We start from the raw sequence: 72,089 nt of genomic DNA, 5'->3' as shown, positions 1-72,089 counted from the left end.
AGTCCATCTTGGCTTTTATGGAGTGGCAAAGCTCGTAGGTTGGGGTAAAAAAAAGACCATGCAAAGGATAAAGGCGCAACGGTGCTCGAGGCCAACCTTCTATACGGAAAGCGGACCCACTGGCAATCATTTATGGGCCGCCTAGCCCAGCAATAGTAGCAACATTCAAGGTGGGGTCGTGGGGGTTGTTAGTCTACACTCTATAGAGCCAGTAAAAGTAGGGAGCACTAGAGTAGGATAGATATGCGCAGGAGGGCTTGGGTGTACTAGGTAGCAGTAGCACATGCACAATCTAAGGGAGGTAGATAGCAATGACTAGGGAGGCTAGGTGCACATTCCGTAGTTGTAGTGAGCAGAAACTAGAGAGGCGTGGTGAGACTAGGATTAGATTAGGGGAGCTTAAATAGGCTAGGAGTTTTCAATCGGGGAAGGGGGTTGGTTCAGGGAGTTGGGGAGTTAGACTATCACATAGGTTAGGGGGTCATTTAGTAGAGGGTTTTAGTTTTAAATGGGTTTACTTAGTTTAATTTAGTTTTAGAGAAATTATAAAAACACTTTTTATCTCTATAGCATAAGAGTTCAAAATAAAAAGATTAGTAACGAAAACCCAGAGCTAGGAAATTAGTAGCAAAATTTTTGGAGTAGATTTTAACTATAAAAACACAAAAGGGGAAAAAATAAAAATAAAAATATTTTTTTGGTGGAAAAACATATATATATATATATATATATATATATATATACATAATTGGGATTAAGGGAGGTAGGTGTGAAAGGGGGAAGGGGAATTTTTAGGATATTAAAAAAAAAAAACGAAGGAGACATTTGTTAAAGTAGTGAGAATACTATAAGGAAAAACAGGGGGTAAACTAGAAATTAGGATAAATCGAGGGAAGTATGTGTGGGAGGGGAGAGAAAAAAGGGAGAGGGGCAAGAAGGGGCCGGGGTTTTTTTTTAAGAACTGTGTGTGTGTGTTTTAAGACAAACATTATCCATCTTAGTCTTATCACAATCAAGACAGTATGTGACAAGACAATTTTTACATGGAGATATAAAATTTACAAAATTATAAATACCAAATGATATTGAAGGAGCTCCACTCACCTACATCCATCCACAAAAAAGACAAGTTAAAGCTAGGATCCTTACTTGTGGGACTGTAGACTTCACAACATAGCTCCACTTGTTGCAACATCATAAGCCATTTATAATGTTAAAATATATCGACCTTGGATGGTGGTGTGTCTTGTGGCATGTCAATATTTGAGTCATAGGTACCTAGATGCTCCATGTGAATGATGTATGTAATTCCTTCTTTCTGGATTGTCATATCACAAATTTTCCAAGTAGGGAGTCATAAGAGACTTCACATCATATTTTTAATCGTAACTTTTCCCAAAAAAAAAAGTCTATCTTGCTAGTATATAAAAAAAGAGAGTTATGGTCATCATAATATAGGATCATATTCCTATTTGGAAGTCAAAGTTGTTTTTCCTTGATCGCTTCTTTTTGCTAAGGTACTTGTTTTCTTAAAATCAATAAGACAAAGACTTGCCTAAGTCATTCAAATTTCATACTAACTTCCCAGAAGACAGAGAGCTAAATAAGGTGCCGAAAAGAGATACGTGCATATGGAGCTTTGATAGGGGAACCTTGGGAGTGACTAACCTCAATCAAAACATTTTGTGGGTGTTCCTGATTCACTGGCGCACTCTCCTCCACACTTTGTGTGTGTATTACCAAGCTCCCAAAGCCTTTACGTACGAAGGTACTACTCATGCTCATGATGTCTTTCGTGAAGAGTGGGCATCATTAGAATGCTCTGACTACTCTCAGTATATCCTACATAGTACTATCTAGATAGCTATTTGGAAACATGTAGATCTTATAAAGTTATTGCTTGACTACAGCCAGTCATAATCATGCAGTCATACCATGATTTATGTGCTCCAGATGTCGTTCCTGCCTTGCTAGCTATTTTAGCTTCTATGGTATCCTTCCTGCTACCACAACTTCTCGTTTTTGATCCCTTCGCGGCTTTTTTTACATGCAGAAGACCCACCATCTAGGAGGTGGCTATGGTGGTTGTGTATAAGCATAGAGAAGATTACTGACATTTAGCAGTAGTGCAAGAAGACTATAGGCTATGGCCACGGGCAGAGAGAATCGAGGTGTATACTTGGCTTGTACGTCTCAGGCTTGTGAGAAAGAGATGTAATGAGCCAAAATGGCCTATATGGTTGGCTTAAAAATCCATTTCATGTATTAAGACGACTCAATTGGTTCATTTCAGTGTGTTGATCCATTCCTACATGAGCAATTTCACGTAAAGTCTTTGATAATTTTCATGCATTTATACCTTAAAAACCATGTAAATCTCAGCACCCTTTTTTTGATATTTTTGCAATGTATTTTGGAAAAAAGAAGAAGACGAATCCCAATGACTAATCTTCTTATTTATCCTTCAAACGCTTCCATCAAAAGATTATATATCAACGTCATTGTTGATAGTGATGCTTGTCTTCCACACGGGCTGAAATACTTGTTCCAATTATTTCAAGGACCATTGGATTTCTTATTAATGAAAAGGGAGAATACCACTCTAACATTGTCAAGATCCAGTAGTGAGTGCTAGTGCAACACTATACTAAACTCTATGTTTGTGTGTGTAGATTTAATAATCCCATCAATAAAGGAACCATACAATTAATTCAATCATTTGGATAAAAGAAGAGACAGACGGGATTGTATGCAGCTATGCGACTATGTTAAAGAACAACTAGAGAAGTGGCTAGAGAACTATAGTCCCGGGATATCAACAACGTAGCCAAAAAAAAGACAACAATGACATAAGAATAAGAGAGAGTGTAAGGTGATGAATGTAACCAGGGTAAAGGAGGAAAAAAAGGTTTGAGCACCTGAGACATCACCAAGAGCCACCAACTAAGAGCGTAGATCGAGTGGGAAGGTGTGCAGCTAAGGGAGAAAGTGTGGTGGTAAAGCTAAGATGGGCATGCAGAGCTATACGAGTGTGGGGTGCATAAGGCAAGGTGCGCGGGGAGAAGTGGTGAAGAACAACAACAACTATGTGAATATAGAAGTGCAAGTTGGAGATGTAAGATACGATCAACCAAAAAAGTGAGAGAGACAATGAAGTGCAAGGGAATGAACGATTCCACGTAATGTTCGTAATGCAAAAGAAGCTAAGTGCACAGTATGGTAAGGCGATGAGAGGGAGAGGGTGGCAGTGGGATAAGAAGTGCATGTCCCTGTGCATGTGTGTGTGTGTGCACATCTGTGTATGTGTATACACATGCATTGTGGTGCATACGCGCATGCACACACATGTGTGTGTGTGTGTAAAGAGTACCGAAAGACACTATTTATACAAGCTTTCAATAAGTATAGATTACAAGGAGTACTCAAGGCACTATAAATGTGTGTGTGCGCTGTGAGTGCAAGTGTGTTGGCATGTAAGTAGTGCTTAAAGGCACTATATACATAAGTTTTCAACAAGTATAGATTACATAAATAGTGCCAAGTGTATGCATGTGCAAGCACCCTTACTCTTGCACATGTAAGGAGTACTCAAAGGAACTATTTACACAAGTTTTCAATGAGTATATATTCGAATCCGAAAAGTGGGCATACCAGATCTTGAAAACTTGACAATGACATAGCCATTCTACCACATCTAGTTTGTGTGTATGTGTGTGTCTACGTGTGCATGCTATGTTTGTCTGTATGTCTGCATGCACAAGCACATGTGCATGCACACACACGTGCATACGTGCGGGTGTGTGTGTGTGTGTGTAGAGAGAGAGAGAGAGAGAGAGAGAGAGAGAGAGAGAGAGGCATCCCTTGGGTTGGGGGGGTTTTAGTGTAAGGGTTAAGGGGAACTTAGTTAGGGTGTTAAATTAGTTAAGGCAGCTTAAGAAAAGGGGGGGGTTTGGGTTTTGGGTTAGGATGTAGTTAGGGTAAAAGGGTTAAAAAGAGAGTAGTTACAAAGACCATAATTTGGGGGTGAGAGAAAGAAATCTTAGAGGGTTATTATAATAAGAGAGTAATGTGTAGGGGATTAATATAGTAAAGACGTATATAGACCCATGAGTATTAAGTAATAATTATTTTAAGTAATTAAGAAAATGGCCATGGGAATCATTACAAGTAAATGTATGTAATTATGTAAAGGGTCTAAGCAAGCCAAATAAGAATAAAAAAGGCCTCCTTTACCAAAAAGCAAAAGTAGGTGTAGTTAAAAGGTGTAAAGGGTGTTGATGTGACTAGGCGAGGAAAATAGAGGGGTTTAAAAAGGGTATAGTAGATCTAAAAATTATAAGAGGGACAAAAATTTAAAAATGGGGGTTTTTGGGATTAGTAGAATGAAATAAGAAAAGTTAAGAGGGAACTTTATCTTTTTTTAACAAAATGAAGTAGAAAAAAAGAAAAAGGGGGGTTTATGTGCTTGAGTAAGAAGATTTTAGCGGAGAAAAATTTGTGTGTGTGTGTTTAAAAGATATTCTAAATGATTTGGGGGGTTGAAAACTAGGGCAATTTGTGTAACCACCATGAGTGTAAGAAAATAAGAGACGTGTGTGTGTGTGTGTTTAAAAAATAGAAACCAGTAAACAACACGGCCCACGATGCTCTGAAAAAGGTAGAAAAAACTTTAACAATGACATATGGATTCTCATGAGTGCAACTAGTAAAAAAGTGTCAAATCCATCCAGTAGTCTAGGCTTCGAGGTCAGGGTCCACTTACCTACCACCATCCAAGAGAAACTAGCTGTTAGAACAACATAGCTTCAAGTGGGTAGATAGGTAATGCCACACCCTTGTGGAAAAGAGAATTTTCTCTTGCTTTTATTATTATAAGCAATTCATTTAATGATGATGATGCTGATGATGATGATGATGGGGGGTAGTCCACACCCATGATTGGAAATTGATGGTGAAAACAAAGGAAAAAAAGGGAGAAATGTTATTGAACCATACAAAATAACTTGCAAGTAGGAAAATAAAAACGGAACTCCTAAGGGGACAAGACAATTAAAGCACTAATTGGTAGCAGTTTTAAGATACTTAAGCAAAATTGCATAAATTTTCATACATCGTTTGAAATAAAAAGGGCACTTAAAATTAAATTTAAATAGGTTAAAAAAGATAAAACAAATTTATTCACTAAGGATATTTAAATGAATAAAGCAATTGATATGGATAAATCCTCGAGGATAAATCATTTAATTTAATAATGGAAATCTTGGAAAGAAGAAATTAATTTATAGAAGCTACAACAAAGGAAAATTGATTATCTTACTAAAATTGAATAGAATTAACTAGAATTTCAACAAGATTAAACTAAAGAGAGCCAAACCTATATATATATTTATACATGATTAAATACAAATACATATGAATGAAACCATAAATAATGAAGCATTAGACCTTTTTGTTAGAGAAACCTATTAAAAGTCAAAGCCATCAATAACAATATCTACAAGAATACATACATATATATATATATATATATATATATATATATATTTATATATACATGTAGCATTGAGATATCATATAATCTTACATGTAATCATGTAAGATTATATATATGAATAAATGTACAATATATATATATATATATATAACTTCAATATGGATGATTACCACAAACTTATTCCCATGTAGAAAACTAGCATGCAAGGCAATCAAGAGTAGTGAGATAGAGGACACAAGCGAGTTGCGTAGCTAGTAGGCTCAACCTTCAAATCAAGAGAAGGGAGGCATAAGAAACTTTTGGAAGAGACATGTAAGGTCATCTACCAAAGCTACAAAACACAAGAAGCAGAGAAGAAAACCAAGAGCTTGAATGTTATGACCAAGATAGTGATGTGGAGTATGAAGAGCAACCGCCCATCTCGGGTGAAGCCGTGAAGGTAGATGTGTTCCACTAAGATTGAGGCACCTCCGAGCGGAATTTGTAAAGCAGACACACGGCTAAGTAGAGAGAAATAAGGCCATCAGAGGAAGTAGTAATAGTAAACGTCGAGGAAGCTTAAACAGACTATCAAAGACATTGCAAAAGAAATGCACAACCAGCACGAGAAGTAAGGGAGGAGCAGTGTGTGAGACACGAGTAGCAAGATCAAGAGAAGTAAAAATGCAGGCATGATGGAGAAGGGTGACAAAGTGCCACGCTGGTAACTCCTTTGCCTTCACCTCCTTCACCATGCAACAAAGGCAAAAGCTAACAATAAGAGTATCATCGGGAAAAGTAGAGAGGTGATCTCAGGGGAGACTTGTCAACAAGAGATAAAATGCACAGTGCATGCAACCGTAAGGGTAAGAAGGACAACCACAAAACGGGTCGATGCAAAAACAGAGAGAGCCCTCGGCTAGTGATAGAGAGAAAAAAGTAGATGAGAAAGAACGTAAGGTGGTTGTGATTGCAATCAAAGGTGCCAACCTTGGAGAGGTACGTCGAAAGGAGAAGGGGCAGAGCTTCTGGGATTGTTGTCTCTGTGCCAACATGGACTTAGGTAGAACATAATGTGTGTGTAGAGTAGTGACAAAGCTCCGCTTGTACTTGCACAAGGCTAGGAATAATCCCTCTTAGAAATCCTACTTGCATGTTCTACATGCAAGTTCTACATGCAACTCCTACATGCGAGTTCTACATGCAACTCCTACATGCAACTCCTACATGCAAGTTCTACATGCAACTCCTACATGCAACTTCTATATGCAAGTTCTACATGTAGAGAGAGAAAGTCTTACAATTCCTACATGTAGAGAGAGAAGCTCTCCAACTTGTATAAATACCCCATAATGGAATGAAGCCCAGACTCTTTGGGGCATTGTGTTAAGTTCTACTTTGGTATTCCAAGCAATTGTCTCAAGTGTCCATGCTTCCTTGCACTCCACGTCCAAAAGCATGTCCTAACCTTGCAACTCCTCCTCCCTCTCCTCCAACCTTGCAACCCATCCTCTCCCTCTCCTCCTCCCTCCTCCTCCTCCCTTCTCCTCCTCCCTCTTCCTCCTCCTCCCTCCTCCTCCTCCTCCCTTCTCCTCCCTTATCCTTCTCCTCCTCCTTCTTCCTCCTCCTCCTCCCTCCTCCTCCCTTCTCCTCCCTTCTCCTCCCTTCTCCTTCTCCTCCTCCCTCTTCCTCCTCCTCCTCCCTCCTCCTTCCTCTCTCTTCTTTCCCCCATGCTCCTACACGTTCTTCCTCTCCCACTCCTATGCTCCCCCTAAACCCTTAGTTCCCCGACCCTTGACCTCCATGATCTACAAGGGAGATGAGTTCTCCACCATGTACTCTACCCTGAACCTTGGAACCTCTTCCAAACTCTGGAACCTCCTTCTAAACTTGGGAACCTCTCTCTAAACCTTGAAACCTCCTTCTAAACGTTGGACCTCCTAACCCTAGAACCTCTTCTAAACTCAGGAACCTCTCTCTAAACCTTGGAACCTCCTTCTAACCCTTAAACTCCTCCTAAACCCTGCAACCCCTAATGAAGATGAAAGCCTTCATTACCTCAACCATGATGATACATGTTCCTTTTACACATGCATGCACTATGTTTTCTTACCACACTTAAGCCTACGTCTCTCATCGGAATACGACTCGAGGTCCTAAGCTACACGTATACTACAAATGACAACCTGATATATCTATAGGTGACAAAAAGCCTCGGAACCAGGGATGTTTTTATCAAAGCTATGCTTATATATTAATATAAAATCTTGGCAAAAGTTTTCAAACTCATTTTTAAAGTTTCACAATATTGGTAGAATGTAGTGATTTTTTCAACATTTTCTTTTGAATTTTGAAGGAAAATATGTAAATCCTAGCGAAACTTTAAATTTTTTTGCATGAAATTTTCAAATCCTGGCGAATGTTTCATTTATTTTTAATAAAGCATAACAACTTTCAATACCAATATAAAAATTTAGCTTCTTAATGAAACTAACTTGAAAAAATCATCCATGCTCGGAACCCTGCATATTGAGAATACCCAGCTCTTCCTACGGAAGCAGTGGGAAAGAGCCAACATTTGGCATCGCTGCCAGGTAGACTAGTGTCTCAAGTAAAGAGCAAACATAAAAACAAACTACTTCGAACTTTCATGAACATATCACTCAAGAGCTAGGAGAGCTAAAAATTTTCCAACTCAAGTAAAAAATAGAAAAATAATTCCTAGCTGAAACTCTTCGTTACTGGTTTAGGAAAATGCATGTTTTCTAGAAAAACAGCACCTTAAGGAATAAACCAGACCATGTGATGGTTGTCAGAGTGTAGAGCTTGAAATTTTGAACAATTCTCCTTTTTATAGAAGCACATTCTAACACAACCACCAAAAGTTATGGCCAATCGATGATTAAAGGTTCTAAATGCCATAACCCAAAAGAAAATAAAAACCACCTCCTTAGTCAAACATGGGCAAATTCAAAGGTGCACATGTGTTTGACTAAATCCACAGCCCCCCCTCCTTCCCTATAAAGAGCACCCATTCCTCTCATACTTTTTCTTTGACATCTTGCCTCCATCCTCTTCCCCATTCTGAGCCCTATGCAAGACACTTCTCCCTCTCCATCGACCACCACCCTACTCCCATCCTCACATGGTAAGTTACTTCGAGCCCATCTCATAGATAACCTAGCCATCCACCCACTATCCATTGGTCCTCAACAATCCTGTTACATCGATAAAGACTTGGAAAGCGTTCAGGTGACCATCTCTTCCTCCCTTTGGATTTTTGTCAAAGTTTTCCGTTCGTCAAGTTTTTTCCTTTTTTTTTCTTTTTTCCCCCTCCACCATTCCCCCCTCCACCACCACCCCCTGCACTTCCCCCTCCCCTTCCCCCCCCCCTCCTTCCATTCTCCTCCACCCCCCTCCATCTCCACCACCACCCCTCCTCCATCTCCCCCTCCACCACCACCCCCTCCCCCCCCCCCTTCTCCATCTCTACCTCCCCCCCTCACCACCACCCTTCCCCCCCCCCCCCCCTCCATCTCCATCTCCACCACCCCCTCCACCCTCGACCACCCCCCCCTCCCATCTCCACCCCCACCCTTCCCCCCCCCCCCTCCCTCTCCACCACCCCCTCAACCACTCCCTCACCCCCTTTACCACCCCCCATCTTCCCCCCCCACCCCTCGATTCCACAACCGCCCCCCCCTCCATTCCACACACACAACCCCCCCTCTCCACCCTTCGCTTTCCCCCCTCCTCCCCCCCCCCCCCCCCCTCTCTCTCTCTCTCTCTCTCTCTCTCTCTCTCTCTCTCTCTACTCCCCCTCACCAACCGCTCCAATTACCACATAGATAGCAAGGGCTTAAAGCCTGCTGTTGTTGCTAAGGCCTGTGGTAGCATGCCAGCGGTGCTCGCCCTACCAGCGATGGCACCCGCCCGTGCCTGGCCTTTTCCTCACACCCGCCCACCCGCCTCTACCTCACGCCCCTCCCCTCCTACCCTTGCCTATGCTAGCCTCCCCTCCACCCTCCCCCCTCGTTCACAAAAATGCCCTCCCCCCCTTATAGACTCTCGTCGATCGAAGCGCGACCCCCCCCTTCCCCCCCGAATTTTTTTTTAAGTAATTAATTATTAATTATTTTATAAAAAACCCTAACTTGACCCTAGGACTAACCCTAGCTAGGTTAGTTTTACCTAGGTCAGGTTAGCTCTAACTTAGGTCAAATTAAACCAATCTAGTTAGTTTAATTGTAGGTTAGTTATACACAATTAGGTTAGTTTAACTTCTAGTTAGTTAGCCTAATTGGATAGTTAGGCTAGATCAACTAAGTGTGGTTAGTTTATCTAACCGTCCTCAGTTTTAACCCACAGTTAGGATTATAGGCTAGTTAGACTAACTAGAATTCAATTGGTTCAAACCCTTCAGTTCGACTTAAATTCCATTCACACCAACCGTAAGACCAAGGCCCCCTCCCCAAAAAAAGGCCAATTTTACCCCTACTTCAACATTTTGTATCACGCCCGTTTGGGACCCAAACTGGACCCCGTTTGAACCAAAATTTCACACATGGAAACACCACGCTATGAGGCATTTTTTCAGCTTATTGCACATCATTTTGGCATCCCTAGCACTCGCTCATTCGTGCCCCTGTGCAAGCCTCGTTGTGCACTAATTTGCTCGTATCTTTACGCCGTGACCTCCGTTTGATGATCCGACTGCACCGGCATTTCCCTACACATGTAGGAAAATCTTAGGCACATTATTACCATGATGGTCCCCAAAACACTAACACCACTCTAACCCTCTAATCAAAACTACATCAACACCCACACTTGCGACGGTGGCAGAGACACCCATTGTAAATCTCACCCAATTTGCATGCAGCTACATTCCGGCCAATGCCTTCGACTCCAATGCTTACCAAATTTTCATACAACTCCATTGCAACCATTGCCCCCGACAATCCTCTACCCCAAATCCCCCCTTGAAATTCAATCAATCCCTTTAACTCCTCCATGCCACAACATGGCTGGACTGTCGCGAAAATGATGGGGATATCGACCTCGATGTAGAGGCTGACAAATTTTTTAATCGAAGAAATAATAACACTCAAGGTAGGTGCCCCTTGGGTAAACTGGAACTTCCCAAATATAATGGTAGGGGAGATCCAGCCCGATTCCTCTAGCATTTTGATGCCGCATGCCAAGTAGGTGGAGATCAATCCCATGAAACCAAGGTGGCTTGGTTTCCCATGGCCTTAACTGATGAAGCGTCAAAATGGTACCTAGACTTCTAGTGGAAGAGCATGCCACATGGGACCTGCTTCAAATAGAATTTGAAAGATGCTTTCAAATAGAGAGGCTCATGATCCCACTCTCCAACTAAGCAAGATCGAACAAGGCCATCGAGAAGATGTACGCATGTACCTGGGCAAGATGAAAAGATTAATCGCCAAATGTGACCCATGCCCTGATGCAAAGTACCTCATGGGTTGGTTCATTGCAAGACTAAGAAAGAAAATCCAAAAGGATATGAAAAAGATTAGCAGCTCTATGAAACATTCAATGCCGCTCATGCGGCAGCCATTGACATCGAGGATCACATGACCGACTCTGACACTAGCAGTGATGATGGCAAATCTAGTGCATGAGATAAGTTCTCAAAAAAGGACAAATCCAAGTCCACTACTGAAACATGAAATGAAGATCACTTAGAGGCCATGACCATGAAGCTGAAAGAAGACATGATGCAAGCCATGGAACAAAAACTTCACTTGTCTCATTTGCCAACTTAGACATATCCACGGTAAGAAAATGTATGGTGTCCACACTGCATGGCCAATCATACAACAAATGACTGCCTGGTCCTAAGAGCTAGGATCACTACACAAGCAAATCCACCACCAAGGTTGTGGTGCCATATTTGCATCATCGGCAGCCATGATGAATTGCATCTTCAACATGCATAACAACCTGCCTCGACCTCAACAATACCAAGTGGTACCCATGTCAGTGTATAGGCAACTGGCACTTGCACAAGTGCCCCTAGCTCCAAGGCTAAATCTTGTTCCTGTTCAGACACAAGGTTCAGACACAAGTCTCACAACTACTCAGGAATCTAAATCCACGACCATATCCAACAACACCAAATCTAGCTCCTCAGGCAGTTCCAATACATCAACTTCAAGCTGAGGAAGTAGACTCGTCATTTGAGTATGAAATAGAGTACCCAATGTACTATGTAGAAGGTGCAGAGGGTATAATACCAGTTTATGCAAATCAAGTATGTCCCAACACATATCAAGCACCAATCAAGTGCTAAAGTTGTGGAGAAAAAATCACAGGATCGCAGAGTGCCCTCATCGTGGTAGCCCCGCTACTTTCCAACCAGTCTACAGAGATTGTGGCATAGGACATGCCTGTACGGATTGTCCCATGAAAAATAAAGTCCCACAATAAACAAAGGTTAAGCCTTGATGTCCCAATCAGCATCATTGGGGTGGACCATCAAAGTCTAGGTCTGGCAAGTGTAATAACACAACCTGTAAATGTAATTACATGTCAACAGAAAGAGGCCACCAAGGACCCTAACATTCCAATCCAACCAAAGCAACTTATTAAAAAGAAAGCACAAGTGCCTCCACCTCCACCAAGCAATGAGAAGCTGAGCTCATCCACATCAACTCCTGAGCCTCAAATAAAAGAAGCTCCATACCCAAATGTAGAGGTGGAGAAGGCTCGTTTTAAGGCACTTCAAGAATGGGTACAAAAGGAACAAGCTCAATTTGAGGCTGAGAAACAAGCTCAAGACCTAATCCATAACTTGGCCCCACAAAGTATTGATACTGTACTCGAGCCTCTATTCCAACAATAGACTCCACAACATAATGTACTGCCACATCAACTTGAAGGAGCCGCACTCTCTAGCATCCTGAGTTGCCTTGTGTCAATTCCCATCGGAATCCTCCTATGGAATTGTCCCAATCTTTGGAAGAGTTTCAAAGGATGGATTGAACTCACAAATCCCCGTCTTCTCATGAATGACATCGAAGATATCCCTGTGGGATGGGTGAGAGAGATGACATATGCAACATTACTGTGCCTTTCATACACAAGGCATAATATGAAGTCCAAGCCATAGTGGATGGTGGAGAACGTGTAAATGTCCTATCAAAGGAGTTCTATGATGAATGGGGTCTCCCACCAATGCAAAACGCTTATTTCAACATATGCCTTGCTGATGATTCACGGCTAAACCCTTGGGAATAGTAAATGGAGTGTCCACAAAGGTCACAGGAGTTTACTTTTCCCTTCAATTCACAATCTTGGATCTCCCCAAAAAATTCTATCAAATCTTATTGGGATGTCCTTGGTTACGGGAAGCATCAGTCCTCCATGACTGGGGACTTGTAGACTGACAATCCAGAATCATGACACCGTAGTCAGGGTGAATGTGGGAACAGGAGCTATAAAACCAATTGTGCCTAGATCATTGGATGACACATCTTCAACGACAATCTCAAGCAAATCAACTCCCTTGCAACAGCATGCCATAGCGGGCGATTCACAAAGCAATATAAATAACTAGATACAAACATTGGCAACCATCGACAACTGCCATTCATTAGACCCCATCTTCTCACACATTGATGCTAAGGTGCTACAGCTAGATCCTCCACTCACACATGAAGAACCAATCGATCTAGAGGTGCCATTCTTTATGGCTGACCTCGAGTGGAATAATGAACCTAAAGAAGGTACCCATACCAATGATGACTCAAATTTTCCTTGGGACCTTGAAACAGAGGTTGAGAATGCTGAAATTGAAGATCAAATCTTTGATAATGACTTAGACATTCTGCATGCCCTAATGGTAGTTGAGCTCCCAAAAGTTGAACCTCCAATGTTGAATAACAGCAAAAGATCCCGTAAGAAAGCTGAAGGAGGAAATTGCAAAAAAGCCAAGGCCGAAGAACACTTCAATGAATTCCAATGAGTCCAAAGTCGAATTGGACCTTGCAAAGCCAACTCCCTCAAAATCAGAACCACCGCCTCTTGAATGGTCCACTGAGGGACTGGAAGGGGTATGCACAGTAAATGAACCCTTACTTGGAAACACCTTACCAGTGGAAAAGTTACCCCACAGTTCCCAATGTATGAAGTTTCAGAAATATAAGCCACATGTGCAGATGAAGCTTGATTAAGAAAAGAAAGTCAAGAAGAGCCTAACAAAAATTGGTAAATGCAAGTATGCCACCCAGTACACGTGGCACATGTCAGGTTAGTTCAACACCATCAGAGGCCAATCTTCGAGAAGTGCCAGAATACTTCAAGAATTACACAAGTAGCAATGTGCCAATAGCAATGCCAAGACCACTAAGAGAATCTGAAGTTCAAGAAACTGCTAGCATTGGAGAAACTCCAATCTATGAGGGATCAGCAAAAACATGCACAATAAACTCATCTTTGAAAGGGGAGAAGAAAAATTGGTTTTCATTGGGAAACAGCTTCGACAAGAAGATGAAACAAAACTCAAAGCACTCCTAATGGAATACCGTGACTGCCTAGCATGGTCATATAAAGAGATGAAAGGAATTTCACCAGAAGTGGCAGTACACACGATACCTATAAGGGAAGGCGCTCACCCTAAGGTATGTGGACCTTATCGCACAAATCCTAAGTATGGTGCCATGGTTTATGATGAGCTAGAAAAACTCCTAGATGCCGGATTCATCTACAAGATAGAGCACACTGATTGGGTTTCACCCATTGTCATTGTTCCTAAATGCAACAAGAAGCTCAGAATATGCATAAAATCAAAAAAAGTGAATGCCACCACAATTAGGGATCACTATCCCCTACCCTTTACAGAAACAGTGTTGGAAAAGGTGGCAGGCTCTGAAATATATAGCTTCTTAGATGGCTTTAGTGGCTATAACCAAGTGCAAATTGCAAATCAAAAATAACATTTGTTACAGAATGGGGTATTTTTGCATATAGAGTCATTCCATTTGGCCTTTGTAATGCCTTGGCCACATTCCAGCGAGTCATGTTCACAGCTTTCAAGTCATTTCTGAATAAGTTTTTATAGGTATTCTTGGATGATTTGTGCATCCATTCAAACAAAAAAGACCACTTCAAATGTCTTGAAGTAGTACTAATCAAATGAAGGGAGTATGGCATCTCCCTAAATCCAACAAAATGCTAGTTCATGGTCACCCACAGAGTTGTTTTGGGACACATCGTCTCTTAACATGGGATTACTAACATGGACCAAATCAAAATCATCATGGAATTGCCTCCTCCTACAAATTCCAAAGGTGTACAGGTCTTTATGGGACATGATGGCTATTATAGAAGATTTATATTGTGGTATGCCATGATAGCTAGACCACTTTACAAATTATTAGTGGAATTCTTATGGACAGAAGAGTGCAACCAAGCCTTTGAACTTTTGAAGTGGCGCCTAATCACAACACCCATCCTTATATCTCCCAATTGGGATATTGATTTTCATGTTCATACTAATGGATCCAAGTATGCAATTGGGAGTGTGCTTTGTCAACCTGGTGAACATAAGAAAGACTACCCATTCTACTTCGTCAGTCGACAACTCAATGATGCAGAGATCAATTATACCACCACAAAAAGAGAAGCCCTAGCAATGGTGTAAAGTGTAAAGAAATTTCGGCACTATCTACTGGCAAATGATTTTGTCTTCTACACTGACCATCAAGCATTTCTTTATCTTGTGAATCGTCTGTGTACAATAGGAAGAATAACCAGATGGCTCCTCTTGCTTCAAGAATTCAACTTCAAAATAGTGTCTGCAAAGGTGCCCAACACTACATTGCCAATCACATGTCTCATGTCAAGTCGGCAGAAGAAGCCACTAGAGTAGAAGATGACTTCCCAGATGCCACACTATTTCAAATAGATGCTATTCCAGAGTGGTGTGGAGATATCATTGGGTATTTAATGATAGGAAAACCACCCCTTTAAATGAAAGCAGTAGATGCTAGAAAACTAATTCTAAAGGTTGGACCCTATCAACTCATTGCAGGACAACTATACAAGATGGGCAAGGACTAGGTATTAAGAAGATGTGTAATGTCTCATGAGATCATGCCAATCCTAAGCGAAGGAGGACAATTCCAAGGGGAAGCCATAGCAAGAAAAGTTCTCCTTATAGGCTACTGGTGGCCAACACTATGGGCAGATGCCTATGAATATGTAAAAGGCTGTTATGTATGCCAACGGACTACTAAACCACAACACAAAGACTTCAATCCCCTAACAACTATTTGAAAAATGGGGGATTGACTATGTGGGTCCCATCCATCCCAACAGCAAAAGGAACACAGGCATACTACATCATTGTGGCCACTAATTACTTTACAAAATGGGCTGAATCTAAAGTAGTCAGAAAGGCAGATGCCAGAAGCACAACAAGATTCTTATATGAAAATGTGATCAACTGATTTGGATGCCCCATTGAAATTGTGTCGGATAGAGGCACACATTTTGTCAATGAGGTAATCCAAGAACTCTTGTCTGGCTTTATGATAATCCATAGAAAAAGCACACCCTACTACCCCCAAGGGAATGGACAAGCCGAATCCACCAACAAAATAATATACATTATCCTCACCAGTGTAGTAGAACCATAGTGTTCTGATTGGGTAGAGAAACTGAATGCATCCTTATGGGCATACAAAACCACACTCAAGGTCAGTACAAGGAACACACCTTTTCAATTGGTGTACGGCCTTAAAGCTATGGTCCCACTAGAATTTATTATACCGAGCCTACGTATCGCAGTATAGGAACACATGGGAGACCATGAATCCTTGAAAGAAAGGCTCTATCAGTTGGAGAAGCATAGAGAGATAGGACTAGTTGCCTACCATGCCATGACAACAAACACAAAAGAAAGGCATGCTATGTTAAAATTGAACTTGAGTTAGGAGACTACTATTATTATTATTATAGTTATTGGATGGGGGCACCATGCATGAGTTTGGGGATTATAGCTTCAGTGAGCCATTTTTTTTAAAATTAGAGGTTACCACTTGACTTTTTACTAGCTTAATAAGGCCATATTTGTATATAAGTAAGTGCTCAAAAAAACCCAATTTTTTAGCTCACTAAGTGAAGTTGAGTGGAGAGGATATGCTCCAAAAAAAAGTCCAAACCAAGAGAGAAAGTCCAAAAATTTTGAATAGTATGTTGGAAGCAACATCTTACTTAGAGCAAAGGGGTCTAGGCAGTTTGCATGAGAGCTTGAAATCCTTGGAGGATAGTCCTACAATGACCACATACATCAGGGACTTTCTCCATCTTACCACTCCAGCAATGCAAAGGATGGCAAGTACGGTACAATCACTATACATCAGAGCCCACTAAACATTATCCTCGACAGTACAATCATTCAAAGGGCTTTCTCACTACCAACACATGGTGCCAAATACCCTACATGGCCTGCCGATGCAAAGTTTCTTGAAGTACAGTCTCTTCTCACCAAGGGCACACTGTTCCATAGGGATGGCATATTGCTTCCCACAATCCTTAACCATACCTCAAGGAAGCAGCACAATTCCTATCCACAATCCTGGGGGTTAAGTGCGGCAAGAATCGATCCCTTCCACTTTGCACATTTGTTTTACTGAGTAGGAAGCTAAAACAAGACTGGGTCCAACACTTAGCCATCTTCTTTACAATGAAACTAGATGGTTCATCAAACCAAAAATGTAAAATTCTACACTTGTTGGCTATAATCATCAAAAAAGAGCTACAAGAAAGAGAAATGACTCTACCCTAGTCACCAAAACCAATTGAGGAGTTGGACATACCCTTCTCACCTAGTATGGGGGCTGTCACCAACTTCTCCTACTTTCACATGGATAAGTGCAAATGCCTTAGAAGAAATACCTATTCTGGAGGTCGAGATTGAGGAATTGCCCCATGAGATGCTACAGCTCGATGCACAACTGCAACCAATATATCTCCAACAATAGCATCAACCAGAGCCTGAGGCAAGATCAGCACCAGAACCTAAGGAAAGAATGGCACCAGAGCTTGAGACTACATCATCACTAGAACTGCCCATCGATGCCATGCCAGTTGATGAGCCACAAGGGGAGCTAGTGCCAGATCAACAGTATGACTTTTGTACACAAGGGACTAAAATACCATTGGAACAACCTCCCCCAAGTACTATAGAATCATCGAGATGGCTACATGGGCACCACTTTATCAGCAGTATCGTCAGACCTCATCACCATCTGTCATTCTCCAACATCAAGCTAGCCAAATGATCCAAATGTCAGAACTATTCACTAGCTTGGCCAAGGAAGAATATGCAAGAGAATTGGACAGACAACAGATTGTAACAGAAATCGAAGACCAATTCAAGGCAATCGCCATAGAGGTCAAGGTGCAGATAGATGAGAAGGAGGTAGAAGAAGTGTGCATGAACCAAGCTCTCCAAGCTCAAGAGAAGGCAGTGAGGGATGTGACGTACAACCTCCACCAAAGTCAAACATAGCTGATAGCAGTAGTACAAGCAACGGAAATCCTACAAACCTACTATAACTCCTTGACATTCACACATGCTCAACAAATGGAGGTAGTGGCACAAGCTATGACTCACTCTAATTCACAAAAATAAGAACTCTAGGATTGCAAAGACAAGCTTGAAGACATGAAACAATCTTTGGTAGTATGTGCCTTCAGCATTGACGAGCTTACAAGGCAATGAAAAATCTTAAAGGACCAACTTGCTACCGCTCAAGAGGCCAGCACTTCACAAGCACAAGTCTTGGACCAATGGTCCAATACCACTGAAGACATTCCTCAACAGGCAAAGGTGACCTTGCAAATGAGAAAGCTTAAGGAGGCATATACAACCATCTACCAGCAATACAAAGAAAAAATGAATGAGATGCACTCCCAAAAGATAATCATCTCCAAGCTTGAACTCCAATCGCTAGTGCACAACAATGAGGCATTGGAAGACAACACCAATGAAGCCCCACTACAATGCACAACTGTGGTGTACCAAGAGCTTGTGTGGCTGCTCTACAAGTGGAAGATCACCTCAACGCACGCGCGCTTATCCAATGGAAGCAACTCCAAATCAGGATCATATCTACTCATTTAACAATCAAATGGGAACGTTCCATAGGGACCAAAACTCTGCGTATAATTTGCCAAGACTTGTCTGAAGATGAGAAAAATATATTCTGCCTGTCTACACATGCAAGCTTTATAGCATTCAGGACGAATGCTTTCATTCCATATGTATGCCTCATGGGTAGTCCTCCCCTCAGGGTTATTATAGGTTTGTTGCCATTGCTACAAAGGCCATCACTATTATTTGCAAGTCACGACATAACTAACATCCCACCCATGCAGCTGATGATCCCATCGCACTAGCAAAAAGAAGTGTCAAAAGATGATAGGGCCTATCTCACATCCATCTCACATCCAACTTCCCATATCTAACCACTCTCTCTGCCAACCTCATAACCTCACTTACCCTTGCTGCTACAACCCTCTTAACCTCCCTCAAGCTCCATCCTAACATTGATTCCCTCCATCGTCTCTTTGCTCATGCCTCTCACCATTTTCAACTAACCCAACAGTCACAAACTTACGAGCCCCTCACACCTAGCTTCTTCCCCTCCCTTGCTAATCCTACCCTTGAGGATTACCAAGCTCCTCAAACCATTTGCCCAGTTCTTCCCCTCCTCCCCTTTGCTCCCCCTTTTGCAACTAACACTCTTCCATATTTCTTCCCAGTGTCCCCAGATTCTCTCCTTGCCCCGTCATCACCTCCAACACTACTTGTGCTTCCATCAGTAGAAAATGACATAGTATTTGATTTTGAATATCAGGATCCGAATAATCCAATTCGTACTCCCATGCCAAGTTCCAATGATGGGTATGATTTTGATGAGATACCACTTCCTAGTAACCCCATCAAGGAATTTTGGAGCAAATATCCTGATATGAAAACTCATGGTGGATGGACTCTAGACAACTTTCCTACCAACCTTCGTCAACGTCAAATTAGTGAAGGTTGGATAAGCAAGTTGGATCCACAACCTGATTGGCGCCATCCCAAGCTCTTTGATGTAATCTTCTTGAAGGAGTACCTACGTGCACCTCCATGTCTCAGAACTCATCCCAAGCTCTATGCAGTTCCACGACGTAAAAAATGGGAAGCCAACATACACACTTTGGATGAAGATCGAACCATTAATTGGCCAATGATTGAACCATACTCTGGTGTAGAATGGAATATCCAAGGCAGAATGATCCGAGCACTTCAACAGTATGAGCAAATAATGCGTGGCAACATTGATCGCTTCCTTTTCCTAAGTGCTATATTCTGTAAAACATTGGAATTCATTCTGGAGGTCCCATGTTACCTCGATACGCATTTACCTCCACTTAGTTTCAATCCCAAGGAACGGGTCGATGCTCAGATTACAAGCCACGACTCTATCAAAGAGTGATCTTGTTAGAAGCATGCCACATATCTCTGTTCGAACAAATAGTAGATACAAGCTATCTGGAAATTGAGCAAAAATTGTACGGTGCCAAGGCTTTACAGCAAGATCGACTGGCACGACACAAGTTCCACAGCCACTGGACTAAAGGCATGGCAATCCAGGTATGTGCTCACAATAAGCCATAACCCGATGACGGGTAATAAAATGGATCCAGGAGTATGTTGTCTCTGTGCCAACATGGACTTAGGTAGAACGGAATGTGTGTGTAGAGTAGTGGCAAAGCTTCGCTTGTACTTGCATAAGTCTAGGAATAATCCCTCTTAGAAATCCAACTTGCATGTTCTAGATGCAAGTTCTACATGCAACTCCTACATGCGAGTTCTACATGCAACTCCTACATGCGAGTTCTACATGCAACTCCTACATGCAACTTCTACATGCAAGTTCTACATGCTAACTCCTACATGCAACACCTACATGCGAGTTCTACATCCAAATCCTACAAGCTCTACATGTAGAGAGAGAAATTCTTACAATTCCTACATGCAGAGAGAGAAGCTCTCCAACTTGTATAAATACCCCATAATGGAATGAAGACCAGACTCTTTGGGGCATTGTGTTGAGTTCTACTTTGGTATTCCAAGCAATTTTCTCAAGTGTCCATGCTTCCTTGCACTCCACGTCCAAAAGCATGTCCTAACTTTGCAACTCCTCCTCCCCTCTCCTCCCTCTTTGCAAGTTCTAGGTGTGGGGGATGTGTTGCATCTTCCTCATTGCTCTTCATATCATTGAAAATCGACCTTAGTTCGATTCGAATAAATAAGAAAAGATTCATTCCAATAAATACAAATTGACCCTATGCTATCACTTCACAAATCGACCCAAGGTCGATTTGCAAGATGCACGGGTGTGTCTTACAATGTGTGTGTGTGTGTGAGTGAGACCATGATCAACAAATTAACCTAAGGTTGATTTAAAAGCTTATCCATTGTGTTCAACATCCTATGCTATCATTTCTCAAATCGACCCAAGGTTGATTTCCTAAGTGTGTAGGTGAGTCTTAGAATGTGTTTATGTGTGTGTGTAATGTCTTAGAGAGAGAGAGAGAGAGAGAGAGAGAGAGAGAGAGAGAGAGAGAGAGAGATATCACCATCATCCATGAAGTCTAAATCGACCTAAGGTCAATTTGAAAACTAAAACCATAATATGATTGTGTCTAAGTGTGTGAGTGATCATCAAATATAAGCATGGCCTTTGTGTTCAATAGGCAATGCTGCCACTTTGTAGATTGACCCAAGGTGGATTTGAATTGTGTGTGGGCATGTCTTATCAAATTGACCTAAGGTCAATTTAGAAGCTTGGCCATTGATAAGAATTTGGGAATGGTCAACAATTATAAGAACTTGAGAGTTACCAAGTTTTGAAATCGACCTAAGGTCAATTTGGAGTTCATCTATGTTGGTGATCACTCATGCATTAGAGGGGTTTAATTAAAAAGGGGAGAAATATGTAATCTATAAATAAAAAAAGGTTTAATTTAAAATGAGAACGACCAAAACCTATAACATAAATTAAAAGGGTTTAAATTTTAAAGGATCAGATAAACAAACTATGCAAAGACTAAAACATAAATTTGTTATATTAGAGTTCAGGGTGGGAGGAAAACAAGAGGGAGGATGGGGGCAAATATTGTTTTTTAGACGGGTCAAATTATAAATTTTAAAATAGCCAAGATTTGAGAGAGGAGGGGTGATGAAATTAGAAAGGGGTTTATATGATCAAGTTTTGAGGATAGGGGGATTTTAAAAGGTAAGGAACTTTAAAGAGCAAGAGTGGCGCGGGGGATGGGGGTTATCTACATAAATTTTCAAAGGCAAGGGGGGGGTTCACGAGGGGTAAAAAGCTAAAAAGGGAGGAGGGGCACTTTTTTTTGGGGAGTTTAACCCTTACCCTGATAGTCACGCTCTCCCTACCCTAATCGTTTCTTCTACCCTAATCATTTCTCGTTTATGACAACCTTTGCCTTGCCGCCTCTCTATCTCACCTCCTCTGGTAAACTTTTCTCCCTACCTTAATCTTCATGATAGCCTCTACCTTGCCGCCTCTCTACCTCGTTGCCTCTCTACCTCTCTTCTCTCCCTATGTGCTGCCTCACCTCCTCACCTCCTCGCCTTACTCACATCCTCACCACAATAGCTCGTAAAAGCTCTGCTCATCGTGCAACTCAGGAACGGCTCTTCTCAGCCCTCAAAACACAGCAACAAATAGGGATGACTTACTCACATCCTCACCAGCAGCTCTCGCTAAAAGCTCTGTTCATTGTGCAATATCAACTTAGGTCAATTTGGAAGCTGTAGTGAACATCAAACATAGTAGCGCCATGATGAAAGACAAATTTGAAATGTAAATTTAGAATTAAATTTAAAATTAAACTTTTAAACCTAAAATTTAATTTTGAAATCTCAAAGTTGCAAATCGACCTTAGGTTGATTTGCCAGTTGATTAAATTTGTGACTGAATTGAAATTTGGAATGTTAAATTTAGATTTATAAACATGAAATTCAACTTTAGAATCTAAAACTTGCAAATCGACCTTAGGTCGATTTCATGTGAATAGATTGAAATTGTAAACATAAAATTTAATTTTGTAATCTCAAACTTGCAAACCGACCTTAGGTCAATTGAAGGTATGAACACACACACAATATTGCAAATAGACCTTATGTCGATTTGGAAGCTATTGTTAACATCAATATAGTAGCATCATGATGTGACACAAACATACGTGCACAACACACATAGACACAAGCACGCACGCATGCACACACACATGCACACATGGAGGAAAATACAAATTCTATAGCATCAAATCGAACTTGGGTCAATTTGATATGTTTTCTAGAGATATGCACATTGAGACAAAAACAATTTCTTGGGCACATAAATACACACAGAAGAGATTGTAAATCAATTTTAAGTTGATTTGGAAGCTGTTGTGAACACCATACATTCTAATATTATGATTTGACATTCACCAATGAACACATATAGAGAGGAACATTCTATATTATCAAAATCGATTTATGATTACTAGAGATACACAGGTTCTAAGATATTGCACTTTTTATCACTCTCATCCAAGCCTAATATCCACAATGAAGTAGGTCAATTTGAAAACTAAAAATATTATTGGACACACAAACACACACATAGAAGAGTGCAAATTGTCCTAGGGTTGATTTGGAGCATCATAAATTCTAACATTATGTTGTGACACACACACAAACACACACACCCATAGAGCAAAACAAAAATTCTATAGTATCAAATCAAACTTGGGTCGATTTGATATTGTTTCTAGGATACACACATTCACATAAATACACATAGTTGGACACATAAACACACACACGCACTCAAGATTGCAAATCGACCTAGGGTCGATTTAAAAGCTTTAGTGAGCACCAGATATTCTAACATTATGATCTCTCTCTCTCTCTCTCTCTCTCTCTCACACACACACACACACACACACACACACACACACACACACACACACACACACACACACACACACACACACACACACACACACACACACACACACATACATGCCACGTGTGGGGAGAAAAACACAAATTCTACAGTATCAAAATTAAACTTGGATCGAGGACATTCTAACATTATGTTGTCACACACACACATACACACACAGACACATACATGCACACACAAAACCCACACTTATAGAGGAAAATATAAATTATATTCTATCAAATCAAACTTGGGTTGATTTTGATATGTTTTCTAGATATTCACAAATTCACAAGCAAACATAGATTCTTGGGCACATAAACAAAAACACACGCAATTTTGCAAATCAACCTTGGGTTGACTTAGAAGCTATAGTGAACATATGACATTCTTACACACATCTATCATTCATGTTAATGTGCCTGTGTGAGTAATCACCCATTATTCATGAGGTGTCCTCTACAATTATCACATTGCAAATCAAACTAAGGTCAATTTACAATGTGTGTTGGGTGCATCTCTGGATGTGTTGTGGTGTGTGTGGAGTATCTTAACATTTTTATCTATCATCTATGATGTGCAGATGGACCTAAGGTCAATTTCAAACTTAGAATTTATGAGTATGTTAGTGATCATGAAGTCATTGCAAAAATCTTGGCCATTGAATTCTATGCTTTTACTAACATCATGCTTGAAATCGACCCAAGGTCGATTTGTAGTGTTTTTATGTGTGTCTTATAATGTGTTTATGTGTGTGTAGTATCTTAAAATAAGTTGTTATGTTTTTGTCATATATGAAGTTCTAGATCTTGCAAATCGTCCTTGGGTCTATTTCAAAGCTAGAACCATAAGCATGCATAATTAAGATAGAAACTCACACATCTCTATATACCCCACATGTATTTCAAGACTAACAATGCCTAAAGACATTGCGAATCAAGTTGATTTTAGGGGTTGTGTTTGAGTTATACATACGTTGTAAAAAATTGAAATCAATTTTCTTCTTTGTTATGTTTGAGATTACTAATATGTGTGGATTGATGTATTGATAAATTCATATACATATGCTTGATAGTAATACTAACAATGTGTGCCATGTACAGGAATTCATTGGATACTGAAAACGAGATGAAAAATCGAACAAATGTGACACCAAAACAATCACACAAGAAAGATAATTTAACAAATGAGACAAAATAAACAAAATGAGAAAGCAAATCCAACCAATGAGAGCACAAACGAGATGGAAGTTTTAGATAAGAATGTTGGGACATCAAAGAAGGTAGAGGTTTTGAAAATATTTGATATAGTTGAATGGTATGTGGATACTTATGCAATGGATTATGCTAAATGTCTAGGAGAGTTTACCATGTTTATTAAAATAGTGAAAGGAAAGGTATGGCGCACTCTTGGTAAGGTACTTGATATGTACGAGGGTGTGGATAGGAAAGAAAATCCACATATTTCTGCTGAAATAAAGACAAAGAGAGGTGAAGTGGCAATGGTGAGAGAAACACTGGATAAATTTGAGGCTACAAGGATGTTGAGATATCGATCTCCACTCGCCTCCCACTCGCGATATGCCAGGGTGACCGTTGTGCATTTATGTCACCGACTTGTTAGCTACAGATGCGGTTGGTACACCGCCCATGAATAATAGCTGGATGACAGCTATCCTTCTCTACACTAGTTCGTGGCTCAGTTAGTATGCCACCTTAGTTAGTTGAGTTTGGTTTGAGACCCACATATAGGGTTCTTCTATTTCTTTGTACTAGAGTTCTTTTGGCTTTCACAACTAAGAAGAGGAAAACTGTTTTCAGCCTCCACCTTTGTGTGTATTCCCCCATTGTGTATGTGAGAAAGCTGCAAGTGAGACTCCTTCCCTCTCTCCCACTATCTTCACATGGTATTAGAGCCTTGTTCGTGGTAAGGAGCTCAAGAAAGCAAACCAAGTTCGCAGTGTCCTGGTAAGAGGACTAGTGTTGCTTTCCTTTTTCGAGTTTGGGAGCAAATCTCTGCAGGTAGCACAGCCAGAAGTGCAAGAGTGCACTGTCTCAGATTGAGACGCCCTTCGCGGTGTGGCGAGAGGGCATTATATGCTGGGGGGAAGGCAAAGCCCCTGGTGACTTTATTTTTTTGATTCGAGGTAATTTCGGGGCCCGTTTTGGAGGCGGAAGTTCTCCGCAGGCACTCAGAAAAAGGCCCTGTTTTTGCTGTGCGACCACTGTTCTGTAGGTCGGTGAAAAGTTGCCGTAGAAATTGCATCGTATGCCTGTGCGCAGAGATATTGGGATTTGCAGAATCATCCTTATTGCTTGTTGATGCAAAATCGTCACTAGGAAGTGACTGTGTGGTCAAAAACCACTTTCGTCAGGTTTGCAGATTTGCCCTTGTGAGGCAGAAGCTGTGTTTTTTGAAGTGACATAATATTTTGCAGTGTTCTGTAATGGCGTCTGATTCTCTTTCACAGATTGTCACTGAAAAGCTTGACAAGAACAACTTCCAAGCATGGAAGTTTAGAATGACGAATTTCCTTATGGGAAAAGGCTACTGGGAGTTCATTATAGGAAATGAAGAAGAACCAGTTCTTCCTAATGTTCCCAATCAACAGGAAATGCTGGCATTTAAAGGATGGCATGAGAGAGCCAGAAAAGTTATGTACTAGCTGTCTATCAGTATTTCAAATTCAATGATTGTGCATATTCAGGATGCAAGTACGCCAAAGGTGGCACGGGATACTTTGGCTAAAATGTACAGCACAAATATGCAGGCCAGGAAAATGCAGCTCAAGCAGGAGCTGCACAATGTGCAGAGAGAAAATATGAGCATCAATGACTACCACATGAAGGTGAAGAAAATTGCAGATGCACTTGCTTCCATTGGGTCGCCAGTGGATGATGACAATTTAGTTTCTGTGACCTTGAATGGTCTAGGAAAGGATTATGCACAGTTTTGGACATCCATTGCCGTCCGTGAAAAATTTCCTGATTTTGAGGAGTTGATTGCTCTTCTAATTTCTGAAGAGCAGAGAAATGGTGGTGCATCTTCTTTAGGAGGAACCTCAAAAGAAATTGTCTTCTACTCAAATGCTGGAAGGGGTAGAGGCAGAGGTAGAGGAGGCCGATCTGGAGGCCATGGTAGAAATCAGAATATGCAGCAAACTCAAGAAAATCAGTCCTATGCAGGAGGACGTGGTAACTCTAGAGGCAGGGGGAGCCAAAGAGGTCGTGGTGGATGGCAGAGAGGCCAAAATGCAAACAGCAATATTGAATGCTACTACTGTGGTAAAATGGGGCATATGGCTAAAGACTGCTACAAAAAGCAGAATGACATTATGAATGGAAAATTGCAGCAAGGCAATTATGCATCCTCTAGTAGACAGGGTGATGACAGAAATGAGCATTTGTTTATGGTACAGCATATGACAAATTCTGTGACAAGTGCAGAAGAAAGCAATGATGTGTGGTATGTTGACTCAGGTGCATCAAACCACATGACAGGTCATGCTGAATGGATGCAGGATGCAAGGAAATGGAAAAACCAGGATTTGTGGAGACTGGTGATGATACTACACATCCTATTGTGCAGATTGGCAAAATTCCTTTGTCTATGCAGGATGGGAAAAAGAAATACTTGTCTGATGTATTTCATGTCCCGAACATCACCAAGAACCTGGTTTCTATTGGTCAAATGGTTGAGCAGGGCTTGCAGGTCAGATTCAATCCTCATGGATGCTTTGTTGAGGATATGAAAAATAATGGTCGCTTGATAGCAAAAGGAAAGAAGAAAGGCAGGATGTTTACGCTGGATGCAGACATGCCTGAATTGAGTGTAGCAATGTTTGCACATGGGACCGGTGTAGTTGCAGATATTGATATCTGGCATAAACGCATTGGTCATGTTAATGTACAACGACTTAAATCAATGTAGGCCCAAAATATTGTTGCAGGATTGCCTAAATTCAAGGTTGCAGAAATGCATAAGGTGTGTGAAGCCTGTCAATTTGGAAAACAGGCAAGGAAACCATTTCCTAAGCATGTTCAAGAGAGTAAAAAGCCATTGGAATTAATCCACTCTGATGTGTGGACTACTAAAGCTGCATCTATTGGAGGCTGTCACTATTTTGTCACATTTATTGATGACTTCAGCAGAAAACTTTGGGTGTATTTTATGAAAAGTGAAGTGTTTGGGCACTTCAAAGCTTTTAAAGCTATGGTTGAAAAAGAAACAGGCCTGCAAATAAAATGCCTAACGTCAGATGGAGGGGGAGAGTACCTCTCAAATGAGTTTGCAAGGTTCCTATAGGAGCATGGCATAAAGCAGCAATATTCATGCAATCATACCCCATAGCAAAATGAAATTGCAGAAAGGAAAAACAGGCATATTGGAGAGGTATCTCGGGCCATGCTAAATGAAAAAGATCTACCAGATTATTATTGGGCTGAAGCAGTTGCTACAGCAGTCTATATAATGAACAGGACTCCCCTACAGCAATACATGGCATGACGCCAGAGGAGATGTATACTGGTAGGAAACCAGACATTTCTCATTTGAAAATTTTTGGTTGCACTGCCTATGTTCATCTGCCAGATGAGTTGAGGTCCAAGTTGGATCCAAAGGCTGAGAAGTGCATCTTTATTGGTTATTCTCTGCAGCAGAAAGGGTATAGATGCTATAACCCTTCTACACGTAAGTTCACAGTGAGCAGAGATGTTGTTTTTGATGAGATGAGCAGCTGGTATAAACTAGTAAATGTGATGATTGATGTAGATGCACAAAATGGTAATGCTGCATAAAATTCACAGTAGCAATCACAAAATATCAGTGGACCTGCAGTGTCCTCTAGCAGTGGTTCACGAAAAGGATTTAAGAGAAGGTAGATCAGCCCATGTTTGATGTGAATGCAGGTCACTCTTATGTGGATGGTGAATCCAGTGGCTCAGAGCAGAGCATTGATGATGAGTTGGGTATTCCTTCTGTTGTTACACCTGGAGTAAGGAAGACCAGGGATGTTTTGAGAGCACCTGGAAGTGAGCCTATTTTGTGCAGGCCTACCAGGGTTAGGTATCCTGTGGATAGGCTGAAATATGATGGATTTATAGCCATTCACTATGCCTATATGGTCAAAGTGATATAGGAACCAGAACCCACTTCTTTTGAGCAAGCCATGGGAAATGAAAAATGGGAGAAAGCCATGGATGAAGAAATGGATGCCTTAGATGCAAATGCTACATGGGAATTGGTGCCTTTGCCTAAAGACAAGAATGCAATTGGCTGTAAGTGGGTTTATAAGATCAAGCACAATGCAGATGGTTCTCTGAATAGATACAAGGCAAGATTAGTTGTCAAGGGGTATGCACAGACATATGGCATTGATTATGAAGAAACTTTCAGCCCGGTTGCAAGGATGGCAACTGTAAGAGCAGCCATTGCTATGGCTACATCAAAGGGATGGTCTTTACATCGTATGGATGTAAAGAATGCCTTCTTGCATGGTGATTTGCAAGAAGAGGTATTTATGGAGCAGCCAGCAGGTTATGTTCATGCTATTCATCCTGAGTTTGTTTGCAGGTTGAAGAAAGCCTTGTATGGCTTGAAGCAAGCACCTAGAGCATGGTCTAACAAGATAGGACAATATCTTGTCACTATTGGCTTTTAGATTTCCAAGGCAGATTTCTCACTCTATGTGAGAAAAACAGAGAAAGGGATTATGCTACTTGTCATTTATGTCACTGATGATTCGATCATCACAGGTGATAGTGATGAAGATATCCTTCATGTGAAAATGCTATTGAGGCAGAAGTTTGAGATGAAGGATTTGGGAGAGCTGCGTTATTTCTTGGGCATTGAGGTGATTAGATCACCAAGTGGGATACAGCTCTTGCAGAGGCAGTATGGACTGGACATGCTGTCCAAATATGGGATGACAGGCTGTAAGCCTATTTCAGTTCCTTTGGAGCAGAATGTGAAGCTGAGCGCAGATGCAGGTGAGCTTCTGGAAGACCCTACTACGTACAGACACATAGTAGGAAGTTTGATTTACATGACTATTACCAGGCCAGATTTGAGCTACGCTGTTGGGTTGGTAAGTCAGTTTATGCAGGCTCCAAGGAAACCGCATTTGGATGCGGCTAGATGCATACTCAGGTATGTGAAGTCCACATTGCAGTATGGACTATTTTATGAGGCTAAGGTTCATCAGATACAGTTGCATGGATACACTGATGCTGATTGGGCTGGTAGTATTTCTGATAGATGATCTACCAGTGGATATGTGTTCTCTTTTGGGAGTGCTGCAGTCACTTGGAGCAGCAAGAAACAGCCTACAGTTGCCTTGTCGAGCATAGAGGCTGAGTACAGGGGTGCAGCAATGGCTGCATCTGAGGTAGCTTGGTTGCATAAGCTACTCTATGATATGCATCAGTCTACAGATGGGCCAGTTGTCATTTATTGTGACAACATGAGTAGTATACACTTGGCAAATAACCCAGTCTATCATGCTAGAACAAAGCACATTGAGGTGCATTATCACTATGTGCGGGAGAAGGTTTTACTAGGTCTTATTGATCTAGTTTATGTTAGCACAAAGGATTAGGTAGCTGACATGTTCACGAAGGCATTGGGCGCAGAGAAGCTGCGCAAGTTCAGAGACCTGCTTGGTGTGCAGGAATTGGGATTGAGCTCGAGGGGGAGTGTTGAGATATCGAGCTCCACTCGCGATATGCCAAGGTGACCGTTGTGCATTTATGTCACTGACTTGTTAGCTACAGATGCGGTTGGTACACCGCCCACGAATAATAGCTGGATGATAGCTATCCTTCTCTACACTAGTTCGTGGCTCAGTTAGTATGCCACCTTAGTTAGTTGAGTTTGGTTTGAGACCCACATATAGGGCTCTTCTATTTCTTTGTACTAGAGTTCTTTTGTCTTTCACAACTAAGAAGAGGAAAACTGTTTTCAGCCTCCACCTTTGTGTGTATTCCCCCATTGTGTATGTGAGAAAGCTGCAAGTGAGACTCCTTCCCTCTCTCCCACTATCTTCATAAAGGATAGTATCTAGCTTCAGTAATTGGAATATGGTCAGAGAAGTGGGCTAAATGCATTGATCAAGATGAAGAAGCTAGTGCCATTACATGTTTTAGTTACAAATATGATAATTTCATGTTGTCTATGACACACTGGAATTGCAGGGCCAATAGATAAAAACTTTCATGACCAGTGTCTACAGTGGGGTTGCACTTTCAATGTATGGATATTGCAAATATGTTGTCTCATGATATTGTTTTGGGTCTTGTCATCGTTGGCATTGTGTGTGAAGAAAGATTGAATCAATGGAATCAAGAGGACTTTTCTCATTTAATAAGACTCTTGGATTTGATTAACAAGAATGATGAATTTGTCCTCTTTGCATTTATCAAGGAATTTAAAGAAGTTGCAATGGTGATTGGATGTGCAAAGTAGCTCAATTGGAATATTATCTTTGAATGGGGTTCATATGACAAAGATGCCAATCACGCATCTCATCAATACATGGTGCTTCGTGTCTCATTTTACGAAGGTGATTAATATAATCCTCATCAGTTCATGTCATTGAACTATGAACTCAATCTCTCTTGGGTAGAAATAGAGAATGCAAAAGAGAGATGGAATTCAAAATATGTTGGTGTTTTGATTGATTCATTCTATCATGATGGACACCATGTTGTATTTGTAGTTACAGGTGTAAAGAGAGTGGGAGAGAAGGAAGGAGTCTCACTTGGAGCTTTCTCACATACACAATGGGGGAATATACACAAAGGTGGAGGCTGAAAACAGTTTTTCTCTTCTTAGTTGTGAAAGCCACAAGAACTCTCAATACAAAGGAATAGGTGAGCCCTATATGTGGGTCTCAAACCAAACTCAGGTAACTAAGGTGGCATACTAATTGAGCCACTAACTAGAGTACATAAAGATAGCTGTCATCCAGCTATTATTCATGGGCAGTGTACCAACCGCATCTGCAGCTAACAAGTCGGTGACATAAATCCAATGCCTTAAACATGACCAATGTGTTTATGCCAGATATCAATATCTACAACTAGAACGGTCCCATGTGCAAACATTATTGCACTCAATTTAGGCATGTCTGCATCCAACGTAAAAATCATGTCCTTCTTCCTCCCTTTTGCTATCAAGCGATCTTTATTTTTCATATCCTCAACAAAGCATCCATGAGGATTAAATCTGACCTGCAAGCCCTGCTCAACCATTTGACCAACAAAAACCAGGTTTTGGGTGATATTCAAGACATGAAATACATCAGACAGGTATTTCTTTTTTCCATCCTGCATAGACAAAGGAATTTTACCAATCTGCACAATAGGATGTGCAGTATCATCATCAGTCTCCACAAATCCTGGTCTTTCCATTTTCCTTGCATCTTGCATCCATTCTGCATGACCTGTCATGTGGTTTGATGCACCTGAGTAAGCATACCACACATCATTGCTTTCTTCTGCACTTGTCACAGAATTGGTCATGTGTTGCACCATAAACAGATGCTCATTTCTGTCATCACCCTGTCTACTAGAGGATGCATAATTTCCTTGCTATAATTTTCCAATCATGATGTCATTCTACTTTTTATAGTAGTCTTTAACCATATGACCCATTTTACCACAGTAGTAGCATTCTAACATTGTTGTTTCCATTTTGGCCTCTCTGCCATCTACCACAACCTCTTTGGCTCCCCCTGCCTCTAAAGTTACCACGTCCTCCTCCATAGGACTGGTTTTCTTGAATTTGCAGCATATTTTGATTTTTGCCATGGCTTCCAAATCGGCCTGCTCTACCTCTGCCTCTACCTCTTCAAGCATTTGAGTAGAAGACAACTTCTTTTGAAGTTCCTCCTGAAGAAGATGCACCACCATTTCTTTGCTCTTCAGAAATTAGAAGAGCAATCAACTCCTCAAAATCAGGAAAATTCTCACGGACGGCAATGGATGTCCAGAATCCTTTCCTAGACCATTCAAGGTCATAGAAACTAAATCATCATCTTCTACTGGCGACCCAATAGAAGCAAGTGCATCTGTAATCTTCTTCACCTTCATGTGGTAGTCATTGATGCTCATATTTTCTCTCTCCATATTATGCAACTCCTACTTGAGCTGCATTTTCCTAGCTTGCGTATTTGTGCTATAGATTTTTGTCAAAGTATCCCATGCCTCCTTTGGCATGCTTGCATCCTGAATATGCACAATCATAGAATCTGAAATACTGATAGACAGCCAGTACATAACTTTTCTGGCTCTCTCATGCCAGCCTTTAAATTCCTGCAACTCCTGTTGATTGGGAACATTAGGAATAATTGGTTCTTGTTTAGCTCCAGTAATGAACTCCCAATAGCCTTTTCCCTTAAGGAAATTCATCATTCTAAACTTCCATGCTTGGAAGTTGTTCTTGTCAAGCTTTTCAGTGACAATCTGTGAAAGGGCATCAGATGCCATTACAGAACACTGCAAAATATTCTGTCATTGCAAAAAAACACAACTTTTACCTCACAAGGGAAAATCTGCAAAACTGACGAGAGTGGTATTTGACCACACAGTCACTTCCTAGTGACGATTATGCATCAACAGGCAATAAGAATGATTCTATCACTCCCAATATCTTTGCGCATAGGCATACGATGTAATTTCTGCAATAACTTTTCACCGACCTACAGAACAGTGGTTGCACAGCAAAAACATGGCACTTTCTTAAGTGCATGTAGAAAACTTCCGCCACCAAAACAAGCCTCGAAATGCCCCCTCACCACACTGCGAAGGGCGTCCCAATCTGAGACAGTGCACTCTTGCTCTTTCCGGCTGTGCTATTTGCAGAGATTTGCTCCCAAACTAGAAAAAAAAGGAAAGCAACACTGATCCTCTCACTAGGACACCGCGAACTTGGTTTGCTTTCTTGAGCTCCTTACCACGAACTGAGCTTTGATACCATGTAAAAAGAGTGGGAGAGAAGGAAGGAGTTTCACTTGCAGCTTTCTCACATACACAATGGGGGAATATACACAAAGGTGGAGGCTGAAAAAAATTTTCCTCTTCTTAGTTGTGACTCAATTGTGAAAGCCAAAAGAACTCTCAATACAAAGGAATAGGTGAACCCTATATGTGGGTCTCAAACCAAACTTAGCTAACTAAGGTGGCATACTAACTGAGCCACTAACTAGAATACATAAAGATAGCTATCATCTAGCTATTATTCATGGGCGGTGTACCAACCGCATCTGCAGCTAACAAGTCGATGACATAAATGCACAATGGTCATCCTGGCATATCACGAGTGGAGGTTAATATCTCAACAACAGGTGGAATCATCACTCGAGAGGCACTCTTAAAGAAAAGAAGAGTTGTAGCCCTCACAAAATTGGAAGGTGAAGTGGGAGTTTCAGAGGAAATGTGTGTACAACTAGTTGAGATGAAAGAGTCTTGGAAAGTATGGATGGGAATAGACATGCATAAAGACAAGGCATGCAACTCCAATAACAAATGAGAAAACTTTTAAAAAAGATACTCTATGGAGAAAAAAATCATCCTCCAATTAGTTCTAATGATGAAGGTAAGGATACAACTAACAAAGAAGAATCATACAATGAACATGTATAAGATATTTGGCATTACTTTTAGATACATTAGATTATTTGTGTTTTTCTATGTTAGTTTGTTGTAGTTTTTATTGTATTCTTTTGTTTTGAATTTTAGGCTTTTCTTATGTGTTCAAATACCTAAAGGAATTTCTAAATGATGCAAAGAAAACTTGCATCATAAATTTCTTTATTTTAAATGACACAACTTGTTACGTATGGTCCCACAATGATCTAACTATGAGGAGAAAAGATTGGTATCAGAAGCACTTGCTGGGCTATCTTGTACAAAGTTAGCCATGACTCCACAATCATATGTGACTCTCCTTGAATCGATGCGTTCCACACGAAAATGCCGTCCATGTGACCACAATGCACTATACTTTTTCTACTACAAAAGAACATGATTAAAACAATGAGGATGCATTTTGTAGCGATTGTGATCATAAATACCCAAATTAGGTAGAAAGGTTAAAAACTTACATGTGGCATACATCCAACTGCAAGCTCTCACTCTCGATCGGGTATGTCATCTCCATCATGTTCGGCTTCACAAAGAGCTTCTTGTACCCACTCACGGGATGTGTCCTAGGGAGAAGAGTAAGGCTGATATATGGCACCCTTTGCCTATGCATGACTCTAAATCGCGTCCTCTCATTTATTCTTTTTTCTTTGGCCTCCTCATATCTCTCCACCCATCTTTGCATCTCAGGACTATTGAGGACAAAAAAATTATTGAATTTCTCTATTTGTTCTTCGCTCATCTTTCTTTCAATCCCTTTACCTTGGGGAACCTCTGCAATGACACAATCATCATCCTTGATGTTCCAAGCATGTGGCATATCGGAATCCATGGATGCAAGAAATGTTGTGATGTATACTAATGACTCTTGCACAAGCAATCTTTGCACCATGCTTGCTTTGGGTCTACCTCTTTGCCTTACAAATCCCTTCAAGGTTTTCATAAACTGTTCAAGGAAACGACTATGAATGGTTCCTACAATGGCGACCTCATCAACTACGTGTACAAGCAAGTGCTCAACAAGTGAAGCTGAGTCGTCATAATGCTTGAGGGAAAGTGCTTCTCAAGTAGGCACATAGCTTCAATGGAGTCCACCTTATCACTCTCAATGCTTGATACAGAGATCTCTTTTTGAGAGATCCTCCTATTCCACATGCACTTGTAAGATTGAATATTTTATTCCCATCATTAAAAATTGTATGAAATATAACGAAGGTGATATGATAGTAAGCATACCTGAGAATTCCATTGATCTTGTAGATAGTGGTTCTAACATCTTCTAATAAGCATTCTCTCATGGTAATTGGGAGGATAAACTACCCAAGCAAAAAATGAGTTACAACAATGTGTCACAATCATATAAGTTAATTACACAAAAGCATCAAAATCTTAGTTCTATATACTCTTCTTTCAAGCTAACATGTAGAATACCTGTAAGACCTTGTGCAAATCATGGGACTTGAGCCCATTAAGCTTAGTTCTATATACTCTTCTTTCAAGCTAACATGTAGAATACCTGTAAGACCTTGTGCAAATCATGGGACTTGAGCCCATTAAGCTTATTATCCACGCTCCCCTCAAACAACACGTGTCCCATAGGTGTCCGAAAAGATGTAATATCTACCTTGACCCTTGCCTCCTCTACCTTGGAAAGGATCCATGGTACCTTTGGGAGAACAATTCATGGAGGATGCTCTTGGGTTCCTGAACCACCCTCTTGAGTTACAGAACCACTCTCTTAGTTGTATGAACACTCTCTTGGGGCCATAAGTGAGGCATCCTACCCATCTCGTGCAAGTCTTCTTACACTCCCCTTTTGTCTTTGTCACCAAGCAAGTGTGCCCAAATAGAAGCCCCCACATTCTTGAAGATATGCATGGGATCCAAGAGGTGATTGATTTGTAGCTGGCCCCAATATGGAAGCTCATGAAAGATACACATTCGTTCCATACTAGAACGAGGCTCCTCACTATTAGCTCTCCAATCTTGAATCCAGTCATTTGCCTTCCTATGGATCGGTGGTGGATCAAGTTGACCTTCACGTGTATCATGATCAAGCATACGATATTGAGCATATAAACCATCTTCCTTATATGTTTGGAGTGTCACACATTCAAAGTAGGGCCACAAATAGGACAAGCATGGTACCCTTGTGTTTTAAGTCCTACATATATGTATGGACACATAGGTCATTAGGCATGCATATATCACACCACAATAGAATCATAAAGGTTTCAATAGACATGCAAAAGCACGTACCTGTGCTCTCCCCAAATCTTAGATATTCATGCATGGTCCACATCAAAATTCCCCTGATGCACATGTCTATGGCTCGCCTCGAGGCTCTAGAAATATCAAAGACACGTATGCCCCTCCATAGGGTCTGCAACTCCTCGATCAAGGGTGCCATGTACACATCCATATTTTTTGCCTTGTACTTCCTTGGCACAAGTACAGCAAAGCATGAGGTGTCCCTTCTTTATTGTTAGCCATGTCTAGATATTGTAGTTCACCAAGACTATCCCATGTTGACCAAGATGTGACCAAGATGTGCAGCGTAACTTGAAAGGGTTCATGCCATCCATTGTGAGCCCGAGATGTAAATTGTGTGGCTCCCTCGCAAAGTTTGGCCACATGTTGTCTATGTTCTTTCAAGTAGCACAATCCATTGGGATCCTCAAAGTGTCATCGGTGGACTGGTGTGTAGCATGCCATGTCATCAATTGCACAATGGAGCTGCATCTGAACATGTGCTTTATTTTGGGGATGATGGGAAAATATATCAGGACCTTCACTGGGATCATCTCCCCCAGCAAGTCTTGTCTATAGCGCTATGCTCCACACTCCGGGCAATTAACCAAATCCCATACTCGTGATGAAAAAAATACAATCATTAGGCAGGTGTGGATGGTGTCATATTCCATCCCAACCATCATCAATATCTTCTTTGCTTTGTCTTTGGGATTGGGCATGGTATTTGGGACAGGCAACATCTTCTGGAGAAACCTATTACAATTTGCATACCCAAGAAACTTGTGAATGAGATACTAACTAATTAAAACAATTAGGAATGAGATACTAAGATCAAGGCTCCAAACCTCATCAAGGTTGAGACACTTGTGTCTGACCATCCATACTTTGCTTGCAAATTCAAGATCGAGAGGCAAGCTCATAGTTTTGACATCCTCGCACCATCATACAATAGTGTTGATGCCAAATCTTGCATCATGGTCTCATGATCAAACATCTCACCCCCATCTCTCATGGTGCTTCCAAAAAAAGATTCCATCATGTTCGCGATACCCTCATCCTCCTCTAGAGGATCATCCTCAAGATCATCTTGATCAAACTATGGTGATGGTGCACGTGCTCCTCCCTCACTACTCTCCCTATCTTGTATAATATAATGATGCAAGGTTAGTATGTGGTGTAACAAGGACAAGCAATATAAATATCCATGAATCATTCAAATATCATTGGTTTACTGATGATGCACTAGTATGTCAATCAATATCCTCCTCTGGTGGTGCCTCTCCATACATATGCAAGTGACACATTACGGTGCTGATGACGAACCCCTTGCCTGCAATGCATGCAAGGACAAGGCATTCTCTCATGAAGCCACTCCAAACTCCCAGGAGTTGGCTCCCTATCCGATGAGCTATCATTACTCATCCTCTCCATCTGCACACATCCACAACCATCCCCCCAAGTCAAGTCAAATACCCAAACACCCAAATCCCCCAAATTATCTCAAACGCCCTAATCCCCCTCTTTCACCAAATACACCAGGGCCTAAATCCCCCCTAAATCCCTTCAAACACCCACTCACCCCCCAAAATCTCCCAAGCCTCTCTAGAAACCCTAAACCCGTGCTATTCATCCCGTAATGCCATTCATTTTTTTGTGTGTTCTCCTCTGTTGCTTTCTCTTTCAGCTCGTGACTGCTTGCAACCCTTGCCTCCTCACTCCCCCTCCCACCTCTCCATCCTCTCCTACATTGTCCCTCTACACCTTCAAGACTTGCTGCAGCTCCCTCTCTATCTCAAGGTAAGACTTCCTCTCTTCCCCTTCTATTTCAAGCTTGTTTGGTTTCTTTGTCTTTCTTTCTACCTCTCCTCTTGTTTCCCTTCCTCTACTTTCACTTTCCCTTCCTTTCTCTAAAGTTTCTCTCATCCTTTCCTTTCCTTTTCTTTCTCTAAATAAAGAAATAATACACGAAAAACAATCATGAAAAATAGAGTATGAAAGCTCTACCTATTGTTTTTGTGCTTTCTCCTTGTTTGTAGGCTTCTCTTTGTCTCCTCAATCCATATCCTTTGGAATGTTGCTTCTCCAAACTCCTCCTTTCACTAATTAGTTTTCTTAAAATGATATCTTTTCTCTCTTTTATAGGGCCAGGACATGAAACACCTCCTCTTTCGAGCAGGATCATCCAGTGTCAAGACATGTCATTTCCAGGTAAGAACGCGCTTCCTCTCTTTTCCTATTTTTCTTTTTGTGATTGCATTGGCCTGTAGCTAGTGCCATAAGCAATAGCTACAGTGATGGGTGTACGAACTCTTCTCCTCTCTTTTCTCCTCTCCTTTCTCTCTTTTCTCCTCTCTTTTTCCCCTCTTTCCCTCTCTCTTCTTCCCCTCTCTTTTTCTCTCTTTGCGTCTCTTCCCCTCTCTTCTCTTATTTCCTCTCTTCTCTTTTCTCCTATCTTTTCTCTTATTTCCTCTCTTCCCCTCTCTTCTCTTATTTCCTCTCTTCTCTTTTCTCATGTCTTTTCTCTTATATCCTCTCTTCCCCTCTCTTCTCTTATTTCCTCTCTTCTCTTATTTCATCTCTTATTTCCTCTCTTCTCTTTCTCAACATCTCCTACAATCATTAGACTATCTCACTCTGGTTGTACTTGATGATCCTCACAAAATGAGTACTTCTTTAGCCTTGGATTGCATTGCACCAAATCCTTCCATACATAGAAGTCATATCGTGTTCCATAGGATGGAAAAAAATCCACATCATGTTGCACCTTTGAATGGATAAACAATTCTTTTCTAGCACCTGGGGTTGTGGAGTCTTGTACTGAGTATAAATGTTCATTGTATTCAAATTTCACTCTAGTAGGTATTGGAAGATTCTCTAGCCAAATTTGTGACTTTCTTGGGTCCAAATATGTTGAAGATATCCTTGGCATTAAACTAGACTCTTGTTTTGTTGACTTGCCTTGGCAATTATTTTCCTGATTTCTTTCAACATGAACTTTAAATGGCATGAAAAATATGAATGTATTAATAAACAAACAATTCAAAAAATCAAGTATGCTCATTATGATCAAGTATGAATATATTGTGTTATTTTCATTCCCACAAAAAGAAGAAGATAATAAAAACAAAAAAAATTGATGCCAATACATAGAGTATTAGGAAATTTTGTAGCACCACTGACAGAGAAACCAGATGAATTTGACAAATGGGATCATTTCTTACTTGTTTTCTTATTGCCATGTTGTCCTTGTCAATCTTCCAAAGGTCAAAGGTAAATTCTTGCATTTCTACTCGTAATATATTTACTTGAGAATCCAAGTTGTTAAGCCCTTAAAATTTCCTCCCCAAAACTCATTGAATCCACCTTGCACATTGATTATAGTATCTCTTGTTGTTTTGCAGATAATTTCCTTGGTGGTTTTGGTTTTCTCATTATCTCCATCATTTGTTTTTGTATATCATGCTTTGAAAAATTTGGTAGTTTCTTCTCCTTGTCTGAGGAAGAGTAGCTTTCTTCCCAAAATGTTTTTGGAGGAGAAACAGAGTTAAAAATGATTGATAACATTCTCAAAGTATCCATATCAGGGATGGCCTAGTGTCATTGGGAGTATCAATGACCTTCGTGCCCGTGCCTGCAAAACGTCGAAAGACAGCATCATAAAGAGGCCCGTGTCTTGTAGTGTTAGGAGATGGAGATGAGGATGAAGGGCATCATTGAGTGAAATGACCAATTTGCTTACACTTGTAGCACACGTTTGGGAAAAAAGCAAATTGTAAAACGATGCGACAAACCCTAATCAATACCTAAACATGAAGGTATGGGTTGATCCATATCCCATAGTATGTAGACTTGGATGTCTCTACTGGAAATTAAATTTTCTTGCTTGGGAAGATGTAGCACTTTCCCCAATAAAGCTGCAATAGTAGAAATATGCGAGAGGAGGGGAACTGGCAAGGACTTCACAGTGACACACACACACAAGTGTGTATGTGTAGGGTGATAACTTTTACACACATAAAAAAAGTGTGTAGGATGATAAACTTCCATAAAAGAGGTTGCAAATCTATGATAGTCTTTAGAATTAGAATCCATCGGGAATTTTAGAAGCGTATATAGCGAAGTGAAGGTAATAGACTTCCCCAAAAGGAGTATAAGAGAGATAAAAATAAGCAAGTTGGTTCATTCTTTCATGTGCATGCTCTATCATACATAGTGATGGAATTGCTTATAATAAGAAAATTGAATAGAGAGCTAATAGAAAAAAGTGAATGAAAGAAAGTGTGATGGAATGGAACAGATTCTTGATGTTGTCGGGAGGATAGTGCTTTGACAATTTATCTTTTATGTGAAAGGATAAGAATTGACCTCTACAAAGGGACCATACGTGGCTATAATTTGTTTACAGAAGAAGGGTAGATATGGAAAGTGTATGTGATAACTTTATACAAAAGATATTAATTATGAACTGTATCTGTAAATGCATATATTGTGTCACCTCTTAACATAATCAATATACGAGGAGGAGGAGTCATTTTTCATATTGTGAAAGGGTGGTGGGTGGGTGAGAATATCATAGAAAGTCACAAAAGTAGGCTTCACGGCACTGACTTTTACCACCTTAATATTCTCTGTCTCTCTTTCTATAAGGTTGGCCTGCTTTCCCTTCAGCTACATCCTTAAACTTCCCAAGAAACATAACTTAGTACCTTACCATGACTGACCAGCAGAATTATGGGTACCCTCGCCCGCAGCAATACGCTTACCCTCCTCCAGGTATGTCGCCAACTTTGCAATATTGTTACAACAGCTTTCCTCTCGCTATCTTTCTTGTAAATATCCGATTTGTGCTCCTTGCAGGCTATCCTCCGCAGCAGAGTTACTACCAGCCTCCTCTAGTGGTGCCTCCACCCCAGAAGGATCAATCGCGAACCACCAGAGACATAGGCTGCCTTGAAGCCTGGTACAGATACGAAATAGTCTAAATTGTTTACGGGTTTGCCCTGCATGTAAAACCGTGGCTGCCAGTACCATATCTCTCACGTAACTCTGCCGGCATGTGCAGTTTGGCTGCTCTTTGCTGCTGCTGCCTGTTGGAGGCGTGTTGCTGCTAGTGTCTTGCCGGAAGCAGAGAACGCGGTCGCAGCATCTATGCTTCCTTTCCGGCTTTTGCAAATAGTTTAACTGGTCTCTTAATTAGTGGTCGTTGGTATCTTGTTATGGAAACGCTTGTTTTGTGCTTTTCACTCCGTAGTCTTGACATCTCTTATGCTAAAAACTAAGCAACTACAACACCTTTTTGACAAATTATAGTGATTTTGGGGAAACTAGATTGCTTGGCCACTTGCTAAGTATATTGTAACTAGGTTGAAGTAGGCACCCTTTCCATCATGGCTCTAACTCCAAATTGGACTTGAATCCTCACTATTATCCAATTGGAGTTTCACTAGCAAGGTTGTGAACAATTACGAGATCAAGTGATGGCAAGAATGAAAATATGCAATTATCTCCCTCCTTATATAATTAATTTATGGGAAGAATGAATAAAAAAGTATGCTTTTGGGTCTAATTTGGAAGGAGTGTTTTATTTAGTCCTTTAGATCAATCTAAAATTGTACATGTGGCTTAAGGAGAGCTCACAAAAGTTTTTCTTTTCTATAAGGCACATTTCAAACCCTTGGATCTTCATAAAGATCAACGCCTATAATCACGACACATGGCTTAACGAGGGCTTAGAAAAGAAAAACTTCCTTCTAGGCTACCTATCGTAACTAGCTAATAATAGGCCAATGGATCTACCAGCTTAGAATGTGCCACCTGGTTTCATATGATTTTAGATTTCTATAAAATGCTCTAGTGCTCGCCAAGTAAAAAGTGAAATCATTGAGAAAGACGATGAAAAATCTGATCAATATATCGATGTTGTCAAAATTTTTAAAAGTTTTACACGTGCCCTAATCTAAAAGTGTGTGTTTGTTGTGTTTCTATTGTGCATGTGCGTGTGCACATATGCATGCATGTATATCTCGTGTATATGCATGTGTGCACACGTGCGTGTGCATGTGTAAGTGCATGTCCCTGTGCATGTGTATGTGTGTGCACATCTGTGTATGTGTATACACATGCATCGTGGTGCATACGCACATGCACACATGTGTGTGTGTGTGTGTAAAGAGTACCGAAAGACACTATTTATACAAGCTTTCAATAAGTATAGATTACAAGGAGTACTCAAGGCACTATAAATGTGTGTGCGCGCTGTGAGTGCAAGTGTGTTGGCATGTAAGTAGTGCTTAAAGGCACTATATACATAAGTTTTCAACAAGTATAGATTACATAAATAGTGCTAAGTGTGTGCATGTGCAAGCACCCTTACTCTTGCACATGTAAGGAGTACTCAAAGGAACTATTTACACCAGTTTTCAATGAGTATATATTCGAATCCGAAAAGTGGGCATACCAGATCTTCAAAACTTGACAATGACATAGCCATTCTACCACATCTAGTTTGTGTGTATGTGTGTGTCTATGTGTGCATGCTATGTTTGTCTGTATGTCTGCATGCATAAGCACATGTGCATGCACACACACGTGCATACGTGTGGGTGTGTGTGTGTGTGTGTGTGTAGAGAGAGAGAGAGAGAGAGAGAGAGAGAGAGAGAGAGAGAGAGAGAGAGAGGCATCCCTGCATGTTGACCAAGACAAACCCTTGCTTTATAAAAGTGGGGTACCTAATCCATTAACTCATAGCCACGTCAGCATCACACAAACGGTCAAATTATGGACAACTTATTTGCATAAAAGGCTTTCAATGACATGATGCAAGAACATAACAAAGTCCTAAATTTCGTCCCTTAGAAATAGCCTAGTTACTTCAAAAATTGCATATTCATATAAGCTAGAATAATCGTTTTTTAGGAAACAAATTGCCTCCAAGAGCTTTGAGCACTTCCTCAATCATCTTTATGCCAATTTTGATTTTAGTACCCCCAGAGATAAGGCATCCCTCCTTCATGTTCACTTCTCTTAGATTTTTTATTAAGGTATTAATGGAGGGATCAATAGTAGTGGATGCATTGGATGTGATTGCAAGAGTGGTTGGAGCAGCGAAACCACTACATGTCATAGAGGAGCTAGCTGGAGGGTATTGGACCTCAGTGTGTGCCTCTATTGAGATATGATTAATACGAGGAAGAAAAATCGTAGGGAGAACACTTGCAAGGTGATCAGTATGATCTAGATTAGAATTTGTGGGGAGAAGGCTTGCGAGGTGCAAGGATTAAGGAACAAAAGTAGAATATAGAAGTGTAAGGATTGCTAGGACTAAGTAGGAGTGTAAGGAGTAAGTGAGAGAGGATGCAAGGAGGCAAGATCGCCAGAGGGGAAGATGGTGCACCTCTAATTCTAACCACCATTTATATGGAAGCAATCAATTACATCCACCAACTTGACATGCATGCCTTGATTGGTTTAATTGGGACATGGACACTTATAGTAATAATGGTGCATCTCTAATCCAATGATTGTGCCCACTATGGTGTTTCTACCAATCATCGCGGTGGAGTCGAAACCAACCTAACTGGGATGTATGCTGGCATTCAATTACATGCATGACTTCTAACTATTCCCACTACCAGCTACTACCAATTAGTGTGCTCAAGCACTAGTCACTAACTTACTTAATAGAATTGGTTTATCTGTAACTTAATGGAATTGGTTATATAATGTAACATAATGGTAGGTGGGAAAGGGTTAGTTAATAAGCTTAAACTCTTTTCATATAGGTGAAATGATGGTGTTGAGAGGCCCTTAGAATTCAATTAGGATTAAGTGGGATGACTCAATTTTGCTGCTTTTAGCCACCACACTTGTATCCATTAATTAAATAGTGGCTAGCCACATGGTTCACATGCAATTATAACTACCTCGCTTGTATGTAATTACAACCACTTTAGTTGCATAATGGGACCTCAAATTTTCCATCATGCCCTTGATATTATTGTAACCCACCCTCCTGCTCCACCCTTGTCTCCTTATCTCCAACACCCTCCTGCTCTACCCTTGTCCAAGGAAAACATTAGGGGCGAATTTTAGCCCAAGGGCTAATTAAGAGTCTTTTTCAAGTTGGCTGGGCTAATATTTAGAGCTTTAAATTTGATAAATTAGCCTAAAATAAAGGTGGGCTAATTTTTAGAGCCTCAAATTTGATAGATTCACCCTAAAAGTGGTAGCAGGGCTAATATTTATAACTCTATATGGGGTAAGATTCGCCCATTGACCTACACTATCATAATCTTGTTCCCTCCTTTAACTAGCACAACACTATGCTTGTTCGGTTTTGTATTTTGAATCCTTTCTAAGAGGAAATTGGGTCGGTTCCAATGTGTTTAGAGCATTTGGTGGTTGTACTCTGTGGATGTTAATTGGATGTCCATCCAAGCTAGGGACTTACCATTGTAGCTAAAGGCTTTACTCTACCATAGGCTTTCAACTAGCCCAGCATCGCCTTTGAGGCTGCTGTTCGATTTCCAGGCGATTTTGGCCACTGCAACCTTCCAAGCCGTCACCATCTCTCTCTCTCTCTCTCTCTCTCTCTCTATATATATATATATACATACATACGTACGTACACACACACACACACACACACACATACACATAGTTTATTCCCTTGTCTCCTCATCTCCACCTACCCCATCTCTTGCTCCATCCTCCTACTGCACCTCCTACTCCACCCTATGTCTCACCTCCGGCTTATTTCCTTCTTGATTCTCACTGTCGCCAAAGTAGTGGCATTTCTCTCCTATGACCAAAGATTAGGCGAGCTACTGCTAGACCTTCAATGGTAGGGTAACCTACCCAATTTAGTATTGGCAAATAGTGCACATGAGTCCACCACTAAAGGATATTAGTTGTATATTCTATATGGACCATATGCTCATGTCACGAAAATATTATTGTGGGATTTTTTACAATGCTAGGCACGATCGAGCCGAGGACCGTAATTCTAATTAGGAGTAGCTCAAAAATTAGCTTCCTTGTCAAGTGAAAGAAAGCTTGAGCAACTTTCTTTCTTTTATAAAAAATAGACATTTGTACCAAGTGATTTCGTGTAACAAACACTCTCTCTTTTGTGATACTAGAGCTACACATTTGTTATGTACTTTGGCCACTAAAAATGGCCTTCAAACATGTTAAAGCATTGAGATTTTAGTGTCTTTGCTAAATTTAAGTACATATTTCATTACCAAGATTTCAATGTCATTTCACCAATATTTAAGTGTCGATTGCATTGCTTCTAATTAAAGGTCGACTAAGTCTTAACACAATGTAGAGTAGCATAGCACTTATGTGAAAATCTTGATATCTATATGATTTTTGGAAACTACTAAGATTTGTAGAATAAAAATATTTATGTTTTTACAAATTTTGATACAATCGAGATACAATCCCAGTTAAGCTTTAAGATTTTTGGAGCTGCAAAAAATTCTTTTGCATGTAGATTGACATATCTGGTTTCAGTTGGCTAGTTACAATCATCATGGCGATTGGCATGACTAGTTTTGAACAAGATTTAGAATTGCCCTTAGTTTAAAATATTTTTCATGTGGGTTGACATGTCTGGTTCTAGTTTGCTACTTACAGCTACCATCATGGGGGTTTCGACCATCACAGTGGTTAATGTGGGCCACTATGCCTACACTATTATTTCAGCCATCATGATTGTCGATGCCATGTGGTTGTAGTAGATGCATGGGTTGACATGGCCATGGTAGTGGTCTAGCAATTGCGATGGTTGGCATGGTCATATGTCCTCTTGTCACAATGGCTTAAAAGATGCAGTACCACATGCAAGCACGATATCACCTTGTGGTGCCAACTCCCTTTAGTAATGTTGAAATCTTGATAATGAGATGAATTTAACAATATGCCATGAGTAGAAATTATTCAAACTAACATGGTTGTGTTCTACACTAAAAGAGCTTCAAGCATGTCTTTACACCTTTACATTTGGGTAACATATGAAAAAGTTACATTGATTTGAAAGGATATGGGTTTTCTTATTTTAGTGTATTTTTTGTTTTACCCGCCCTCATCCAAAACAAACCCCCCTCCCCCCTTGGGCCTCACATATTATCAAAAATATGTACAAATCTTGAAATCTTGCATATTTTTCAAGGTATATACGTTATGTTTTGTGGGAGGGGGGACATGAAATTTTCATATTTTTCCCTTGCATATTTGCATTTTTAAAAGGAAATCCATGCATATTATATATGGACCTTGTCCCCCCATACTGTGAATTTTGGGCGAGGGTAGTAGTAGCATATTACATATTGATTTCATGCCCTAGGGATATTAAAAAAAGCAAGGTATACCATCGCCACACAATAGATCTTAGGACACTAGTAGCATTATTGCAATAAAGATGGCAAATGGTAAAAATTTTATTATCATGAGAATCGGGGCCCTACATTTCACATCGAGAAAAAACTTGGGCAAGCGTGTGCAATAGTCCACATGACTCTTGTCCATGGCTCTTGGCCACCACCACACAATAGATTTAATGACACAAGGAGCGTTAGTGCAATAAAGACGGTGTCTGGTAAAAAATTGGTTATCATTAGAATTGAGGCCCTTCATTTCACACTAGGAAAACTTGAGTCAGGGATGTTTTGATCAAAGCTATGCTTATAGATTAACATAAAATCTTGGCAAAAGTTTTCAAGATAATTTTTTTAGTTTTCACAATATTGGTAGAATGTAGTACTTTTTTATATTTTTTTTAATGAAGAGGAAAATGTAAATCTTAGCAAAAGTTAACTGTTTTTGCATAATAATTTCAAATCCTGGCAAATGTTTCAAACATTTATTTTTATTAGGGAATACAAACTTTCAATGACAATATAAAAGTTAGCTTCTTACCTCAAAAAATGAATTTGGACAGTGCACTAAACAAATTTGGACCCGTGACCAATCCAAAATTAATGAAACAGGTGTTCACCATCACACCATCTCATACTCCTCCTACTACAAGAGCCACTTCCATGCCATCTATCATCCCATCTGCCACCTCAGGCTCGTGCTTCACATTTGGGAGTGGTGGCAAAGTGATTACTCAGAGCATGACTGGTAATTGTGTGTGATACCTACTTTTGTAATGGTTTGAGTGTGAATTCATAATCGGATATAGCCAATCACAAAACCACTTTTGGGGCAAGCCGACATGATGTGCACGAGTAGGGGGATTAAAAAATCAGTAAGTGGATCATGGTGATTTGGACGATTGCACATGCTTGCCCGAGTTCATGGATGGTTTTTTCAAGTTAGTTTTGCTACTTTTGGATAAAAACTGAGAAAAAAAAGTGGCTCTTGAAAAAAAATATTGAAGCAAAAAGTAAGCTAAAGAAAATTCAAATTAAGAAAGTGGACGTGACATGTTATTAAAACTAGAGAACATTAAAAACAAAGTTCATCACATTTCTGAAAGTAGTTTATGATATATATGAGGTGGATCATGGTGATTTGGACTATTGCACACGCTTGCTCGAGTTCATGGATGGTTTTTTCAAGTTAGTTTTGCTACTTTTGGATAAAAACTAGGAAAAAAAAGTGGCTCTTGAAACAAAATATTGAAGCAAAAAGTAAGCTAAAGAAAATTCAAATTAAGAAAGCGGATGTGACATGTTATTAAAACTAGAGAACATTAAAAATAGAGTTCATCACATTTGTGAAAGTAGTTTATGATATATCTGAGGGATCCAAGTATAAGTAAATCCAAGTACAAGTAAGTATCAGAGCCATATGGTGTCAAAAAACACCTTTTAGTAGTAGACATAAGCTACAATCCTCCCATCACATTTTCTATCTCTATCTCATGGGTTAACAACATCCTCTGTGTTGTTTTCTTCATCTTCATCAATATAATTATAATACATAAAGATGCACAAAGAATCAAACAGTCTTTCTTTCAATGCTTCTTGTATATTCCTAATACTTTCAGCTTGGTTTGTTGAATATTGTCCAGAATGAGCGACTCTATAAGACATCTCTCCAAATAGATTTGCAAGCTCTTCTCTTGTTGAAGAGTACTTTTGTAGCTCTTCTCTGCAATGTCTTATCTTGTCATTCTCTTCTTCCTCGAGCCGCTTCTAGGCAGCAAACTCATCTTTTTCATATTGTGTTAATGATCCTTGCCTCTTCCGCTCCTCTCACTTTCTTTTGTTCTCAGCAATCCATGATAAGTTGCTGTTGATTGTGTGCTCAACAGAACCAATAATTGCAAGAACTTTTTCCATTTGCAAAGTATGCACTGAGTAGAAATAAGAGAGGAGAACTAAAGAGTGGCAATAAAAGATAGCGACGAGATAGGAGAGGTAAGTATGCGAGTAGAAATAGGAGAGATAGGTATGCGAGTAGAAATAGGAGAGGAGAAGAGAACTGAGTATGCAAGTACAAATATGAGAGAAGAACTAAAGATGAGAAAAGATAGTGAGGAGATAGGAGAGGTCTGATGAGAATTGATCTGACTATGTGAGAAGAAATACGAGAAGAGATTGGAAAGGAGATGAAGATAACACTATAGAAGCACAAACATAGATGAGAGAAATAGGAAAGGACATCTGAAAGGAGATTATGCTTCGGGATATGAGACACTTTATATATAATTATTAAAGTGAAGTGAAATATTTACTATAAAGTGTAGTATGAGGTGCGTGCAAAGTATTATGATCATCAGATATGCCTCAGTGCTTGACAGGATATTCACAATTCAAAAAGTAGCACAATGTTACACTTAAACTTACATTAAGTAATTACATGACTGACATTTTAACTTACCTTTAAAATAATATGAAATGAGATAAGACATTAATGGCATTGAAAAACATCATTAATTTCATTAATTAGATAAGATGACATGCAAATTTTCATTTATTTTCCATCTAATATGAAAAATTCTCATTAATTTCTTTGATTACATTTAAAAATTAGATAATATGACATGCAAATTGAACTGACTATGTGAGTAGAAATAGGAGAAGAGATTGGAAATGAGATGAAGATAACACTATAGAAGAGAAAACATAGATGAGAGAAGTAGGAAAGAACATGGGAAAGGAGATGAAGATAACGGTAAAGAGAGAGACAATATGGATGACAATGGTTTGGAACTTGACTTGTATAATTATTGTACTTTGGGATATGAGACATTTTATATATAATCATTAAAGTAGAGTGAAAGATTTGCTATAAAGTGCTTAAGAGAGAGACAATATATGCATGACCATGGTTAGGAATTTGACTTGTATAATTATTGTGCTTTGGGATATGAGACATTTGAAAGCTTGCAATCGTATTGACAAACGGACAATGGTTCTCTTCAAGGTCCCAAATGCTATAAACAAGACTCGCATGCCCTCTAAATGTAGAGGTTGCAACCATTTGCAAACATCGGTTGTTGTCTTTTTGCTATCACTAAGCATATGAGAAAGGAGAGAATCCAACATATACACACGGTTCTATACTGATCTAGGAAACTATGAGATAACTATACTACATCAACAAATAAATGAATATTAGCTTATTAGATTTAATCAAAAAATTGAAATATCAAGCCAAGAACAAGTTAGTATTAGACCTGAGAATGGCCATCATAACATTGTCATTGACGTCTTTTGAAGGAATAGAGAGGATTCATGAAACCTCCTCTCCAACGAATTCGAGATATCGAGGTCGATGCTGAATCATAACCCTAACATTAAAAGGACTTCCCATTTCTTCCAATATAGCCTCATTTGTAGAATTAAGATCTTCTATCCTCTTTGTCTCTTTGATAGCATTCATTTCACACTCCTTTGAGTCATTATCTATTTGACTTGGGGGATGGTCCACAATGATGCCCATAATAAATGCTCGAATGATACATATTCAAAATGCATGTAGATGCAAGTCCGTACATGTTGATAGTGTGGTCTCACTCTAAATCTCAAAAATTTGACCAAGTAGCAAGCTATCTTTATGATGTGGTAGCTGACATGTTATATACTCTATTTTCTGTGTCAAGTCACTATACTCTATTTGCTGTGTCAAGTCATCTTGTCAAATTAATGCATCGATAGCACCTACCAACTTTCTAGCTAACCTGCCCATCATAAGATATAACAAGAGTAAATGTGTGCATTGCATATGATGCATACCATGGAATTAACAACACATGTAGTCTATACTTACTCTGACACATTGCCATGGACGGATGCTATTGAATTGGCAAAGAAATACTTCTTGGCAAAGATGTCCATGGCCACCAAACTCTAATGTGAGCTGCATTATCAATAAAGAATAATTATGGTATTTGATAGAATTCCTCAAGGGTGCACTATTAAAAAACTCTAGATACGACATGCATTCAATAGGTATTTTTAAAATCCCTTTTCTGTGAATTTTCCTTAGATAAAAACACCTCTTTTTCTATACAAACTTAGGGTTTTTTTTCAAAGTTCAATTTAAAGACCCCATATGTAAATACAATTCTGTAAATTTACCTAAAATTTTGAATGAAAAAACCCCTCCATTTAAACCCACATTGTATACTTACATATTTTTAGGTGAACCCCCTTGAGTAGAATTCTAGCAATGCAAGAGAAAAACTAAGTAGGATTTTGCTACTTACTTCTCATAATATGCTATGAGATGATAACTCATGCCTCATTCATAGGAACAAGCTTCAACCATTTGAAAACATTTTCTATGGTATTTTGTTTGTTGCTAAGCACTTTAAAAAAAAGAGGATCGAGCATATATGAAAGTCTTTGTATAAATTCAAAAAATTGTGCTATAACACTACTACCAAAGAAAACCCCAAGTACTAGCTTGTTAGGTTTAATCAAAATAAGAAAGTATAAAGCTAAGGAAAATTTTGCATCAAACCTGAGGATGGTTGTAATGACTTTGTCATTAACCTCTTTCTTAGGATTCAAGAGGATTAAAATATCCTCTTTACCAAATGCAAAGTATGAGGTTGTTGTCGAATTAACAACATAGCATTAAATGAACTTCCAACCTCTTACAAAATAGTCATATTTTCATGACTCATCTTAGTGAGAGAGTGAGCTACATTGTATTATTCTTCCCTTGCTATGTCCTCTATATCCTCCTTTTGCTATTAAAAGATAAAAAAGTTATGAGATTTACAAATCCCAATTAAAGGCTTTGTTAAACAAGCATAGAAGTATAAAGACTCGGGGGGGTCACTCATCATATGTAACCCTATCACGTGAGTTCAAAAGAAGGATATTTTTTATTCCTAAAATTTACAAAAATAAATATACATAAGGGACTATTTAAAATAGTTTTGGAAAAAATTTACAGATTTGTATAGAAAAGGGGTACATTTTATTAATGAAAAAATTTACAGATAAGGGATTTTAAATATAGGCCTTGAACGCACGTGATATAGAGGGTTTATACATAGTGACCCCCCCGAGTATAAAGATAAGGTTTCATACTTGCTGCAATACAGTCATATTTTGATGACTCATCTTAGTGGGAGAGTTAGCTACATTGCATTCTTCTTCAAATGAGCTCCCTGAGTCCTCCTCATCCTCCTACTATAAATAGGTTAAAAAATTATGAGATTTACACCTCCCAATTAGTTCATTTAAAAAAAATTCTTTGTTAAACAAGCATAGAAGTATAAAGATGAGGTTTCATACCTGAAGATATGTTTTCTGCCTCTTGATGAGATCTTCTAGGGCAACATCACTGTGATCATATTCATCATCTTCAGTGTCAGATTCCTCACCATCATTGACATCATGATCATTACTGTATGCACCAATTTCGTCATTCTCACCTTCCCCATCCATCTCTATGTCGGAATTCTTTTTATCATACTTAGTTGTGAGATGAGCTAGGGTTTCCAAGGAATTCTCACCTTCCCCATCCATCTCTATTTCAGCATTCTTTTTATCATACTTAGTTGTGAGATGAGCTATGGATTCCAAGTACCCCATCAAAGAAATGCTTTCAATAATATTTACAGGACATCCTTTCTAATAAGACCTTCGAACAATGACACAAGGTGACTTCCCATCCTGATGGCTGTAAAAATTCAATCATACTAAGTAAGAGATCGCCACTTTTTTTTGGTCTTTCATAGTGATTTTGTTGACGATGGAGGGGACTTGCAGATTCATTCTCTTCTAGCATTAGTTGCAATCTCTTTGCACTTTCTCTTATGTTCATCTCTAAATCAGGGTATGGACTCATTATGCAATAGACAAAGAATTCAATATTTTGTACTTTCAGGCCACATTCTCTCTTGTCCCAATTTGTTGATTACACACCATTGTACATCTTAAGTTGTCTTACATATTGCTTTTGTAAGGTGAGAAACATATCTTCCTTCTCTTCTTTATTCACACAAATATGACAATATTACATAATCCTATTTTACTAATGATGGTGCACAATATTCTATCAATGAAGTGATGATGAACATCACAACACTTGATTTTTTATCAATAAAGAAGAGTTGTGGCTTATCCCACATTGTTTCATGAGCTCCATTGAATTCAACAAGCTTTCCAGACTCTAAAATTATCTCCACCTTGAATTGAAAGCTATTGTGCAAAGACTTTATTTTTCTAAGAGAGTACTCACTGATGAGTCTCTGTACGTATGAATGCACATTTATTGGGATTTCATTGGTCATATAAGAAGTGACTTGTGATTCATCCTCATATACCTATACCCACTTATTTGCCCGTGCCTTCTCTTTAGGTGATGATAAATTTGAGATAAAGCTGTTGCAATCTGCTTCACAATATTAGTGTTAATGTGACATTGACTGATTGGAGTGCCTTTTTCTATGACCAAACATTCGATTGTGCTCTTCAGTTCATCACGTTTCACATGCTAGATGGTATGATATTCCATGTGATGGTCTTTATCTTTTTTACCAAAAAACCATTGTTTATTCATCATTAATTTCTCTGCAATCATGCTTGCGTACTTGTCTAGCAAGTTTCTTAGAGGCCTCCACATTTGAGCCATCGTCTCCTTTTTCTCGACCTTCTTTACCTTCTGTGTAATAAGTGAGGGAGCATCATATGTGATACCTCCCCTTGGGGGGTGCACTACTAAGAAATTCTATGTATCATGTGCGTTCAAGGGGTATTTAAAAAACCTTTCAACTAAAATTTTCCCTTGAATAAAAATACCCCTCTTTACTTATGAACTAAGTGAGTTTTTTCTAAAGTTATATTGAAAAACCCCTCTTGTTATTGTAATCTTGTTAAACCTTTTCAAAAATTTGAATTAAAATACCCCTATTTTTGAATGCATGTGGTACACCACAAGTTTTTGAGGTGAACCCCACGAGTATCTCCTTTCTCATATGCAACACACACTTCTTTTATCTACTGGAACACTTCATTTGGACAGAAAATTATACTTGTGTAGCCCGAGGATTACCAAAAAGCGAGCAACAAAAAGCGAGAGCAAAAAAAAGAGAGTGATAAAAATCATTAAAAGATTTATAAATCGCCCATTTTGGTAGCAAAAAATAATAACTTATTCAAAAGTCCATATGTTTCCTCAACACTAGAAGGTTAAGTATGCTTATAACTTTAAAGCCACTAACACTAATTTCACATTAATGCGCTCCCTATTTTTGGCCCAAAAGAGAACATTTTCACATCCCTGTAATTTTGCAAGATGTCAACATTTGATTTTTTTGGCCCTAAAGATGAGTTTTTAATGTCCCTGCATATTTTGATTATCAAATATAAATGGCATAATGTTACATATCAAATCAAATGACAAGGCATGATTTAGATCGATATCATGTTTTTTTGCACCATCTAAAAAGACTATGTGCATCAGAATATGAATTTTGTGAAATTTTGTCCAATTTATTACACCAAGTTTGAAGAAAGGTTTCCCATAATAGGAAGCGAGAAGACACTATCTATTTTGGCCCCAAAAAAAAAAAATTTAACATCCTCTAACTTTTAATTGTACTTTAGGGATCACTCTTTATAAACCCATAAAGCATGTGCAAGCAAGAATGTGTTAAAAATTACCCCTATTCTTTCATTTTTACATTTTCTCATATAAAAGGTTAAACCCTTGTATGTGTTTACATTTTCAATCTTAAAATTATGAACTCCTTCATAAATCTACATATATAAATCCCCCTCATACACATAAATAGCATGTATGTCCCCCCCCCTAAAAAATACCCCTCAATGCACTAAAGTGCTACGTTACATGTTTATGAGTGAGCCCTCGAGGTAATTGCCAAACCCAAATGGGATTATGTTACAATAGTCCTTAACTTTAGACTACTCAATTTCAAGAAATGTGACACATAACCACCCTTTTGAATACTTTATACTTCAAGCAATCACTTTATAAAAAACTCAGATTCTTTCTTTGCTTGCTTGATTTTCCAATCACTTCAACTAATTGGTGCTCACTTTTTTGGGCTCGCTCGCTTTTTCTCACTTACTCTATTGAGTGACTCGTGTAGCCCTGGTACCTATCACTCACTTTTCAACACCTTTGTCCTTTCCTAATTTTCCCTTTGAACAATTACACTCAGGCATGTGTAGAAATCAATAAGGATCTCTGTTTTAGCTTTAGTAGCAATTCGTTTTAAAATTCTTATGGGAGAATGGAAAGAACCCCATATGGTTTGTGCTTTCTCCAGCATCTCTGAAGTAGAAGTGATCTTTTGCAATGCATGAATATCATGATTAAGTCTTTCTGACTCAATCAGATATTTTTTTTAATTCTTGAAAATACATATGCATGCAATGTACCAATGGAATTGAGGAACTTGATTAAAGGCCTCCAAAGAAAGTCTTCCAGCACTCTTTTTGCAATTAGCATGCTTATTACAATCAAATGCAAAGTTTTGCCTGTCAACAATCGGCTCAAATGTGCAATGAGTTAAGAGATAGGACTTGGAATCCTTTATATGTCAGTCTAGATTTGCCACTATACTTTGTGCTCCTTACAAAGATGGAACATGTTGTCCAATGAAGAAGGTGAATTCGAGGTGAATTCTAACAGAAAATCTTCAGGTTTCTTAAAAATGATACTATTCCTTTTGTCTTTATCTGACCAATATGCCATTGGACAGATGACCACATTTGACACTACTGGCTTCCTTCCATCAACCAAAGCCTTGTAAAGCTGTTCAACATAGACTAGTTCTATTGTCCTACTATTTGTGAAGATGCTTGCACTGAGCACCCTCTGTGCATTTGTAAAATACGTATTTGTCCCCAAATATAGCCTCGGTCATCATCTGTCACTCCCTCATTGTGAGACAAAGATTTCAGTTTTTCATTGACATCATTTTGGCTTCTAAATTTGAACCTATTTCATCACCTTCCTCTTCTTCATGCTCTTGCTCTTCCTTTTTTTCTTTCTTTGTAGATGAACGACCTCTTTTTTGAGTGCTTGTAGTGATACTAGAACTTGGTATCGTAGCTCGTGAGGTACTTGCCTTAAGCATTTGGTGTCCTGGTTTACTTTTTGAAGGCTCTATCAAAACTGCTTTAGATCACCTTGCTTCTTCCTCTATTTCTTGCACTTCAAGTGTACTTAAGGGTTGTACTTGTTCTTGCATCCCGTCACCTTCTTGAGTTACATCATCCAAGTGAGCATCCATGTGTGTGACACCCTCATCCAAGGCTACTGCATGTGTCTCAACCACTCCACTTCCTCTCTCATCTATAGGACCCTAAACCAAGGTTGTGTGTTGTGCCTCGTCTCATGCAATTTCTAACTCATGTGTAGATCCTTTTACCTTAGGTACCTATACGATGGCACCTTGGAAGTATTCAAGCATGATCTTTGACTCATTCTCTTTGCTTCCAAAAGGGGGAATTGCTTGCATACAAGTTTGAGGATCTCCAATGCAGACATCAATTCAAGACACTGATTTGTTTTTGAAGGTGGCATCAGAAATAGTCTATTGCCAGTTCTAGGCATGGTGTAAATTGTGAATAAAGTGTTTTCCTTCCTTATTGTAATTCCAAGCACAGTGTCCCCTGAAGCATATTGCATTTTCCAAAAGTTTCACCCCATGGCTCCTCATGTTCCTTGAAATCCCTCTCTATCATCACAAAGAACAGCTTCTCTTTGCTTTCGACCAAGAACCAAGCTGCCTTAGTGGTCTTAAGTACACTCCATTGCAGGAAGTCCTTTGGGGCATAATCTTTTCCATCGTATGTCAAGATCATATCATTAACAAATACTGAAACATCAACATCCATGACAATCTTGGCATGCTCCATGATTCCTATATACAAAAACAATACAGAATAAGTCATTTTATATAGAATAAGAAAATATTTTTTGACAAAAGTACAATGTGTGCCACTGACATTGCTTATCTTCCATTCCTATAATACTATAGACACGTCTTCAACTTATCTAATCTAAGATACCTATAATACTTTAGACACGCCGTGTAGGATCTGTGCAAACTATCATAACCATCGCATATCATTTGCATACAGTCTCCATAAAGTATAAGAGTCCTAGAATGTTTCATCTTGTTTAAACCATCGGTGCCTCACATGGCTATGAAAAATATACGTTGCCGACTCACACGTGTTCTACTACGTGTGACGGGTTTTCTTAATAAAAACAACATGTATATACTTGACTATGGGACAAGATTTGGTACAGCACTTGGGTCTAATGTGACTTAGATGAATACCAAGTCTCGGTCCATTATGAGATATAAAGCCATGGATTTGACATTACCAACACAGAAATGCTTCACCTCAACGTGTGGCAAAGAAATGTTATCCATGCTAAAACAAGATGCTATGCTACCCCAAATTCAATACCTCCTAGCTAAAAAAATTATTCCATTATTTATTACAATCCTACCAAGTTTCATCTTGTTTAGACCATGGACGCCCAACACAGTTATGAAAAATTAACATTGACGACCCACACGTGTTCCGGTGTGTGCAACATAGTTCTTTAAAAAACAAAGACATGTATAGACCTATTTATGGGACAAGATTTGATACAGTGCTTGGGCATGATGTGACTTAGAGACATACCAAGTCTCATTCCATTAGGAGGTATAAAGCCATAGATTTGACCTTACCCTAACAAAAATATTTCTTATTGCATTGCGGCAAAGAAAGAGTTATCTACCGTAAAACAATATATATAGCCCACCAATATGTACTCTTATTATCCATTCCAAGTACATTCCATTGCTTGTCTGCTAACATACACTTCAGTTGTCCTTTCATTGCACTCCGCATCCAACAACAATGAGGTCTAGACTTCGACTCTGGAGTCTCAAGACTTGGCCTTCCTTCCACAAGGATGTTCTAGGCTCCTCCCACGAGATTGGGACTTGGGACTGGACTCGAAAGCGTATTGCATTTGTCCTTCGGTGGACTTGGGCCAGGTAAGGGCACTGGTTTTAACTTGAACTCCAAATGCAATAGAGCCTAGCCATAAGCTTTATGCCATCATCGAATATATTCCTATAAAATTTTTTCTTCTTCTAACTATTGATGCCAAACATGGTTATGAAAAACCAACATTGGTGATCCTGATGTGTTGTAGTGTGCACAATGGGGATTTGTAAACAAAAGGGAATGTATAGAACTATTTATGGGACAAGACTTGGTATGGTTCTTGGGTAAAATTTTATTGAGAGTCATACCAATTCTTGGACCATTTTGTGACATAGAGAAAAGGATTTGAACTTACCCTATCAAAAACGTTTCAGCTCGCGGTGTGGCAAAAGAAGGGTTGTCTACTATAAACCAATATGCTACGCTAATCAAAATGAAATAAAACCTAAACAAAATCTCGATTCCACCATGTATTATAATACTACCAAGTTGCACCTTTTGCGACTATCGGTGTCCAACATGGTTATGAAAAACCAACATTGGTGAATCACACATGTTCTATCTCAGCCATGAGGTTCTTCAAACCACCTATTTATGGGACAAGATTTGATATGGTACTTTGGTATAATATGAATGATAATCATACCAAGTATCGGTCAATTACAAGATATAGAGCCATGGATTTGACCTTAACCTAGCATAAAAAATTTCCCATCAATATTTCACAATGTGACAAAGAAAGGGTTCTCTACCCTAAAAGAATATGCTATGATACTCCAAATGCAATAAAGCCTTGCCATAATCTAAATTAGGCCATCATGTATTGTATTCCTACAAATATTTGTCTTCTTCTGACCATCGATGCCAAACATGGTTATGAAAAACCTTGAATGTTGGTGACCCTCATATGTTGTAGTGTGCACGACAAGGATTTGTAAAATAAAAAGGCATGTATAGACCTATTTATGGGTCAAGATTTGGTATAGGGATTGGGTAAAATGTTATTGAGAGTCATACCATTTCTCCGTCCATTACGAGATATAGAGCAATGGATTTGAACTTACCCTATAAAAAATGTTTCAATCTGCAGTCTAGCAAGGAAAGGGTTGTCTACCATAAATCAATATGCTACGCTACTTGAAATGAAATAAAAACCTAGCCAAAGTATTTATATCATAATATATTAGAGTCGTACCAAGTTTCATCTTCTTTCTAACATCAATGTCTAACATGGTTATTGAAAACCAACGTTGGTGACCCACACGTGTTCTAGTGTGTGCGACGAGGTTATTTAAAACAAAAATCCATGTATAGACCTATTTATGGGACAAGATTTGATACAGTGCTTTGGTATACTATTAATGAGAATCATACAAAGCCTCACTCCATTACGAGATATAGAGCCACGGATTTTGACCTTACCCTAACAAAAATATTTCTCGTCGTTGTGCGGCGAAGAAAGGGTTATCTAGCCTAAAGCAATATGCTATGCTACTCTAAATGCAATAGAGCCTAGCCATAATATTTATGCCATCATCTAGTTTATTCCTACAAAGTTTTTTCTTCTTTTGGCCATCCATGCCACACATGGTTATGAAAAACCAACGTTGGTGACCCTCACATGTTGTAGTGTGCACGATGGGGAATTGTAAAATAAAAAGGCATGTAAAGGCCTATTCATGGGACAAGATTCAGTACAATCCTTGGGTAGAATTTTTTGGAGAGTCATACCAATTCGCAGCCCATTACGAGATACATAGAAAAATATTTAAACTTACCCTATCAAAAACGTTTTAGCTTGCGGTGTGGCAAAAGAAGGGTTGTCTACCATAAACCAATATGCTACGCTACTGGAATCGAAATAAAACCTAGACAAAATATCTATTCCATCATGTATTAGAGTCCTACCAAGTTGCATCTTCTTCGACTCTTCCGTGCTCAACATGGTTATCAGAAACCAACATTGATGGCAATTTTAAAAAAAGGATATCTCTCATGACACAATAGCATTTTAATGTCCCATGCTTTTAAAGGGTGGCGTTTTGTCTTTTGCTATTTATGCAATGCCATAAAAAGTCAATTTCCTATGAGTGCAATACATTTTAGAAAGCTAATTGTATAATCATTGTAGTATTTTAAATCTAAATTTATGTTTTATGATACAAGATATTATGATCATAGAAGACAATTTAGGTGCTTAGAACAAAAATATGAGAATCATTGCATGTCCCAATGGCACCTTATTTTGTAGGACCCTAATGCAAGGTGGCATTATAATGCCATACCTCATGATTGCTACTTGGTTTGAATGACTAAAATTTTCAAGCCATAAGAGGGGTTATAGTAATGATGAATGTGGTATGCTAGAAAATGTGCTCAGTCTAAATTTTTCAAGGCCAAAACTCTTGTAAAGAAGAGCACTTATTGCTATGTTTGTCAAAACATAATGACTATGGAGATAAAGGTTGCTAGAAAGTATGTTAACTTACAATGTAGGCTACATTTTAGCACCTGAGAGGCTTCTTTCTTGTAATATGAAATAAAACATTTTTTTGCGTGTTTGTAAAGTGTCCTAGACATAGTGCCTTTGTGCTTTAGAAATTCCACCTATTTTATGAGTTTTTAATTTACTTTATGGTTTTATAAATATGTTCTTAAATATAATAAATGTGTAGACAGCTGTCGCATGGTTGCCAAGTGTCACAGGGAGAGCCAAGTACGAGGGGTCCCACACCATCACCTCCTAGCCGTGCTATGCTTCCCCACTCCCAAAAAAGGCCGACTGTGATATGGGGAGGCTCTCCTAAGTCCTTCTTATATTCTAGGATCTTCAATTCACCACAATACTTATGGGATTCACCCACTTAATGCCATGTGTCTTATGCGTGTATCAAGGGCCATCAGCCCCTCATTAATCCATTAGTCCAAGGTACCATGAGGGGGTTAGGACCACACCAAGGCCCCTATAGGCCCATATTATCAACACCTCCCCATGGGCCTAACCCATGAATATTGAACTACCAATTCATAGTTGTTGAACACCCACATAGGGCCCGAGCAGCCAATTAAATGTGGTCGCTCACTAAAAGTCCAAGCCGCCAATCATAAGCAGTTCACTAACATAGGCCATCAGAAGTAGTCCACGGTCAGCACACATAGGTCATCACTTCTCACATGTGTAGCTGCCAGAAGATCGTGCGTGCCGTCTTTCTCAACAGTCGCTGTCACCACCACCATATGTCATCACCATAGTCTGCAAGCCAACCGCCTGCTCTAATACCACTGTAAGCAGCCGTCGCATGGCTGCCAAGTGTCACAGTGAGCATCGAGTACGAGGGGTTCCACACCCTTGCCTCCTAGCCATGCTATGTCTCCCCACTCCCAAAAAGAGGCAGTTGGGATATGGGGAGGGTCTCCTAAGTCCTTCTTATATTCTAGGATCTTCAATTTACCAAAATACTTATGGGACTCACCCACTCAATGCCATGTGTCTTATGTGTGTATCAAGGGCCATTAGCCCCTTATAAATCCATTAGTCCAAGGTACCATGAGGGGGTTAGGACCACACCAAGGCCCCTATAGGCCCATATTACCAACAAAATGTTGCAAATTTCATTTTGGAGTTCTTTTTTGATTTTGGAGAGTGTATTAGTGTAAAATTAGTGAAGGTGTGTTTTTATGCATTGTGATTGTATCTATGAGCATTGACAGAGCCTCTCATCTATTGTGAGGTTAATAAAGGTATGCTATTCACAAAAGGCCTTTGTTGACTATGGAGTTCAGTGTGTATTGGGGGGTTGTGCATCATATGAGTTCTATATAGGGTAAACATGGCATAGGGCTTAAAACTAATTGCAACCCTTAAGGATATGCATTTGTTATGTGATGCTCACCTCTAAATAATTTATTAATGGGCTGTATTACATCGATGTTCTCTTTTCATCCCACACGAGTCAATTCTTGTCCCTCTTAGTAGATTTTTATTTATTCCAACCAACTTTTTGATTAAATTTTTTCTACTTTTTAAATGCTACTTTTTATGGTAATGTTGATGTTAAGAGAACAAACTTTTTGACACCACTTTTTGGGGAAAAAAGTATCAAATGTTGCCAGCTATATTGTAGTGATAGTTGTATATTACCACATTAATAAATACTTTGGTTCTCTTAAAACAATGATAGAGATTGCTCTAAGGTGCTAAAAGTTGCATAAGCAATTAGTGAGGATTCTTAAGGCACTTATTTTCAAACCGTCAAGAATCATGAGAACCAAATTTCCTCTAGAATCCCAAATTGCAATATAGAAGGGCTAAGGCAAAACTCATATGAGGTGCTAAAAGTTGTAGTGTCAATTGTACATTGTCACATTAATAAATATATTGGTTCTCTAAAAACAATGAAGAGCTTGCTATGAGGTGCTAACAGTTGTATAAGCAATTAGTGAGGACTCTTTAAAGGCCTTATCTTTAAACCATCACAAATCATGAGAACAAATTTCCTTTAGAATCCTAAAATCAAAGGACTAAGGCAAAACTCATATTTTTATCATTAAAATAGGTAAAGTCTCCTTGTTGAGATCACGCATTAGTGGGTCATTCCTTTCGTATCAAGGTCTCATAAGTCAATTGCATTATTAGGCATGTTGAAGTTGGTGCTTTGAGGTTTATGCTTTATAGATTGTCCTTTTATGTGCAAGCATAATTACGAGCTCACCTATGTTGAAAGTGTTAAGTCACAATGGTCTATAGAATTAGAGTATGCCCCCCAAAATTATGTGATACTTAATACCAAAAGATTTGTGAACTCAATTATTTTTTGTTTAGATGCTTTTTAATGTAGACTCTATGCCTTTTGTTTGAGTAAAATAAACTTATTAAACCATGCCTCGAAGCGGCTTGTGCAATAGGTAGCATAAAGATAGCCTTAAGTCAATGCACACACATTTTAAGGAGGGAATGAAGAAGCCAATGGCAAAGGAGAGCAATCAAAGTTGCGAAAGTCCAAAGAAGATGAGATACGTACACGGTTCAATCGTAAAAGAAAGGAATTGAGAGAGAGAGTTTGATAAAGTGATGTTTGATTCTGAAATAGATTAATTTATTGAAGTGCGAGTGGGTGCAATACAAGTCATCCTCAATATATTCTTTCCCCCTCTCTCGCTCGCTCTCGCCTTAGGATCTTCCCCTCCGCCTCCTTCAACTTCCCCAACAGCGAGCAACAAAGCCGATCGCCATGAGCGACCGCTACCCTCCCAAGCAGCCATACACTTACCCTCCCCCAGGTATGTCGCCAAACGTACAACAGAAATACGGCTACTCTCCCCAGCGACAATACACTCACCCTCCCCCAGGTATGTCGCCAAGAATTCCATGCACCCGCGGCTCCCCTGTGCTCTCACTCTCACAACAAATAATTTGTAACACCACGTTGTTAGCCTCTTCCTTTCAGGCTCCTATCCTCAGCGGCACGGCTTTTACGAAGCTCCCCAGGTTGTGCCTCCACCCGAGAAGCTGCAATCGGACAAGTGGGTTGCCTTAAAGGCTGGCAGGGCGTTAATCCAACAGGCACGAGATAGTCTGGGTTGGTAAGTTATCTGCACTCCGTGCAAACATGTCGCTGCGAAGCGCCCGAGTCAAGTAATTAACTCTGTCTACTGGCCATTTGCAGCGTGGCTGGTCTTTGCTGCTGTTGCCACGAGGAAGGGTGACGGGATCGAGTTACATCCAATTACTTGAATTTTTATTCTTCGTGCATGCTCCATGAGTCTATAATACATTTTTAGGTTCGCTTAAGCGCTAATGACAAAGAGCTTTCATGGGATCTCCATGTTAAATAATATTATAACGCTTCAGTCTTTTTGCCCGTTATAATCCCATTGACGTCAAGAGCTCACTAGTTTTGGGAAACAAGTGAATACATTCAAGAGGCGTGCCGTGGCAAATTGAAAGCTTAGAGAGAGAGAAGAAGAAGAAAGAAGAAGAAGAGAGAGAGAGAGAGAAAGGGGAGAAAATAATGCCCAAATTTTTGAAATTACTATAATCGGTTTTAGCTTCTTACAAAAATCTCCATCGCCAAGGCCTAGCCCAGGGGCAGGCCAAAATGCATGCCACATTGGCATTAAACCTCCCACTGCCATCACAATGTCATAAGGCCTTTAGAAACCAATTCCTAATACAATAAGAGACAAGACGGCCTATTATTTTAAAACAAACATTTGTCCTATTCTACATGTGTCTTACATCCTATCAACATGGTTGCATCCATTTGATTGAAGACAATAAACCTAGACTCATAATGTTCTTGCCTTGCTTCAAACAAAGCACACCAAGACTTGTCTAATTTTTGTTTTTCTTTACAAGACTATAAAGTTAGACTCATAGTGTTCTTGCCTTACTCTAAATGAAGCACACCAAAGCTTGTCTCATTTTTCCTTTCTTTATAAGAATGTAAAGTTAGACTTAATAATTTAAGTTTCATACTGTGGAAGCCTTGAAGTAAATAGTGCTTATAGTTCATTCAAAATAGTGATTTTGCAAATGTATAGATGATGTGTACCACGGTTGGAGTGCAATAGAGCAGCAACATACTAGTAGCTCTATTGTGTAGTCGTTAAAAGTCCTTTTTATATCTGACAATTGTCACAAGTTTAGGTACAACTAGACCATGCATTACTCCATGAGTTGTACCCTTGTTTCTGAAGCTTGTGGGTTAGTTATGAGGCACTCATAGGATAATGTGTTATTGGAGAGGCATGCACGCTATTTTTGTCTCTACTTTTAGCATTGTTGAAGTTCTCATTGCCCACCCTACTCATCTTTCTCACCATGTAGTGTTTGGTTTCATTTCCCTTTCAAATCTTGCTTCCACTTTTTTATATTTATCGAGTTTTTATTGATTGTGTGCATTCCTAATTTTTCTACACTTAAAGCCCGCCCCATGATATGGGTGGAGGTTTTTCATTCAATTGAGGAGAAGAAAGAGGAGCTATGAGGGAGTTTGATCAAAGGAAAATTTAATAGCTCAATGAGTTTTTTATGTTTAAAGCTCATTTAAAGCCGAATTGATTGATGTGGGAGGAGATTCATCATCTAGTGGGTGATTGAGTAAATTTTTAATAGCTCAATGCGATGAAGATACTGAGCCACCTAATTGTTGCATACAATCTTCCAAATATATATAACATTGTATTCAAAAAAATTGGACTTTTTCTCTTGTTTTGGACCTTTTTTCCCAAACCAATCACCTACTTGATATTGACCTCTAGTAGACTAAATAAAGGGTGTTTTTGCAACACTACATATAATCATCTCCACAAATTATGATTTGTAGAAGCAAAAGTGGAGGTATTATGGATGGAAAAGAGAATGTGAGAGGAATGCAAAATCTTTTTTAGTAAAGTATTTTGCACATTTGACACCAAATGAAAGTTTTGGTAGATAAAAGAGGAAGGTGCCCCCCACATGTGGCACACCCCTTCACATGGGGCTTGATCCTTACGTGCCCACCTAAGACTTGAGTCTTTTATTACTAGCTAATTATTAATTAATTTTTCTTTCCCTCTCCTTTCCCTCCGGTAATAGTGGTAGCATAAATCCCACACCGATACAAATCATTTAAAAGCCCCGCAACAGGCATGTCCATGCTATGTGGACAAGTGCAGCGCACTGGTCTCAGGATACGTACCAATGGCCTTCCATCGATGAACCAAGGGCATCTTCGTGCCATACATGTGCATGTGCAATGTTCTGTAACTCATATTTAGCAGATTTTAGAGTATTTAAACTCTCAAAAGGTGTTTATAGTGGACTCTCTAGCAAATGCAAAATCTTCTCTTAACTCAATTTGTTGTGGCCAAAATAGATCTGAGTATTCTATGATCGACAAATTTTCTTATTCTTTTATATATTTGATAAGAGATTCATTTGCCGTGATTATCTCCATATTTTTCTCAGTCTGCTCTGGGTATTTTTGCATCATACTCCTAACGTGAGAAATGAATGCTTGCAAGCCTTTCATTTCATCCATGACAAGTGCTTTATTTTTCATCATTACAAATGTAGTTTCCTCCGAGGGGATTATTTGTTCTAGTAAAGCATATGGCACACTCCATAAATGATCTACATCCACTAAGCAGTACTTCCATTGCATCATTGGAGTGTTATCGTACATGCTAAATTAGAAGTAGCATGGATTTGTGTGTCCACATAGTGCATCATCTCCTTGTTTTAATTGTGGCTCTATGAGTGATCTACCATCCTCTCCAAGATAGCCACTTCTGACTCTTTCTTTCAAGAATGTCTCATTTTTTTTCCAATTTGATGTTTCATGTCATCCATTGTCAAAACATCCCTTGACTGCAACTCTCTAGAGATAACACTAAATATTTGATCTATGTCTTCATGTATATGGCCTACAAGATGAAACCAAATGAGCAAGGAAATGTATCCAAAATGGGATCCTTTATGAGAATTCATCGAAAAATCCAAGTGTGAAATATAAAGCTTAAAATCTTTTATTATATACACAGAGAAAATGCTTCGAAGATTTCCTGATTAGAAGACTTCTTGTAAGGAACACACTACTACTTTAATTAACAAGACCTAGAAATTGATAAAAGATATTCAAAAAATGCAAGAAGATGATGTTGAGGAAGAGTGCATATTGTGTTGGCCAAATGTTGGTAATGACTTGCATACTGCTCAAGTCTTTGGAGATGAATTCAAATTGCTACTCCCACATCCATATTGTGTACCAACAAAGAGAGAGTTCATGCCACAAGTAGATATAGAAGTCTATTTTTTTGTCGCAGTTCAACCATCGGAAAATGAGAATGTGAAGTTTTGGGTTACAAAAGTGGTGGACGTGAGCATTAATGAGATCAAGGGAGACCTACAACATTTATAGCAGTATGGTATGAGCCAAAGGGAAGGAAGGAGAATATGGATAACAACACACTGTATACTAATTGTATAAAAAGGGAATGGGTCCCAAACCATGAGCCAATTTTCGAGCTTTTCACAAGTGACAAAGACAATCATAGTATCTTCAAAGTCAAGGACAAATAAAACAAAGAAGCACATGGACTATCATGTAGAAGATTAAATAAGAATACTGCAACCAATTCTTTTGCATATATCAGAGTTTTTAAGGATGCTTGCTAAGGAGGAAGTAGAAGCAAATAGAAGAAATGAAGAATTCTCATTTTACCACCATTCAAGCATCAATAAAGACGAGAGATGATGGTGGCCAAATGGATGTGAATGAAGATGGCACCCAGATGACAAGTAGTGAGACACGTAATAAATACTATGATGATGAATCAAACCTTCAAACAAGCAAATGTCAAGATCGTCCATTTGTGATTAAATCATTGTAAAGCTAGAATTGAATGATTAAAAAGGCCACAATAGACTCCCTTGTACATAAACTCATCTAGCAATATTTCTTGTAAACATATGATAATGTAAAATTGCAAGCATAGCTATTGCTATTCTTTGGAATACAAAAGAGTCTTCCATGTCTCTTATGTATTTAAACGTTTTAAATTGGTGAATATTATGAGTACCATTGTTCTCTACATTGAATTTTAAGTGTTTTTTTGTGGATTTTAATTAATAAGTTAAGAATGTTTTTTTATATAAATAGGATTCTTAAAAAATAAAAAATAAAAAATAAAACTAGGATTTAATAATGGTTTTTGCATTATTAGTGCAGCATTATAGAGAGATATTGCAAAATTTATGTGGAAATGACAGTGCTAGAAAGTAAACTTTTGATTCTCGAATGATATTTTCATGAAGTAAAATTTTCATTTGGGAAGGATTTCTACGATCTGTCCAAGGACAAAAAAGAAGTCCAAAATTCATTAAATGGGTGTTTTTTGTGATCTATGGATTATAGCTTTCATGAACATGATAGTAACCAAGTGATAACATCCATCATGAAAGAAATACAAAAGGTCAAGGATGCATGTGGATGTTTACCTCGCATCTTGCGTATAGAGGTTGTGGTGGAAAGAAAATAAGAATAGATACATTTTTTGCTTTGTGCTTGGTTACTTATTATAACTCACCTCTAACTCACATTCAAGGTTACTTAGAACTCAAGAAGGCCAATTAGACATGAGGCGAACGTTTTGCCGTTACTTATCTTGTGTCCTCATAGTGATCAAGGTTTGGGCAGACAAGCCATTCTTTAAATTTGAGGGACCATAGTGAGAGAGAGTGCCAATGGGGTGTTAATATTAAAGTCTTTTGATGCTTGAGCATGAGTTGTTGGCACTACGACAAAGGTGGTAGACAAAGTGAGCCACAAGGCTCATTAGTTGGATTTGGAAAAACATAATCTCAGATTGGACCCTTACTTCCTAATGTTGGTATTGGTGCCCAAGGATGTAGGGAATCCATGCCCACCAATACTTTGTCAAGATGCAGGCACCACTCCTTTCATTGCTCATCCACTTGGACTACATCGGGGTCTACAATTCCCAAATGTGAAAATTTACACTTGTATATTTTAAGCTACACCTAGGGCTTAGTCCATTTGGTCGTCGGGCTTTTGCATACCTCCTAGAGATGGTTCCCCATATTTGTGCCCTCAATGATGGTAATGTTGATAGCTATTTCATGAGATATAAGAGATGAGTGTAATAAACATGCAATGTCTACACTATTGACCTAGGAAGTTTATGTACTTTATGCATGATGACCACCACTTAGCTTTGAAAATCTACGATCAACTAATCCAAAGGGATTACTTGATGCAAGCTTGACGCCAAGGTTGGTACATCGGTTGGATAGGGACAAATCCAATTCTTGTGCCACCGGTACATCATGGTAAGTCATTGAGAAATTGATTCTACCAAAAACCGCTTGTAAGATTTCCATGGTGACCAAAAGAGAGTGGTGGAAAAAAAACTCCTTGGCAAAAGGGATTGGCTCAACCATCAAAGGAGGTTGCACGGATGTTTGCATGCTGGTGTCATTCCAAAATCTTGGAGATGGACTTGAAGGGAAAAATGGAGCAGGGCAAGACATAGACTCTAGTACTAAGAGGGCTTGGGTTGTGGGAATTAGTTTGTCAATAGTATTATGGGTAGGTTTAGGGGTTTTTGGCATATGTTGTATAGCAATCAAGAAATCCATGTTGTTGCTTGTGGGAGGCTTGAAGTTCCAATCTATAGAGTTAAGAATCCAATCTTTAATGCTAGTCAATGTGTTGTAGTTGTCACAATGAATAGGTCAGTGCAACATGGTTCTCAAAAGGATCAAGATAAAGATAGTGTTGTTGGAATTGGTGAAGAGGGTAGGAAGATATTAACTTCTCCATGCTCCATTTGAGAGGAGTGTAGTGTCACTTTGCTACTACTAAGGATTATGGAGGGATTAGGGTTCAATGCTCAAGATTTAGAGTTTAGGGCTAAGATTTCAAGATTAAGATTTAGGATTTAGGATATAGCGTTACAATTTAGCTAGTTTAGGGTTAGGGTTTATGATAAAGGGTTGATTTTCATGTTTTAAGATTTAAGATTTAGGGTTCAAGATTTTTGGGTTTACTAGTGTTTATCATTTATAGTTTTAGCATATATAGTTTTGGGATATAAGTTTTTGGGTTTACTAGTGTTTATCATTTAGGTTTAATAGGATTTTAGGATATAAGTTTTAAGATTCAGGGTTATGGTTTTAGGATTTAGGGTTATGGTTTTAGGATTTGGGGTTATGGTTTTAGCATTTAGGGTTATAGTTTTATGGTTTAGGATTTGTATATTCTCAAAATATCATGAAGTTTAAAAATTATTTGTATGGTGAGATATACATGTTTCTATATTATTGAACATGCATGGTGCATGAGTGTTTCAAATTGCACTTTTGTATGCTTATACCATATGATGTGTGTGTTTGATCGTCATGACTTTGCATCAATCTATGATTGAGTAACATGCATATAGTCACCAAGTTACTAAAGGGTCAGAGATCATTTTAATTGTAGAACATGCACATTTTTTTGTTTTTGACTATGCATGTTGCAAAAAGTATCAAGGAATCATACATGTCATGGTTATATCATAATTGTACAATACTCACAAAAATTTTCACATATCTTTCACTAAATACGATCCATATGCTCACAAATTTTCATAAGGATCAGACATCTTTATACGTTCTTTCTCATTTTTTATCATGCATGGCACATGAGTACATATACCGTACATGTATGTTTCCCATGGTCGTGAAACTTTATAAAGGCCCTCTTTTAAGTACATCACATATATCAAAAAATGTTCATATAGGTCCAACATACTTTCTATTGTGGGGCATGCATACTTGGCCATCTTTTACCATGCATTGTCCATAGTTATAACTCCTAAACTAGTATGCTTATACATACATGTGTATATGGATAATGGTTACAAATTTTTTTACATAAGTTTGAGTAAAATTCATATACTTGCAAGTCTCACAAGGACCAGACATCTTTTTTATGGGGGGGGATCCACATTTTCTCATTTTATGTTATGCATGGTGCACACCTCAAGAAAGCATGCATTAACATACATGTATGCGTTTAATGGTCATGAAACTTTGGAATATAGTTTTTTGAATATGGCCCATATACTCACAAAGTTTCCTAAGGATTTCATGTCATCTGTGTGGTGGGATATGCACCATTTTCATTTTCAACCATGCATTGCATAGAAGTGCCAAGAAATTGTGCATGAGTATGATTATAGGTCATATGTGCATCAGTATGATTATACCATATGTGTCTGTGTTTGATGGTCATGAAACTTTGCATAAAAATTGTTTGAGTTAAATTTTATACTCACAAAGTTTCATAAGGGCCAAACATTGTTCATATATGGAGGCATGCATATTTTCTATTTTTTGACCATGCATGGTGCACAAATGTTAAGAAATTGTGGGGAAAGTGTGCATTAGTATGCTTATATCATGAATGTATTGGTTGGATGGCCATCGAAATTTTCAAGAACATTTTTTAGATTGATAATCACAAAACAAACATTGGTTGCATGGTGGGACATCTCTGGGACATGCACATTTTTCTTTTCAACAATCATGATGTATAAGTGTGCTTCTGATGATTGGTCAAGACCTATCTTAGCTCCATGCAAATTCCTAGCTACTTCATATGCTAAAGAAAATCTCAAATCATGAAAGAAAAATTTACACTTTTCACTAGTACGTCATTTGAAGGGAGGTTGTTGGGACCCAGTAAAGCTTGTGGGAGGTAAGTACTGAGTGGAGAAATAGAGGTCGTGTGAGACTGAGGTGGATAGAGTTGAATGATGAAAGGGGAACATGGAGATGAGGGAAGTGGGACAAAGTAGAGAAGACTGAAGGGAAATGAATGGTGAGTGGGAAGGGGTTGGTGTGAGGAACGATGGAGTGATTAGGAGGAGGGAATAGCATGGAGTAGGATGGAGAGAGCTGGATGAGAAGCTCAAGGAGTGGGAACGAAACATTGAGTAGGGAGAACGTGTGCTTGGGGAGGAGTTGAGTGGATGGAAGGAGAGACTATGGAGTGGTGGAAGAGGACATCGTGTAGGTTTCATGAGGAGGAATTAGGCTAGTGAGAGAGTTGGGTGAGCAACTGAGTGATTGAGGAGGAAACTATGAGTGGGGAGGAAATAGTGAGTAGGGAGGAAACTTTGAGTGGGGAGGAGATTTGCCAGCAATGGGCATAAAACAAAAATAGTATCAAGGGGGACATGAGTGAGGAAATTATGAGTGTGCAAGAGCTTTGCTAGCTATGGGGATGGAGAGGAAATAGTAACAGTAAGGAGGACATGAGGAGGAGTTCATTAAGGTGTAGGGGGTGTCTCCAAGGAGGGAAAGACAAAAAATGGGGGCTGGGTGGAAGAGGCTGAGAGGATGGGGTAGCAATAGTGAGGGGGATAGAGGGGGTGGAGAGATAAATTTGAGAGGCTAAGATGAGTCTCGAAAGGAGTTGAGTAGGACAGGTTGAGAGGAGGGCATGCACTAAGAGTGAGTGGGGGGGTAGATCGATAGTGAGGGGGAGGTGGTGAGCTGAGAGTGATGGCAGTGTGTTTAAAAATTAGATGGAGGGACTAAGAGGGAGGGGTCTATGATATGGAGAGGGTCATGGGTGGGGAGTGAACATAGTGATAGGGGTGGGATCAGTGGCAATGGGGGACAATAGGGAAGTATGAAACAAGGGGAGGGCTACATGAAAACTTAGAGGAGGAAGAGATGAGATAAAAGGTGGCAACATGGAGGAGAGAGCCAAGA

The 72,089-nt window shown here is 39.3% G+C and overlaps 2 long non-coding RNA genes across 2 annotated transcripts; both read left to right on the top strand.

The window, feature by feature from the left end:
* Positions 1-40,996: 40,996 nt before the first annotated feature.
* On the top strand, positions 40,997-41,970 carry LOC147882269 (uncharacterized). Its single transcript, XR_015543976.1, has 3 exons — positions 40,997-41,189; positions 41,274-41,376; positions 41,479-41,970. It is a non-coding gene; the product is annotated as an uncharacterized LOC147882269 (long non-coding RNA).
* A 21,031-nt stretch (positions 41,971-63,001) lies between these two features.
* Positions 63,002-63,633, top strand: LOC147882268 (uncharacterized). Its single transcript, XR_015543922.1, has 3 exons — positions 63,002-63,169; positions 63,268-63,403; positions 63,487-63,633. It is a non-coding gene; the product is annotated as an uncharacterized LOC147882268 (long non-coding RNA).
* The last annotated feature ends 8,456 nt before the right edge of the window (positions 63,634-72,089 follow it).

The sequence above is a fragment of the Dipteris shenzhenensis genome, chromosome 30 (genome assembly GCF_047967505.1).
Source record: "Dipteris shenzhenensis isolate YYH24624 ecotype China chromosome 30, Dip_SZ_1.0, whole genome shotgun sequence".
In the NCBI taxonomy this organism is placed as follows: domain Eukaryota; kingdom Viridiplantae; phylum Streptophyta; class Polypodiopsida; order Gleicheniales; family Dipteridaceae; genus Dipteris; species Dipteris shenzhenensis.
The sequence above is the reverse complement of the archived record's forward strand: the minus strand, read 5'-3'. Positions and strand labels throughout refer to the sequence as shown.